The 72,089-nt window shown below is 42.6% G+C and overlaps 1 protein-coding gene across 3 annotated transcripts; it reads right to left on the reverse strand.

Annotated features, from left to right (window-relative positions):
- Nucleotides 1-12,974: 12,974 nt before the first annotated feature.
- On the reverse strand, nucleotides 12,975-40,910 carry KANK1 (KN motif and ankyrin repeat domains 1). Of its 3 annotated transcripts, XM_065406295.1 has the most exons (12): nucleotides 38,276-40,904; nucleotides 35,924-35,938; nucleotides 33,216-33,268; nucleotides 29,774-29,906; nucleotides 28,727-28,835; nucleotides 26,641-26,868; nucleotides 23,886-23,973; nucleotides 21,373-21,592; nucleotides 18,249-18,391; nucleotides 17,559-17,759; nucleotides 13,965-14,063; nucleotides 12,975-13,037 (listed from the first exon to the last, which is right to left on the reverse strand). In XM_065406295.1, exons 1-12 carry the CDS (start codon nucleotides 40,479-40,481, stop codon nucleotides 12,975-12,977), a joined length of 3,558 nt encoding a protein of 1,185 aa, XP_065262367.1. In that variant the 5' UTR covers nucleotides 40,482-40,904. The 3 variants fall into 3 exon arrangements, with proteins under 3 accessions (XP_065262367.1, XP_065262364.1, XP_065262365.1); XM_065406292.1 differs by lacking the exons at nucleotides 33,216-33,268; nucleotides 35,924-35,938 and adding an exon at nucleotides 35,545-35,562 and having other exon boundaries at nucleotides 29,774-29,992; nucleotides 38,264-40,910; XM_065406293.1 differs by lacking the exons at nucleotides 33,216-33,268; nucleotides 35,924-35,938 and having other exon boundaries at nucleotides 29,774-29,992; nucleotides 38,264-40,910.
- Nucleotides 40,911-72,089: the final 31,179 nt, after the last annotated feature.

Here is a 72,089-nt window from a genome sequence, read left to right on the forward strand (position 1 = left end):
AGGCAGATGCAGATAAATCAGGCGAGGAGGCTATGGCACCGCGGTGAGGGCCTGAAGTCTGAGAGTAGCATAGACCTGTCAGAAAGCACGGGACCCAGCGCCGAGGACATCACGGTGGCAATGGGTCATGTGGATGTTGTGGAACGGCGATTCTGGGCCCGGGAAACAAGCACGGACTGGTGGGACCGCATAGTGCTGCAGGTCTGGGATGAATCCCAGTGGCTGCGAAACTTTCGCATGCGGAAGGGTACTTTCCTGGAACTTTGTGAGTTGCTGTCCCCTGCCCTGAATCGCAATGACACCCGGATGCGAGCAGCCCTGACTGTCCAGAAGCGAGTGGCCATAGCCCTCTGGAAGCTTGCAACGCCAGACAGCTACCGGTCAGTCGCGAACCACTTTGGCGTGGGCAAATCTACCGTGGGGGTTGTTGTGATGCAAGTGGCCAACGCAATCGTTGAGGTACTGGATTGCAGGTCAAAGGTAGTGACCCTGGGAAAGGTAGTGACCCTGGGAAACGCGCAGGCCATCATAGATGGCTTCGCCGCGATGGGATTCCCAAACTGCGGTGGGGCTATAGATGGAACTCACATCCCTATCCTGGGACCGGACCACGAGGCCAGCCAGTACATCAACCGAAAGGGCTACTTTTCAATGGTGCTGCAAGCACTGGTGGACCATAGGGGACGTTTTACAAACATCAACGTCGGATGGCCGGGCAAGGTTCATGACGCTCGTGTTTTCAGGAACTCAGGTCTGTTTAGACGGCTGCAGGAAGGTATTTACTTCCCGGACCACAAAATAACTCTTGGGGATGTGGAGATGCCTACAGTCATCCTCAGGGACCCAGCCTACCCGCTAATGCCCTGGCTCATGAAGCCCTATACTGGCGCCCTGGACACTGAAAAAGAACTCTTCAACTACCGGCTGAGCAAGTGCAGAATGGTGGTGGAGTGTGCTTTTGGCCGTCTCAAAGGGAGATGGAGAAGCTTACTGACTCGCTGTGATCTCAGCAAAACCAATATCCCCATTGTTATTGCAGCTTGCTGTGTGCTCCACAATCTCTGTGAGAGCAAGGGGGAGACCTTTATGACGGGGTGGGAGGTTGAGGCAAGTAGCCTGGCTTCTGATTACGCCCAGCCAGACAGCCGGGCGATTAGAAGAGCCCAGCGGGACGCGCTGTGCATCCGGGAGGCTTTGAAAGCTAGGTTCCTGAGGCTACGTCTTCACTACCCGCCGATCCGGCGGGTAGCAATCGGTCTATCGGGGATCGACTTACCGCGTCTAGTGAAGACGCGATAAAATCGATCCCTGATCGCTCTGCCGTCGACTCCGGAAATCCACCACGGCAAGAGGCGGCAGCGGAGTCGGCGGCAGCGGTCGACTTTCCCCCGTCCTCACAGCCAGGTAAGCCGACCTAAAATACGCAACTTCAGCTACGGTATTCACGTAGCTGAAGTTGCGTATCTTAGGTCGGACCCCCGCTGTAGTGTAGACCTAGCCTAAGTGAGCAGGGTAACCAGTGACTTTTCAGTTTGTGTACAGAGAAGCTGAACCTGCCCCCGTTTCTTTACCCACTAAATGTTCAGTATCCTCTCCAGTTACATACCCCATTCCCCCCCTTCCAACACACGTTTAAAAATAAAATCACTTGAATTTTGTTAATGAACACCGTTTTCTTTATTACTGTTTTCGTGGGAAAGTGTTGAACCTGGGACGCAGACTGTGGTGGGGAGCGGGTGTAGTGTAGAGATGCAAATGACGCTTCCAAACTCCAGGAATAACAGGCTCCGCAGTGGTGGACTGGTGGTTTCAACGGACCCTGCCACCCCTCCTGTTTGGGACTCTGTGGGGGGGGGGGGGGGCTATGTGACTTTGTGGCAGGGGGAGGACGGTTACAGATCCCCTGCTGCGTGGCTCTGTGATCCAGGATAAGGACCGCTGCATAAGATCTGTAACTGCCCTCCCCCGCCACAAAGTCACAGAGCACCCCCCACCCCCCATAGAACACTAAAACCACCTCCCAGAATGACCAGGGTAACTAGTGACTGCAATGTGTGTGTGCCCTGCTGCTGAACCTGCCCCCGCCTCTGTACCCTGGTAAAGGTGACTGTTCTGTCCAATTACCAACCCCCTTTTCCCCCTTCAGACAGACTCTCCTCTAAAGAACATGATGGAAACAGTAATTAACAGAAACGTATTTTTTATTAGCAACTACACATGAAACTGGGGCGTGAAACTTGGACGGGGGCTTGGGTGAGGCGGGAAGGAAAGGACTTGTCAAATTTTGGGGAATGAGAGCCTTCTAGTAGTAGAGCAGTCTGCAGGGGTGGAGTGAGAGTTTTCACGGACTCTGCCACCCCTCCTTCTTTGGACTTTGGGTGAGGGGAGTATGGGACTTGGTGGCGGGGGAGGGCGGTTACAGATAGACTGCAGTGGGGCTCTGTCCTCCTGCCTCCGGTCCTGCAGAACATCCACAAGGCGCCGGAGCGTGTCCGTTTGCTCCCTCATTAGTCCAAGCAGCGTTTGAGTCGCCTGCTGGTCTTCCTGCCGCCACCTCTCCTCCCGTTCCATGTGTGAACGGTGCATTTGGGACAAGTTCTCCCTCCACTGGGTCTGCTGTGCTGCCTGGGCTCGGGAGCAGCCCATAAGTTCCGAGAACATGTCCTCCCGTGTCCTCTTCTTCCTACGCCTAATCTGCGCTAGCCTCTGGGAGTGTGATGCCAGGCTGGGTTGGGAGACAGTCGCAGCTGTGGGAATGGGAAAAAGGGAGTGAATTCCTCAGAAAGATAAATTTAGTTGTGAACAAAGAACATAGTCTTTCTCTGTGAAGAAGACCATGCACAGCACCTATCACATGCGCACTCAGGACAAGGTCGAATTTTCGGCCTTCGCATTCAGTGCCTGGGGTCTTGCAGTGCAGATCAGAGAAGCGGGGCAGGACACCGGAATTTGTGTAGCAGGCCGACATGGTAAGCCGTAGACTTGTGGCTGCTTAAAACTTTAATAGTTGCACTGGCCTCCTTTCACATTGAAAGCAATGCCAGTCCCTGCTGCCAGCAATCCGGCAAGCATGAGCTCTGCCCCTGTCCCACCCCCTCGCGGCTGTCCCAGGGAAAGATCCCTGTATGCTGCCCCTCTCCCTCCTCCACCGCGTGGCTGTAAACCGCCGGTTACAGTTCTGTAAAGGAACGGGCAAGCAGTCCCAATACTAACATTCCCCTACCTAATTCAAAGCAGGTCACAATGAGCGACATCACCCTGATGAGGATCTCAGACACGGAAAAACAAAGAATGCTTCGGGAAAGCCTGCAAAGACCAGGGCCGTATGCCGCCATGCTCTGCAGGGCAATGATCCCGGAGTACTTGCTTGTCTCCTGGCGCGGAAATGTCTGCTATTACGGAGGACCCAATAAGGCCGCTCTCCCCAGGAACCTGATGCAAAGGCTTTCCAATTACCTCCAGGAGAGCTTTGTGGAGATATCCATTGAGGATTTCAGCTCTATCCCCGGACATATAGACCGCATTTTACTGTAGCTGCACTGGCAGGGACTAAACAGTAGAGCGGCTTGGGCAGAACAATCATGCAAAACCGGACATTGTTAGATATTTTTTCAATAGTTGCACTGCCCAGGACTGAAACGTTAAGCGCCTAGGGCACACTAATCATGAGAAACCCATTGTTGTTATTGTTAATATTCCTGTTCTGTTAAAAATAAATGTTTAGATGTTTAAAACACTTACTGGATGATCCTTCCCCTGATTCTGTGTCCGGGTTAACGGCTGGGGACGGTTGGTAGGGGATCTCTGTAAGGGTGATGAAGAGATCCTGGCTGTCGGGGAAATCAGCGTTGTAAGCGCTGTCGACTGCCTCGTCCTCCTCATCTCCTTCCTCATCTTCCCCGTCCGCTAACATGTGCGAGGAACCGGCCGTTGACAATATCCCATCCTCAGAGTCCACGGTCAGTGGTGGGGTAGTGGTGGCGGCCGCACCTAGGATGGAATGCAGTGCCTCGTAGAAACAGGATGTCTGTGGCTGGGATCCGGAGCGTCCGTTTGCCACTTTGGTCTTCTGGTAGCCTTGTCTCAGCTCCTTGATTTTCACGCGGCACTGGGTTGCATCCCGGCTGTATCCTCTCTCTGCCATGGCTTTAGAGATCTTCTCGTAGATCTTTGCATTCCGTCTTTTGGAGCGCAGCTCGGAAAGCACGGACTCATCGCCCCACACAGCGATGAGATCCAAGACTTCCCGATCAGTCCATGCTGGGGCCCTCTTTCTATTCTGAGATTGCACGGCCATCTCTGCTGGAGAGCTCTGCATCGTTGCCAGTGCTGCTGAGCTCGCCACGATGTCCAAACAGGAAATGAGATTCAAACTGCCCAGACAGGAAAAGGAATTCAAATTTTCCCGGGGCTTTTCCTGTGTGGCTGGTCAGAGCATCCGAGCTCGGACTGCTGTCCAGAGCATCAACAGAGTGGTGCACTGTGGGATAGCTCCCGGAGCTATTAGCGTCGATTTCCATCCACACCTAGCCTAATTCGACATGGCCATGTCGAATTTAGCGCTACTCCCCTCGTTGGGGAGGAGTACAGAAGTCGAATTTAAGAGACCTCTATGTCGAACTAAATAGCTTCGTGGTGTGGACGGGTGCAGGGTTAATTCGATGTAACGGCGCTAAATTCGACATAAACACCTAGTGTAGACCAGGCCTTAGTGTTTGCTTATTGTGAGAGCAAGTGCCAGCAATGGATAGCTACGTTTTTGCCACCCTTAGCAGTTTTTCTGACAGTGTGGGGGAGCAGGCCCTGCTTCCAGCATGACAAAAGCTGTCTTTTCAATGGCTTAAGCAGATGGTGCTAATTAGCTTTTGTTGAGTTGAAGATTATTGCACTGACATGGACTTGAGTCACAGAGTCTGGTTCTGAATCTGAACTTCCGCATGGTCTGAGAAGATTATAGATCTATGTGCAAATTCTGAACCATCTCTAGCACTAACCAGACCATAATCATGGAAAGACACTAGGGAAGGTTGTGACCTGTATCCAAACTCCTCCAAACTTTTGGACATTCAGATTCAGATCTAGACTTTGTGAGTTAGGTCTGCACGTTCACCTCGCTAGTACCATCCATGCCTTAGAGTTTGGGGCTAAAATTCTTAAATTTAGGTCTCAACTTTAGACACCCATATCCATAACAACTCCTCTGAATAAGTGGTGTTTTTTTTTTTTAAAGGCACTGACCACCCAGAGCTCCCACTGGTTTCCTTGGGGACTGCAGATGCCCAGCTCCTTTGAGAATCAGGCCACTTTATTTAGGCAGCCTAACTTGGGACACTCAAGTTTGGAAATTTTAGCCTACGGCTACGAGAGATTCAAATGTATAATTGTGTCTGCAGTCCCAGAGAAACCACTAAACTGCCTGTGTAGCTTCACTTTGACAAATCATAGCATTTTTCTTTTGAAATATATATAAAAAAATATTTTTGTGGCTAGAGCTGTGACATGTATTAAATGTGCAAGGTGCCTGCTACAGAGTAAGATGCCCCAGAGTGGTTTGAGGGTGTTTACTGTGCATATCCAGGTTCTCAAGGGCTATGGAGAGCTGGTTCAGTAACTTCACAGCACAGTGTAATCTTTAGCAAAGTGTATTTTTTATATGATCCACTGGCTTTCAAAGTGCTGCCATGATAAATAAGCAAGAGGCAAACATATGATTAGTAATTTCCTTATGGCAGGAAGCACAGCTAAATGGTTTCTGGCCACAGACCAAGGCTAAATAAAAATCATGTTCTCAGTAAAACAGAAAATAGAAAGCTGTCCCACGTCCAAATATTGTCTGGCAGTTCGTTGGCTCTCCACCATACATAGTGCACAAGTACCTGCTGTTAGGTCAAGGGAAATAGAAGACAAACCTGCAAACAACCTGATAAGACTGGCTTACAGGTGCCTCTTGACATGAAATCAGTAGGTTCCTAAATCCCAATTAAAATTAAAAAAAATATTTACTATAGTAAAGGAAATGTCTCAGCACTTCTTTTTAAAGCAGGGAGTTTACAGCATCCTAGTTTTCTTCCAATTCCATCATGTTTATTAGCCTAACATGCCCTTGGCAGTCTTAGCCAGTGTTATAAATCCCTCCTACCACACAGAAGCCATAGGGGTGATAGGGTAGTTTAGATAGCATGTCTACACTGCAATTAAAAACCCATGGCTGGCCCATGCCAGCTGATTCAGGCTCATGGGGCTCAGGCGAAAAGGCTGTTTAATTGCAGTGTAGATGTTCAGGCTCAGGCTGCAGTCTGGGCTCAAGGACCTTGCGAGGTGGGAGGGTCCCAGAGTGCTAGCTGCAGCCGGAGCCCAGAAGTCAACACCAAAATTAAACAGCCCCTTAAGACTGAGCCTCGAAAGTCCAAGTCAGCTGGTATGGGCCAGGCACAGGTGTCTAATTGCAGTGTGGACATACCCTAAAAGTCTATCCAGTCCCAGACTTCTTTGCCTGAATTGTTCTATTGCACACCCATCACAGTGGCATCTGAGCACCTTCCAGAGTTAAAGACTGTAGAAGGCAAGGCATGGCAGTAATGTTTCTGCTGTCTCCCACTGCTCCTGAAGGGAGTAAGTTTTGTGAGGATCAGGCTTTTATCCTGCTTTGTGTTTCAGAGGTGATACTGGGTTCTGAATTGCTGTGTGGGAAATCAAGGTCAAAGAAGTGGGATTTGCATTTGGATCTGAAAGTGTTGGGGCTTGTGGTCTTTAAATTTGCTGTGGGAGTGAATTCCAGAACACCGGGCTTGCTGCCAAGAAAGCCCTATCTGTTGCATACACAAGCTTCACCCTGGTGAACAGTTGTATTGTTCCTCAGAAGCAGGAGGGTAAGCTGTTTCTTTAGCTAACCTAGGCCCAGACCATGGAGATCCTTGAAAATGAAGACCGAGGGTGAAATCCAGACCTGATTGAAGTCGATGGCAAACTTCCACTGACTTCAGTGAGGCCAAGATTTCATGCAGAGAGCCTGAGTACAGAGCCAGTGGCGAGCACTGCGTGATGTGCTCCTTGTGACCTCTATTGAGGCAGTTACAATGCTGCACTGTAAATCTGTTTTTCAAAGATTATCCTTCCAGAATAATGTCTATTGCGCTGAGATAATCCCAATGGAAGTGAGAAGCGTATGATGCAGTCCCAGTTATCATTGCACAGGAGGGACTGCGATTTCCTCAATCGTTGTAGGGGAGAGAGTATGCTTTTTGTAGTGACTGACATCTGCTGCCTAGGAGCCCAGTGTCAGTGAAGAGCCCAAGAGGATCCTTAGAGTTCAGATTACTTTGACATACATTCTCAGCTAGTGGACCTGTCATGCCAGTGGCAGACTCTTCAAAGAGTTCTATTCTGCCTACAAGTAGAACCTCCATCTTGTTGGATAGAACTTCAAGTATCTCTCCCCCTGAGGACAGGAAGGTAAGGGTGGCATTAGTGTGTGTTGTGACTGATAAATAGAGGGTGCTAATAAGAGCCAACTGTGATTGTTGTTTGTGTGGCATAGACACCTGTTCCCTGGGAACTAGAACCTAGACTAATTTCATACAGACAAAATCACCAGTCACTCAGCAGGGCTTTCAGTCACCACTAGGTTGGGTTAGATCAGAGCTATTGAGCTGGAGAGGAAAATATTCTTAATCCTGTTAGAACTAATAGTTATTACCAATCACTTGAGCCATCCAGAGCCTCAGCCTAGTTGACTTTTTTTTTTAAATGATTGAAGTGTTGGTGTTCACAAGTTACAAGTTTTAAAGTTCAGTTCCCCTTAAAACAATCACTTCTCCTGGAAGTAAATGGGGCAGAATTTTGGACCTTATACACAAGAGTCACTTAGGAATACAAGAACATAGGAATTACTCTACTACCTCAGATGCATGGTTCCACCTAGTCCAGTATCCTGTCTCGAATAGTGGCCACCCCCACATGCTTCAAAGGAAGGTGCAAGAAATCCCACAGTATGCAGATGTAGGGAAATCTGCCCCCCTATCCCCAAGACGGTCTCATCCTAATCCCTAATACTGTAGTTAGAGATCATTTTAGGCCCTGAAACAAAGTTTTACCTCCCTTCCAATACTCTGTTAGCACTAACTCTAACTCCTAAATCATTAGCTATTGTAGTACTGCAGTGATGATGGCACTTTAAGATTGGCTCTGTTTTATGGATCTGAATTAGTCTCTCCCCCAAGAAACTGGGGGACAGACAGCTGTTCTACCTAACAGGTAGTTTGAAATGTATGTGCAAGTAATTAGAAGAAAACAATGCAGAGTGTCATTTTTTTACTTTCCCCTTTGAAAAGTTCCCTGCCATCCATGTCATTTGTACAAAAACAAGAAGGAGAAAAAGACAGGGTAAAAATCATCTTGGGCTACATTTTGCTCTGTTACACCTCAATAGATCTGGAGTAACTCCACTGATATAAGTGGAACAGAATCTACTCCCTCTATTTAATCAGATGGCATAACCCACATGTTTTTCTTTCCTGATCAACATCATGTCCTGCCAAAAATCACATGCAAGGGATGAAAATAACCAACCTTTCAGATATCAGAGGGGTAGCCGTGTTAGTCTGAATCTGTAAAAAGCAACAGAGGGTCCTGTGGCACCTTTAAGACTAACAGAAGTATTGGGAGCATAAGCTTTCATGGGTAAGAACCTCACTTCTTCAGATGCAAGTAATGGAAATCTCCAGAGGCAGGTATAAATCAGTATGGAGATAACGAGGTTAGATCAATCAGGGAGGGTGAGGTGCTCTGCTAGCAGTTGAGGTGTGAACACCAAGGGAGGAGAAACTGCTTCTGTAGTTGGATAGCCATTCACAGTCTTTGTTTAATCCTGATCTGATGGTGTCAAATTTGCAAATGAACTGGAGCTCAGCAGTTTCTCTTTGGAGTCTGGTCCTGAGGTTTTTTTGCTGTAATATGGCTACCTTTACATCTGCTGTTGTGTGGCCAGGGAGGTTGAAGTGTTCTCCTACAGGTTTTTGTATATTGCCATTCCTGATATCTGACTTGTGTCCATTTATCCTCTTGCGTAGTGACTGTCCAGTTTGGCCAATGTACATAGCAGAGGGGCATTGCTGGCATATGATGGCATATATAACATTGGTGGACATGCAGGTGAATGAGCCGGTGATGTTGTAGCTGATCTGGTTAGGTCCTGTGATGGTGTTGCTGGTGTAGATATGTGGGCAGAGTTGGCATCGAGGTTTGTTGCATGGGTTGGTTCCTGAGTTAGAGTTGTTATGGTGCGGTGCGTGGTTGCTGGTGAGAATATGCTTAAGGTTGGCGGGTTGTCTGTGGGCGAGGACAAGTGAGGTTCTTACCCACGAAAGCTTATGCTCCCAATACTTCTGTTAGTCTTAAAGGTGCCACAGGACCCTCTGTTGCTTTTTACAACCTTTCAGATGAAATGTTAAAAGCCTGCTATTCAAAATAGTTACACAGTTATTAGGTACCTACAAATCAAGAGACAAAGTACAATTTAAGCAGATGGAATATTTTGTCCCAATCCTCTGTCTGGCCAAGTAAAGCACAAGATGATTGTCTTCCAGAAAGCACTTTCTCTACTTTAGTTCCTGTGGCTGTGCTGAAAGACTTTAATACATTACTTCTGTAGGTATCCTGGAAAGACAAAGAAACTCCACCTATAATTCAAATTACTACAAGTATAGGACCTCTGCAATCTTGTTCAGGGTATGGCTTTCTGATCCACTTTCCTTGAGCAGTGGGTTAGGGGAATTGGAAAGCAAGTGGTGTGACCCTACTGGAGACTTCGTCCTTTGCTGCAGTTCTAGTTACACTGAAACATACCTACTTATTGGGATCCTGTGCTGATGTTGGTTTCTGTACTTTTCCTTTTCCAAGGCTACAACCTTGAATGGCAGTCTAGATGTTGTGCACGTATCTACGTTCAGAGCATAAGTCTGTGAAGGGATCACATCAGTAGTTCATTTAGTCATGCAAAGGAAAGACTTAGCTGGTGTTCAAATGAACTCATTGGAGACCTGACCTCTCTGGAGATAAAGTCACCAGGCAAAAGAATGCAACTGACTTTTTAAAAAAATTAGATGCTAGTCCTTGTCTAATCCTATGCGATGAATGTGAATAGGTAGGACATAAGAACACAGCTGGGTTTGGAGTACCGTTTGGGCCTGAACCTTGAGCATTTCAGTCAGAGCAGAATGAGTGATACACAGTTTAAACTCACATGCAGGCTGTAATGTAACTAAATGACGTACATTTCAAATAAACCTGTAGTGAGAGCAAGAACATACATCTACACAGCTCCGTAACCCTTTGGAAACTAGTTCCTCTCCGCCTCCTCTTCAGTTGGATATTACCCAGGCACTGGCTGATTTCGGTGGCTTCTTTTTGTTCAGTGTGTGTGGGTGGAGGGGAAAGGGGGACCCACAAGGGTGTGACGTACTAAGAACAATCTAACCTCTGGAGGGTGGGGCCTGTTTGGGACTTCTAAGAATAAGTCCCAACATACCTTCCCCAGGCATGGGCCCTCCCCTTAAAGTGGGAAGGAGCATAGTGCAGGCACCATAACAGCAGGAGTAAATCATTTTTGACATAGGACTCACACTGGCTTTATGCAATGAGACTAGCTGAAAGGAAAGAGGAGAGAGGTGCGTTAAAAAGAGGGCCCTCTTTCAAGGCTCACAGGGAAAGCTGGGGGAAAAGTAAAGAACAGGCGCAGAGAAGAGGACAGGTACTTTGAAGGGGAAACTCAAATATATTCCTTCTCACTGTCTTAGCACATGTCTTGTCTCCAGAGTTAACTCTGGCTCTTATCTGGGTATTGCCTCTAACCCAACTTCTGTCAACACACAAAACTGTCTCACCTGAGTTTGGTGATGCTTTCAACCCAGACTTGCCGGGCCAGCTGGAGGTATAATCTAAACCCCAACTGCTGTGTTCACAGGCCTGGTAACCTGCCCACTTTGCAGTGAGGATGCAGGCTAAACTATCTGAGTGCTGATAGTCCAGTGCCTCCCCACTATTCTCTCCATGTGCCCAAAAGGACAGACAAGTTCTCCCACTATTCACTGGGAAAGAATCAGATTGTCTCAACTCACTACAGCACTAAGAACCATGGGATATGCTCCCGCAAGTGCTAATGACACACACAGGTGAGTGCAGCACCAGTGACGACACAGGAAATTGGGTAGGGCTTTGCAGCGTGGCTGCTCAGATACGGGATACTGACCACCTGGGTGAAGACACCTCCGTAGGGTTAATCAGCTAGAGGATTTGCTGTTGAAGAATTTCAAACTCTTTCTTCACGCTCTAAGGAATGACTCATTCTAGCCATTATCCTGCCCTAGCAACGCCATTAAAAAAGCCTATAAGATTCCTTTATTAGTGATATTAGGCCGCATAGCCTTGATGTTAGCCAGCATACGTGGATTCTACTCTTGCTTTGCCATTGACTTGCTGCAAGTCACTTCATTTCTCTGTGCCCCAATTTCCCTGTCCATTAGAAAGGGATAAGGACATCTGTCCCCCTCCGTGACGTGCCTTTTGATTCTCAGATAAAAGGCGCTGGCAACATCAGTGGTAAGGATTATTAATAATGACATTCAATTGAAAGACTAGCTGTAGTGAGAGCAAGAACATCAATAACAGTTTAAAACTTGTGAAACTAGATTTTCAATTGTAAGTTTCATGACAACAGCAATCTGAGACAAAATGATTCCATGTTACAGCCTCATCTCATGGAGATGGCCAGACAAGGACTTGTTTGCCTACTGAAACTCTTAAAACCTGTAGCTACCAAACACAACCCGATCAGGGCTATAGGAGATGAATGAGTGATGTCAGCTGACAATGTTAACAGTAACCCCAGAGTGTTGAACTACCCACTCATCCCAGCCTTGACCCGATCAATCCAGCATGCTTCACTACTGCAGTTGTAATTCACAGCATTTTGGATGATGGTAGATCACAACTAAAGCAGCAGAGGAGTATAACAGCATAATGAAATTTTATTTTGAAAATATGGCAAGAGTCTAAGGCACTTCAAACATTTAAATACATATGACTAAAGTGAATGTGACAAGGTAATAGCATTCCATAAATATGCACTGAGAACTACTTAATTCTGCTAGAGAGGAACATATAGCTGATACCTCTAATTTTATTCTCTGATCAACATTATGTATAGATCCTATGGACACTGACACATAGTTAATAAAAATATGGTAACAATACATGTAATTCTTCACATAGTTTTTAATTACTAGAGAATATAAAATGTTGAAAATACTGTGCGATTTAATTTTATAGATACAATTATCTTTAATATAAAAGTTATACAATACATCCAACTGGTGACAACTCATTTATTTAGCTAATTTCAGACCTGACAGAGAGCCCTTCTTCTATTTCTAAACCATCAACCCACCAGCCCAAGCTCCAAAGAGCTGATTACATAAGCAATTGCAATTTTTATAATTTTAAAATTAAAAAGAACTCAAAACCATATTGGAATGACATTTATGAAAATAATAATTGCCAATAGCTCCATGTACAGTAAATATAAATATTTTAGAGAACAATTAAAAAGTGCCCTGGAGACTATGACACTTGTCCAAAGGGGGGGAAAAACACTCATACCTGTGAAGATAGCTTAAAATTCCTAAACTGTACATAATGCAACGGAATAGACTCTACAGCAAAGAGAAACAGGATTTATGCTGTATCCTGCAACGATGGATAGATGACAAAAGAATGGTTCTGGCTATGTTACTAGCAGACTACTATCTAACTGTATGCTTTCTTCAAGTTTATAGTCTTCTACCTTTAGCACTAGGTTCTGCTTTCAATTTGCTGGTGAGTTCAGGCACAAGACAATTACATTCAGTATCTGTCTCTGTAATACAGTAACAATTAGCAGCTTAGAGATGGCATTAAGATTTACAGATATTCGTGCATTACTAATCAAACGTGGCTCTGCGGGTAGGACCAGGAGATGTCTTTCTGCTGAGCCTAGGTGTACTCTAGAAAGGGGAAAGGAAAGAACAGTTAGTTAACTGAATTCAGCTAATTAAATAAAGAGATTAAACAGATTGCACATGAACCACTGTCCCTTCAGTTTATGAAGGCAGCAATTAAAATTCAACCTATATAGAACAGGTAATGTGTTTTGTTTCAGTCCAGGAGCTGCTGTGCTGGCTACATATAGCCTAGTGTCTGAAGCAGCACGGTATTATCGGTAGTAAAACATTTAGGAACTGTTTATCATGAAGACAAGTGCAGACTGTGAGAGTTGGTGGATATTTGCCAGTTTGCATAGGGTTGCAACAAAACTAGAGCTGACCTTGCTTTGATGACTTGCTCTGTAATAGGCATCGCAATTATGCAAAAGAAACTTTGTACATTGGCCAGTCTACGTGGATGTCTGATTTAACACAGACGATGAATTGTCCTCACCCAGAGAGAAAGGGGAGGAAGTATCCTCTTGCCAGGGTCCAGGCTGTCCTGGTCTGTATTGCACTATTCGCTTAAAGGTTGTTTTGTGGATAAACACAGATTGTCCTATCCTGTGCTGCCCACCCAATACCTTTCAGAAGCTAAGTATTTACCAAACAAGAGATACCCACAAGCTATATGCATTTGTGCATGCAGTGATAGGTAGCATATTCACAGACAGATTACCTACATAGCACTGTTGAAGTTCTTTGTATGCAGTGTTATTACAGCCATGTTGGTCCCAGGATATTAGAGAGAAAAGGTGGGTGAGGTAATATAAGTTGGTCTCCTAAAAGATATTATCTCACCAACCTCGTCTCTCTAAAAAGTTCTTTGGTTAAAGTGTGGCCTCTCCAGACACTAACCACATGATTTTTTTCAATATTTAGTCTCAAGAACAGAGAGATACCACGTAAATTCAGTGTTCAGTGACCAGGAACATTTAACATACTAACCGGTGACTGGGGTTTGGAAAAGTTTACATGAGCATAAAGAAGAACTGCTATGTCCTTGTGTCCAGCTTCCAGGGCTATCGAAAGTGCTGTGCTGCCATCCTTAAAGAATAAAAAAGAAAAAAAATGTATACTCGGGTGCATTATCAAGCCCCTTAAAAGCTCCTTCAGTCTACAGAGAGTAGAAGTTACTGAAATGAGGCCCTATTGCTCAAACAGCCAGCCTAATTTAGGGTCCTGTTTAATTTCCTTTATTATAATTAAGTGACAACAAGCCTTGTGCTTCTGTTTTATGAGGCAATCCAAGTACCAGAGGCCTCATAATTTCTCTCAACAAGGGGACTGGATTATAGCTGAGAAAGAATGAGTGTGCCATTATCACAATAATGTTACAAGTAATTCTGTGTAAGACCAGTGATTTCAGGAGATTGGTCTGAATTTGCTTGAGAGAAATTGCATTGTTGGTGGGGAGGGGAAGAAAAGTGAAGGGAGGGATAAAAGTTAATCAGATACAATGAGAATTAGCTGTGTTATAACTCCCATTAAGAGTAAGAGCAGCTGCATTTCCAAGTGCACCTGGCTGAGAGTCTACCCACGAATATTGTCCTTTACAGATATTATTTTCTTGTGTCAGAAGATATTTTATTTATTTCAGAATCATAGGGGAACTTAAGATTGTACCTCATTTATGTGTATGTGTGTGTTTACCTGCTTTAACCTTGTAAATAAATCTCTCATTTCTTTTTCCTAGTTAATAAACTGTTAATTAGTTTATAATAGGATTGGATACAAGTGTTGTCTTTAGTGAGAGATGTAGGGTGCACTTGACCTGGGTAAATGGTTGGTCCTTTGGGACTGGCACTAACCTGAATATTGTTGTGATTTTTGGTGTAAGGGACCAGCTATCACAGAGGCAGGCTTGCCTGGGTGGCAAGATAGATTGGCATCCCCAAGGCTGCCTATTAAGGTTGTTATAGTGCTGGAGGTGTTCACACTTGTTACTTGGTTGGTGAAATCTAAGGATAGAACTCACAACCCGTTTGAGGGTTGTGCCCTGGTTCTTGACAGTCTGCCCTGAGGGTGGCATCCATAGTCGTGAGCCATTCCAGACAGTGTGACAGTTGGGTCAGCGTGACTTATCTCTGACCCCCTCCTGCACAGCACACAAGTTAGTCAAGAGAGAGGCTCTCCCTGCCCTGACTCTCCCTCCTGTGCAGCTAGCGTTTGCTTCCCCTCCTGAGGCTGAGCTCCTGTGACGGATGCAGGCATCACTCAGCCGTAGCACCTGCTGACCAGTGATTTTTAGCTCACAAGGCATGAGGGGATTTGCCAATAACAGCCCTTATATCACCAGAACTCACTAGTGTGCTGCCAGCCTCTTCTCCCCTTGTCCACACAAGTTTCCACTACAACACCAGTGTTACAACTGGCATCACAGTGAAATGTTTGGGAGGAGCAGGCTTGTTAACTATTACTGGGGCATTTGGTATCAGAGCAGTCAAATCTAAAGGAAGCTTCCAATCTAAAGGAAGCTGCAGCCTTGATCTCTGCATGAGCCACCTTTAAGTGAAATGCTTCCTTATCAGGTGGTGATGAGTGATTAACATGTTTAATTCTACTGAATGGGCAGGGGGTGGGGTGGTCAACCACTACGATATTCGTGCTGAGCAAGGAACACTGGTACATTTGTGGTGTACACAGATTTGTCCTGGAAAAGCAGGAAGCATTCAGCAAAGTTCCTGAATCATTAGCAAGATGGCACAAATCAATAGCACAGAGCTCATTTCCATAATGGCAGCTGGAAACCAAATTCTTGGTCATTAAAGGGGACCAGTAGAAATATAACCCTTCCTTAAAAACGCCAAAGTACCCTTCATTGCAAGCAAGGTACTTGCCCATATCAAAGAACTGGAGGTAATTTAATCTCAACAGATCTACAGCGGAATGGCTTGTGTAAGTGACAGCACCATAGTACCGAAGTCAGGGCTGGTGCCATAGCATCGCCTAGATTTTAGGCACCACCACAGTGAGTGACAGAATGTTGACAGGCTGCTCAAAATTAGCACCTGTTTCCGGTGGCCCTAGACTGCTTTAAGAAGGGATCTGTTACACCAAGGTAACCTCACTCAGATGTCTATGGGTACGTCTATACAGGAATATAAGCCTTTATGGAATGGCTATAGCTGGCCCGGGTCAGCTGACTCGGGCTCAGGCTGTGGGGCTAAAAATTGCTGTGTAGATGTTTGGACTTAGGCTTGAGCCTGAGCTCTGGAACCCTCCACCCTCGCAGGGTCCCACAGCTCGGGCTCCCAGCCAGAGCCTGAACATCTACACAGCAATTTTTCAGCTTCAGAGCCCAACCCCCATGAGCCGGAGTGAGCAGACTCGGGCCAGCCACGGGTTTTTTATCTCAATGTAGACATGCCCTATGAGGCCAGCTGTTGTACACCACTCACTTTGAGGGCAGTAAAACCAGCTGAGCTTCCTGACTAAGGTGGATGTACTGAAAGTGTTATAACTGTTGTACAGGGAAGTTAAACCCCCAAATTAAAAAAAAGCCAGACTTTGTGTAAGGACTGAAAGTGAATAATTGGGTGACAGTAATAGCTAGAATCCAAACATACCCCGGAACAATACTGTCACCAAGAACACAACCATAATACTCAGTCAAGACATTCTCAAGTTTTAAAGGATATATTGATCAAATCCTCTCTCAGGGGTTCTCAGACTTTTGTAATGGTGACCCCTTTCACACAGTAAGCCTAAGAGTGTGATCCCTCTTATACATTAAAAACAAACACCTTTTGATATATTTAACACCATTTTAAATGCTGGAGGCAAAGCAGGGTTTGGGGGTGGAGGCTGATAGCTCGCGACCCCACATGTAATAACCTCATGACCCCCTGAGGGGTCCCGATCCCCAGTTTGAGAACACCTATTCTATCTACTCACACAGGATGCAGTGATCTTTTCTAACCAAGAAATATACAAGCATATCATTCTCAGTTGAGCACACACATTGCCTCAACAATGAACAAATATGCAATGTTGTTCAATGGTTGGAGATGGCAAACTGACACTCACAAACTCACGGCATCACTGCTTTGGGCAAGAGAAGAACTTATGAAGAATAGTCAGTATTTTGATTATTTGTCATGATCATATAGAGGCACTGAAGGAGGACTATTAAGTCATAGAAGAAGGTAATATATGGAAAATTAGGTTTTGGATTTTTTTTTTTTTTTAAAGGATTTCTCACCACAAGTCTTTAAATCATTCAGTAAAAAAATGAGGTTTGAGTACTAAGGCCAATTCCCGCCCTCAAACTTGTATGCATAAAGTTAAGCATCTAGGTTTAGGCACCTTAATAAGAGTGACCTGATTTTTGGAAGTGCTCAGAAAATCATGTATTTAAAAGAAAAATAATCACAGCATGCACTATGACTAAGAAGATGATTCTGGCATTTCTACTTTAGGTTGTCAGCCATAAATTTCATGTAAGTAGATCTTTGAATCTCTCCATTCAGTCAAAAATAAATCAACATTCCAAAAGTTATCTCGTGGAAAGGTAGAGCAGTGTCTGGAAAGGCAACTCACATTGTCCTGCAGGGTGCCATTACATCCGGATTGAGCCAGCAAGAGCTTCACAATCTCTACATGTCCATGTTCACTAGCACACATCAGAGCAGTGGAGCCCTCATCATCCTGGATATTGACATCTGCACCACAGGCCAGCAGAGCTTTAACCATGTCTATCCGTCCATGACTTACTGCCAGCATCAGAGCAGTTTGGCCGGCCTGCGAGGAAAATCACAGCTAAAGTAACAACCAACCAAGCACATGCACACACTCACTCTCATCTGCAACTGCTGAAAGAAGTCAAAACTATCACAAGAGAAGATTTGCTTTAGGACAAAAGTTGGGGGTAACAATATCTCACAAAGTATAATGAACTAAGAGTTCTACAGAGTTTACAAACTTCTCCCGAAATTCAGTTTTGTTTTTCCACACAGTGCCCCCCAAAATTGAAAGAGGGACAGTTGAGGCACTTGAAAAAGAAAAATCTTATTTAAAGCTCAAATATTTTTCCATGGCTCCATTTTGTAAACAGGAACCAAAACCATACACACAGATGTCAAGAGGCAGTGACTGGCTGTGTACAGTCAGTGCAAACTCTGAACTAATGGAAAGTCACACATCTGCTCTGTAGTTGCAATAAAGGCAACTTTATATTCAATTTACAAAGCAAAACAGCTTTGAATGGTATCTGAGTGTGACAGTACTGACCTGGCTGGCTTTAGCATTCACGTCCCCACAGCCGAAGAGTTCTTCCACTATTCGCATGTCTTTCTCAGCCTCCACAGCTGCAAGAGCAGCCAGCATGATGGGGGTATAGCCAGCCTTGTTCTGATGATTTACGTTACAAACATCTGCAGAGGAATGAGAGTTTCTTTGGAAAGCAGGAATTGTACTAATGAACTGAATAAATTGCTATTAGAACAGCCTATTGAATCTGCAGTAGTCGCTCACATAATGAAAGCAATTCAAAGGAAAGCTGAGGAAAAAAGGGTGCTCTTGAACCAAAGAAAGAAAATAATTCTTCTTCATTACATGTATGACATACATGCCACAGAAAGGACACAAAGCAATTTATTTGTCACTGTTGAGGCACAGTTAAATTTTAAAAAATGATTGGAAATTTTACAAGAATATTACAGACAATACCAGCCTCGGGTTGGAATTTGGGGCAGGCCATCTGGGTGAGCCTTTTAATTACATTTAGGGAATCCTCATTCCAAAAATGAAATAGTTGGTGATTTTGGCCAATGAAATTCAAGACCAAAAGTTTCCCCCACAGCACATTTTCCTTTAGCTACTTATATTGGTGCTAACCATTTTAACGATTTGCACAAGCCACTCTGACCTGTTTTGGAGCTTTAGAAAAGGCTTTCCAGTTAAAAAGTTTCAAGCTCTAACAACTACTTATCTGGGAATAAATACAGTAAGTCCTCTGAGGAAGTGTCGGGAACTAATAGAGCTGTTCTTTTTGTTCCAACCTAATACACCAGTCTGTTTTCTATTCCTAAAATTCTTGAGTTCAGTGGGACTAGTACTCATTTACCATCCAGTAGCTTTTGAATGTGTTCATATTTTAATTATCATTTGGAGGGCAAGAGGGGATTTATATAAGATTTCTGTAAGAGGCTTGAAGTTTCAGCTCCACTGCAGATTTACCTCTGGAAAAAAAATTCACAGCAACATCTTCATGTTTCTCCCTGTTTTTCAGACAAAAATGGCATTTGCAAAAGCGATGAGGGAAGAAAAAGCAGGCTGGGAAGGTGTGAGGAAACGTATGCATCCACCTCTCAGAGGAGTGGCAGTCAATTATGCTAGCTATAACCAGGGCTGGCTCCAGGGTTTTTGCCGCCCCAAGCGGCAAAAAAAAAAAAAAAAAAAAGCCGCGATCGCGATCTGCGGTGGCAATTCAGCGGGAGGTCCTTCGCTCCAAGTTGGAGTGAGGGACCGTCCGCCGAATTGCCGCCGAATAGCTGGACGTGCCGCCCCTCTCCAAAGTGGCCGCCCCAAGCACCTGCTTGGCAAGCTGGTGCCTGGAGCCGGCCCTGGCTATAACCAACTACAGAGATCCAGGCTTGCTTTCCAGTGCCAACATGCTGGCCCCTCAGTTACCAGTGGGGAATTCAGCTGAAAGGATCAAAGGCTTTCAAAGAACAGAAAAGAATCTGACCCCTTTTAAGTGCTGCTCTGCGGCGGGTGATGGATGCTACACCTTGTGGTAGTGCCAGCTGAAGCCATTCTTACTTGATTGATCTGCCTCAGCATTAAAATGCCTCGTAGGAAGTGAGTTCTCAACTACCCTCCCTTTCTTTATAGCTAGATGGACGGGGAGGGTCTTGAACCTTTGTTCTATTGTAACATTGGGTGACAGATTGCAAAAGGTTGAGAGCCACTGTGCGCTATGACAACTCACTCCATCCTTGCCAGCTGGGGCTTTTGCGCCTATGCACATACCTGATTTGGGAAGTTCACTGTTTCATGCGTCCAGTGACCATTCACATACAGTAATTAAGGGAAGGGCTGTCCACACTGACCCTTACGAAGGAATTCCACTACGTTTAAACCTTTTAACAGGATGCCTGGCGCAACAGTCCTTTTCACACGGCACTAGCCCATAATAGTTGGCATTTCCAATTCCAGTCACTTCATTTAATTACTAATGCAACTACACCGGCTATTGTGGACTGAGGAACAATGACTTCCCACACAGCAGCAGTGTGCTCATGCTACCTTGAGATATTCAGGGAGGTAAGAGAGAAAATTCTTTCCAACACAGTCTAGCACTTACATCAGAACTCAGTCCTGTCCCATTTCACTGTGCCCTAGACATAGCCCACATTCTCCTGCAGTGACTCATTGCTTCCACCCGGCCTGCGTTCAAGCCAGCCTACAGCATTTGAAGTGCTTATTTTCCTGTCGACGGACGAGGAAATCTTTGGTGCTGGATGTGCTGCATTGTTACAGTACATTCAGATCCGTTCATTCTCTAGCTGGTGTTTCTATTTTTGTTGATGAACAATCATTAGCACAGCACCTTTCATTTGGGAACCTCAAACCACTTTACTAGCATTAATCAAGCCTCTCTACACCCTTTTGAGGTACAGCAGGTAAGTATTATAGCTATTTTACAGGGACAAATTCTGTTCTGTACCTCACATGGGTGGGGTCTGGACTACCCTTATGCTATCCACCTTCTGCCAGGGGCCAGCTCTAATTTACAGCAGCCTTACCTGGGCTGTCCACTGCCTGAACTGCAGCCCAAAGCAGTCACTATGGCAACTCTCCCTCCTACCACTACTTACCTTCCCTCCCCCCCTTACACTGGGCTGCAAAGAGGGCAGCATAGGGCTACATGTGGCAGCCCCACACTGCTCCTGTGCTAGGGAAACTCCCCCCTGGCTGCTGCCGCACCTTTACAGTCCCCATTTGCCATCAGGGCAGTGAATAGGTGCTGAGGTGGTGGCCAGGCTCAACCCTTAAATCAGTGGATAGATTAGCCATTCAGCAAGTCACTGGCAAAGTCTGGAATCTAACCTAGGAATCTAGATGCCAGTTGCCTAGTCTAACAACTAGACAACGCTGCCTTCTCTTCTGCAAGTTAAACAAAAACCATCACCTCCAAAGCAAGTCTGGAATCCTTACTTCCTAGTGCTGTTTTACTGTGAAGTTGCTGTGGACTGTTCTAGAATTAAAATTCTGGAGGAATTCTGCTGGAGGAAGCCCAAACCCAGAATTCTGGAGCTGACCGGTGGGATGTTACCTGTGAGGATCACAAAAAAACAACAACAACAACCCACCCACCATCCCAAAATCCCCTCAAAAACAGCCAACCTACTTGCATCCAAAAGCAGCTTTACAATCTCAAAGTTAGAGTGTGACACACTGTAATGGAGAGCTGTGTTGCCATTCCCATCTGCCATGTTGATTATGTGTCTGAGGACAGGGGGAGAAAGCTCTTCAAAAGCAGCTATGTAGTCTCCAACCATTGCAGGAACAGCTGACTTTTGACTTGATACACGAAACCACTCATGCTGGATGGTATTTAAACAAAATCTCTGCCAAAAACAAGACAAAAAGATTTTCAGATGGATGTACTATTTATAGTGTTTTCTGGCCCATGAGCTGGCAGTTCAGGAAACCAAGACTTCTTTAGTCAGATGTGGGCAGGAAGTATTCAACTCAAACCCAAGAAATAAAAATTGAATCTTCTCCTCCCACAAATCTCCATGTGAAACTCAGGTTATTAATTTCTACCCGTTTCACCTACTTTCCAGGAAGCTTGCCTGTCTCTCTGGTGGTACTAAGTTCGACAAATGTCTGGCACCAGAATTCACAGGTATCAAATGTTGACTGATAGGAGCACGGCTTGGGATGGTAACTCTCTCCTTACATAGTTAACTAAGTGTATCTATTAGTCTTGTTTTAGGGAAATGTCCCAGACTAACAGCAATGGAAACTGAAGTTTTTCAAGTGCACGGCTACAGTGCAAGCTTCCCTATATTGCCTCACCAAGGTGTCTTCATCCTAACCTGGAAGGACTCAGATATTTCTCCCTTCCCTCCCTCTCCATTCTCTAGTTCTGGTCTCTCCCCAGCACTGCTCCCTTCAATACAAAGCCTCACAGGCAGGGAAACTTAGTCTCATCAAGAAATCCAGGGGCAATCAATGGTGTAGTCACTCAATGTGTTTCTTTAGGCCCTTATGCTGCATCAGTATTTGCTGGTGCTGCCCCTGGCACTTGAGTTAGCAGATCTTGAGACAGAATCAGGGCCAGAGATTGTAAGCTTCTCAAAGGAAGGATAGTGTCTTCCTTTATGTCTTGTTTTATTACCTAAGCCATGGCATTATGTTTGAAAACATCCAACTTTTAGGGTGTAAACTGTTAGTATAGTCCCTTTTGTTTATATAACACCTAGCATATTGTGGGCACTACCAAAGAGAAACAATCAAACAATAATTATTAATACAGAATGCCCTTTAGTGTTACAAACAGAAATATTTTCTTACATTTCTTATGCTGTTTTGTAAATAGCAAATATCAAACTGTGAAGAAGGACCATGCTTTCTACATGTGGATGCCTACATTCAGGCACATCATATTTAGGCATCTAAATAAAAGTGTCCTGCAGCTCCCACTAATGTAACTGGGAGCTGAGAATGCTCAATACCTTGATAAAAGATCAGACCACTTATTTAGGTGACTAATTTTGGATGCCCAAATTTGAACATTTTGCACAAGGTTCATTTCCAACTTACAGATAAAGGGAACTAGAGTGGATTAGACTGGAGTTCTTAACTACAGAGAACCACTTGTGCTTGCAAACAGTTTGAACATGAAACATAATGCACAAGTTCAGATTACCCTTGCTGGGCAAAAATAATCGCCTGATTATCCCATTATGGACACTTTCAACACCCACTAGGCTTGAAAGTTTGTTCTTTTAATGAAAAACTACCAGAGCAGGCAGGACTAATACAGGGATTAAAACTATATGTCACCCATACATTAACCAACAAAGTCAGGCCCAAATCAGAATTAGAAAGACATTAGGTTAGAGACCTTTGGCCTGATTATCAGAGGTGCTGAGCACCTGGAAATCAGGAGCTGCAGTGCTTCCCATCACTTGATTATTGTATCTCACACCTCCTCCAATTATAAAGCTGTAGTTGTAAGTACAGAACACAATTTCACATTATATTTATAGCAATCTACATTCATTCATCTTCAGAAAACCCTCACAAAATGCACAAAGCTGATGGAGGTAATTTCCATATTTAACAAGTGACATTATTTCTTTAAGATAATATTAGCACAGCAACCTCATTCTGCTTGTTTGCACTATATTAAGAATATTTTCACAAGTGAGAAAGAAACAGTATGTACGTCTATGTTTGGAAAGAGGCAGAGCACATTCCACATCAGAACAGACTTTGTACTTTTGTAATCAAAAGGAATGCTAACTCCCGATGCTGTATATTTTCCCACAGGAATGTGGTTACCAAATCCATATCCAACCTTGCCAGCCACATTAGCACAACACTTTCTAAAATATAAGTGGAATGGACTGATGCAATGAAACTACCCTTTAATAAGTAATACTATTTTTATGTGCTTGTCTTTCGGATGAATACATTCCTGGCATGAAGTAGTATGGATGGGTTGGTTGACAAAAGTCTTCTGATGTAGAACCAGAAATGACATTCTGAGACTGTCTAAAGACAGTCTTTATTCTGCCCAACTATTTAATTTACAGTCCTGAAAACAGGAAGTTACCCTGACTTGTGCTAAAAGAGACTGAATAAGTGAGAAACATTCAGAGTAGTGACTTTACACTGGACTGGGCTTACCATATCTTTGCTGGCTAAGGCCTTGGGATCATCTAGGTTGCTTTTAAGTAGATTACATGCAGACAACATCTTTTCACTTAATTCATACCTGTGGAGCAAAACCAAAATAAAAAGGCATTTGTAAATTAGGTCCTCTTGATTTAAATGTTTTACCGTGTAACTTTTCAAAAAGTTACAAAGGAGCAAATGGTTCTAGCCCTGCCACAAGTGCTGAACTGTGGAATCCATCCTGGCAGCAGTTTTCAGTGCGAAAAGAAGAACAGGCTACACCATTGCACTTCAACCACAGAACAAAAAGTAGGTTTCCCAGATGCCCCCAGCAGGATAATTAGTACTAATAAAGTTGAGCAATATTTAACTCCTGAGTTTTAGATGCACTTACCCTTTACATGAAATGCCAATTACATTCTGTACTCTCAGAGGTAACTGTTACCAGCATTAAAAGGAAATCAAACTAATGGGTGAGAAGCAATGTAAGCTCTGGCTCCTTGCCTTTTCTCATTACACCCCATATACCAGGAGCACCCTTGCTAATCCCTGTTCAACATGTGATTTCACTCTACTCCTTCGAATCCCTATTACTTTTCCGTCACTGACCTCCTCCCCATCCCTCATTATTGACATGGTTCCCAAACTGCAATATATTTATTTTAAAATCAGAAGAAGAACTAAAAGATATGAATGTAGCAACTGGGGTTGAATTGCCCAGGTTGCTGATCACATGCTGGTCTGTGGGAAATGTCCTGTATTTTTGCATGGTCTGAGAGACCAGCGACAATTTCAAGCAATAGTCTTTTATGAAGCACTAGGGATAGAAGACACATCTACGGGAAAGTTGGAGGTTTTAGCTTTCCAGTGATATAAAGCAGTTTTTCCTAGCTTTGATACTTCACGTGAAATCAGATGTTAAAAATCACATTTTGGTTATGCCCCTGCACACCTACTGCACCCGTGCTTGTAGGATAGCACTTGGGAATCTGATCTAGACAGTCCAATCTGGTTAAAAATAAAAGGCTTATCTCATACACTTCACCACTGTAACCTTCTTCCCTCTCCATTCACCTTTTATCATCCCTTGCTATGTATTAAATCGAAATTCAAATGCAAGTTCCTTGCAGAATAGACCTGTCATTTTTATTTTGTCTCTAAAATGTCAGACCCACCTATGGCACTGTATAAATAAAATAGAGAAGACTTTAAAAGTCACCGCCTAAACACATGTATATTAATAACCCTTAATTATTTAGTAGTGGTGCATACTTGTTATTTAGCAGTAGATAAATATACACATGTTTTGCTATTAAGTTTTATCCCCATTGAAATTCCACAGCTGAATAACTATTATCTAAAGGGCTTGTCTACATGGAACAGCAACGCAGCCTATGGGATTATGTGATTTCTGAAGCGTGCAAATGTGTTACTTACTAATGGGTCCACGTAGACTCTGCTGGTGAGCAATAAAAGTTCTCTACTGTGCTTCTATGTAGTGCTGTTTGAAACAGCACTATATTACAGTGCACTAGGGTACTTTTAGTGCACACCAGCAGAGTCTGTACAGACCAATTAATGCACAACACACTAGAATGCTTTAGGAATCACAGCCCCATAGGACACATAGGGCTTGTCTACACGGAGCAGCACAGTGGCCATTATGACGCCACTTATTTATTTTTACAAGTAAGTGCACTTTTAGCATTTTACATTTTAGCAAACCTTATGTGTTAAATTGGTATTTTATCTTGGTTCAGATTTAAGACCCCTCTCTCTATTCTTACAGTACTTGTTATGTAGCAGGCAGCAACCCACAACACAGTACTGTCTGCCACCTATGGAAAGGGTAAGTATTGCCTGTCCAATTCTATCTTACCTAGCTCATCACCAGGCAACCTTATTAAAAAGAAGCTTGGTAGTTGTATGCTGTATAATGCATGATGGAAACTTTAATTTACATGGTCTGGGACTTGATCCACCTGACACATCACACCCCGCCAATGCATCATCCTGGCAGCTGAAATCAGCTGAGGCATTTCTGATGACAGGCCCAAGTTCAAGACTAGTATGGATGAGTGGTAAGTGTTCAGTTTGTTGACCTGCAGCGCCTGGTGCAAGATTCATCTGTTTGCTCTGGCTTTTTTCTGATGAGGTGGTTAGGAAAGTGTTAACCAATGGCACTCATTTTTAAAAACAAAAAAGGATATCAGGGGACGGTCTGTACTGGCTATAAATAACCTGGACCTAGTTATAAATGGACTATTTTAAATTGGACATGGGGCAAGCATGTATATTACAAGAACACAGTCAATTAAAAACAATAAAAGTGGTAAGAAACTATTGTCCTCTGATATGTTCTTACTATTCAGAGAGAATCCTTTTACTGTAACAATCCCTCTCTTCTGGGATTACCATCCCTGGCTACATTTTTAACAAGCATATGCAGATAAATTTGGGAGAAGTTTAGTATTTACATATTGGGATCCCGCTGAGTATAGTATTCAAAGAGTTGAATGGAGAACAGAGAAGAATACACTATCAGGAAGAGGCGTACTCAAAACAAGCCTAAAATTATAGTTTTTAAATGATAGTCTCCATTGACCAAGTGACACAGGAAGTGGGTAGCATGCCAGTAAGAGTCTAGTTTTGTGCTTTCCAGAACACAGTAATTAGCAATGATGAGGATATACTACTGAAAATAAAAAGGCCTGCTCTATGCAGCTGTAGCGCCATATTATATATTAAACAGGGAAATATACCACACCTTTCTCTGATTTCAACCTTCTCAGGCTCACTCTCTTGAGCCTGCACCTCTTCATCCACCCCAACACACCCAACATCTTCAGCATTAAGCTCATGATGTCCTCCTTCCATCTTATGCAGGCTGCGCCTCTGCTCCTGGTGGGAATACTCATTGCCTTCACACTCATCATCCGACTCTGAGGAAGAACTCTCTTCTGAACTAGACTCGTCACTTGATGTGGTTTCATACCTAGATGGCAATTGGGAGTTGTAGAAATATTCCATGAAAGATTTCATTCAGTGACATTCGATATTTGATCAATGCCAGATTAAACTAATACTTTGCACATGTATATTACTATCCATTGCTATCCAAAGAACTTCAAAGCCTTTTACAAGTATTAATCAAACATCAAGACAACTTTCTGAGGCAGAGATCATCCCCATTTTACACAGATGGGGGAATGCAGATGCAAAGAAATTAAGAGGCTTGACAAAAGGTTGCACAGTAAGCCCCCAATTCAGGAAAGCAATTAAGCACATGCTTAATTTTAATTATGTGCTTATGTCCCATGACACATTCTTAGTGTTTTGTTGAAAAGATATGCTCTCCTGCACTGGGGCCTTAGCTTCGGACCTGAAATAGCAATTCAATATGACACCAGCCAGTGAGACAATTTCTGAAGATAATTCTAATCATACACAGAAAAATTGAAATAATAGAAAAATGTTAGTAAGACATCCAATATTAGATTATTGGGTAATTCTTCATTATCTCAAGAGAATGAGGCAGCTGATTAGATTTGATCATTAAATTCTTTGGGAGACTTTTATCCTCATTTTTGACTATCAAAGATTTTCAGAATACTTATTTAAGAGTTAATGCCTAAATAAATCTCTGCTAAACCATATTCTCTCTCTGACACTTTGACCATTACATTCACATTGTCCCATGACTGAGACTGTGCAATGCAACTGGTAGGGGAAAAAAAGAGAGAAACATCCCTTTTAACTGTAGAAACCTTCTTACAACCCCAAATATTACCTGAGGCGCTCAAGGGAAAGACAAACTCCTGCTTAGAGGGGAATTTGTTGCCTTGGACTTCCATCCTTTTCCCTGCCAAGCTAATGTTATCTAAGATCAGAAGCAATCTCCCCCCGCACCACCACCTTTTTTGTGTGTACTATGATGATGGGAAAACTTTTGTCTTTTTAGATTAAAAATAATGGGGGAGTTAGACCATTTTGAAACTGATTCTAATGAATTACCTGATTTTTACTGAGTTTTTAAAGAACACATGTGATGCTCAGTGATTGTTTACACATACATCCTCACATCTGCAGAAATAGGTGAAGTCTCAGCCCCACTACAGTCAATGACAAAACTCTAACTACAACGGGGTCAGGATTTTGCCCAATATATACAATAGTAAGTAATTGTTTAATGTGTAGGTAAGATGTTCAGGCTTTACTTTTCAATTACCTTTTAAAGTCTTTGTTTTTTTCTTTAACAAAAAAGCATTTCAAAAAGACAATGATGTGGCTATTTGAAAGTTCCTTCTTTAACTGATAATTTGATGTAACATTCTGAAATTGATAACATTTTAAAACTGAAAGATTTTTAAACTAAAATTTGTTTTGCACTACTTATGTTTACTTTAGTCAATTTCACTTCTTGATCTCATACAGATAGCACAATATTGCAATATCTTGATTGTCCACTCTTTATTAAAACTGTATGTGTTGAAAAACAATTCCAGTGAAATTAGAAGTGTTCCCATGGGTCTTTGTTTGTTTGATTGGTAGTAAGTTTTGTAAAAGCTTATATATACAAAAACTTAGCTTTGGGACCACGTGTGACATGGTAGCTTCCATAAAAACAAAAACAAAACAAGGCACAGCAATGAAAGGTCTCAGTAAAATCATCCCAGGCAAAAATTTCATTTCTCTCCCCCTCTAATTCATGCCCTTCAAGATTGCTCTCTCAAAATTCTGAGAGAATTCCTGCACCACTATGTACACTTCCCTTGTTTTGTCCTGGGAAAAGGAAGAAAAGTGTTTTGATGAATTGAATAGTCAGATATTTTTAAAGACAGGATTCCTCTTACCCTCCATTTATACCGACAAATTGCAGATTCTTCTTTGCACCGTTCAAATCCTTTTCCCCATCCCTTTTCTTCATGATGGACTTCAGTGTACTTTCATTATTTGCACATACTGTTGGAGAGAGTGCCAAATGCATGCATCAGTACAAGTTTTGCACCACCTTTGGGTGAAACTGCTTGTTTTAGATCCTCTTAAAACAAACAGTTACAGTTTAAATAAAATCCTCTTTATTTAAACTGTAGATTTAAGGTGGATTTGTCTTATTCCTTCTATATACAGAGTCACTGGTACATTAAAGTTACAAACAAACTATTGTTGTTTGTGTGCAGGAAATAACAACACAAAAAGTTACCCAGAAAATCAGGTCCAGAAGCAGAAAACTGAGAGATAAGGTTATCTAAGGGGGTGTTTTAGTTTGCTTGATGACAACCTGGAGACAGATACATTTTTACTGTTTTGTTGCTGGTGTCAATTTTCTGACCATTGAAACTGGTTCATTTAGTCTGTCAAGAAAATCCTAATTCTTGGTGTCAAATGACAAGTACTTGAGTGCCAACACTGAAGTTGCCAATATGTTGGAACAGAAGGCTAGATATATATGCACAGGAAATATGTTTGACAAATACTCATTTAACTGGGGAGAGGGCAAGGTTTATTTAGATTGGTGAATTTAACTTTAAATATTCATTGAAGTAAGTCAACTTATTAGTTTAAATTTAAACACACTACAATTACAAAATATCTATGTACCAGGCATTAAAGGGTAGCAAATGTTAAGCCACATTTATCTCTTATTAGATTTTGTCTGATAAATCATTAACAAACTGTACTCAACCATTTTACATTACACTGTAACCTACCATTTAAAAATTAAATATTGACGGGACATGATAGCACTCACAATGTCCCTCCCCTTCACTTCTGTTTCTTCTGGAAGTATTCCTCCTACCTCTATAATTATACATGAGGAGTCATGTGATTTACTCCAACTGTGTTTGAATATTAAAGACAATCAGCATTAACAGAGCTATGTCTCTGCAGATAGTTACCATAGAGGCCAGAGGCAAGCTGGTCATCTGTTAGATTAATCGGAGGTATTGCATTGTCTTGAGAAGACAAGGATTTCTTTCCCCATCCTCTTTCTACTGTGGCAATCATCTTCTCCTCTTGGATGGTTCCAGCCTCCTGTTCAAATTTCAGTGTCCGGGAGCTAGAAGTCAAGCATGCACTAGCAAGCTGACCATGTGGGATGTACTCCAGGTTAGCATCTGTCAGCAAAGAGGGTGGACATTATTAGTACTGAGAAGTCAAACCAAAATTACTGCTTAGTACCAGTAGGAAAGTATCATGCTGCACTACTGAATACATTGTACACTATATTGCTCAGTTATAAAAATCCATTAAAAAAGAGTATGGTGATTTTCACAAGTTTAAAAATTAATCAGTTCTATGGATTTTTTTCCTCTTTCAAAGTACACAATAAAAAGACGACTACTGAGATCCAGGCAGTAAAGGGCCATCATCCAGGCAAGCGTTTCTGGGGGTATGCATGCTCGTGCCCCTTTTTCCTTCCATAAACCCTGGATTTACTCCATTCCTGGATTCTATTCCTTAATTCCAGGATTTCTCTCTCAGGCTGAGCTTCTGTCAGGTTGTAATCCCTGTCCCCCAGATCTGTGGCAATAACTACCACGGCTGCTCCTTTGCCAGGGCTCTCAGCATCATGCGCACTTTCCTACCTGCTCTGAAGTCTGCTCCTACGTGATTAGGGTCATATCTGAAAGTAATTTTTACAGGGAATGACCTTGTCCATGAAAGCAATTCAGAAGTTAAATTTCCATATTTCTCAGGCTTCCAGTAATCCTGATAGTTCTGTACCTTGTCTAGTTATCTAGGTACTACAGCCTTTTTCCACCTGCCAAATTCATTTGCAGCATTTTCTGGACAGTGCAATTATAACCACCCCTTTAGGCTCTGGTGAGCTGGTTCAAGTCAAATTACCACAAATGTCCAGAAGTTTAACTGGCCTAGAGAAAAGTGTATCTGGCATGACTCTATTTCTCCTCTCAGGTTAACAGGGTAGTCCCGATGTTATTTTTCTCTTTTACAATCTGGAACCTCTCATGTACCGCACTACAGTCTAAACATGGAATCCACCCTAGTGTGATGGGGCTGGAAAGGCTGCACCACCAAAACATGCTCCGTTTGCAGTGGTGCTGTTTTTTTCCATACATCTCCACTTAAGTAAACTGTTCAGCAATGCAAAGGAGAGGATGTGTTTTTATCTATTCTAACACTGCCATCTCTTCACCAGGAAAGCAGTGGATCAATTCCTTCCCCATTATAAAGAATTTTTGCCTTCAGTAATTAAACAGGGTTTCAAAAATGTATCTGAAATGCACTAGTCCAAGGACTAAAGTGTACCAGTCAGAGTGACAAATACCTGTCCTTCCATACACCCAAAGTTCATTTCCCCACAAAGTCATGAAGCCTGTATTTATATGAGAGAGCTGTACTGTTTATGATACTACATTTAACTGTTGCATAGTGTCAATCGACCTTCTATTAGTCAGCTTTTAAAATATACCTGACTACATCTTTCTTCCTTGTGTTGTCTTTCCTCCTTGGCTTCACTCCACTTTTTCCTTTTCCTATAATAGCATATGATGTTTGTACAGCCCCTAGCGTAATGGGCTCCTAGGCAGCATGATAGTAATAATAATAATAATGGTGAAATATCACTTCGTGGCCGTTTCTTCTCTTGTTTTCTGCTCACTGTCCTACCTCAGAGTCTCCTAGCTGCTCTGAAGTCTCTGCTACTCTAACCTCTCAATCAGCCCCCATTTTTGAGTCATGGAAATATCTGCAGATTAAAGAATATGGCATAGCTCCAGTTTATACATAGCTCATACTTGGAAGAATGCTTTGCTACCATAAGGACTAGAAAGTTATATTTTATTTTCAATAAAGGCTTATATTCTGCAAAAGTTAATGGTACTCCTCTGGGTAGCTTCCTACTAAGTCTGGGTGAGTGGATTTTTCAAGCCCACATTAATACCAATGAATAATAACCATGCACATGCAAGGTGCCAGTCTGGCTGAAATAGCAATACAAGCTGAATGAAATGCTGGGAGAGGATTCAAACAATCTGATGGCCCCAGGTGCAGGGAATGAACCCTCCAGAAATGTTCTGCACACACCAACTGAAATGGTCATCCTTACAAACAAAATCAAACCTTCTGCATAAAGTCCTTTCGTATCCCAAATTTTCACTGTATGACCTCAACAATTAACGTAACACAGGGCATTTCCTGGTGTTCAGTGACTGGCTGGGTTAACATCACTTCTCATCGTCTGGTCCTGATGACCTTAGAAGTGGCCAGCAGAAAGGTCGTTATTGCTTAAAAACACCCAATTGTTTTGCTACCAAACTCCCCTTCCCTCAAAACTAACACAAACTTTATCCAACCCCTTGGCTGAAAAAACAATCACGCCTCCACAAACCCCTCCACACCCCTTTGGAGTAGTGAAAGTTCCAGTGCATGTGTAACAAATAGGATTTTAAATGACTCAGGTGTTTGCGTTAATTCCTGAAGAGGTTGTTTTAGGAACACTTTTTATTTGGGCAGGTGCTCCATGAACTGATAATGCACCACATGAGTGGTTAGTAAGTGGTTTGTGAAGTGAGTGGTTTATGAGCTTAATAGAAAGTCAGAGAAGTGTGTGCGCGGCAGGGTGGGTTACAACATATAATCTCAGCACACACTGGATCAAAGACTGTCAGCTTTTCAGAAAGAATGTGTGAGATATATAGCATACAGCCCCCATTTCTCCTTCTTCTGGTCCTCTCTTCTCCCAACCCCGTCTCTCTCCTCACTGCACTGATGGACAGGGGCTACTGGAGGGACCATGAGAGATGGGTAGTTTTGAACAGTTTCATCTGGATGTGCTGTAGCACTTCATTTCAGTGTAGTATTCCTACTCTGCTGCATGCCGTGCTGACCAGCAGGGCCAGGCCAGGCCAAATAGGGGAGTTTGTCATGGAGCAGGAGAGGAACCTTGGCCCACAATCCCATACTGAACTCAGATGCTGCAGCAGGATTTGGGATCCATGTCACAGGAAGAAAATATGTAGGATTTTGGTCCCACTATGTGTGGGATTCAAAATGGCTGATGGGGCTGTTGCAGGAAGTTGCTGGTCCTGGTTTGAGATGGCCGGAAGCTGGGTGTGGGTGGCCTGGCTACTCCTCCCCCACACAGTGCTCAACTCCAGAGGCTGGGAAGATCTGCTTCAAGGAGACTATGGAGCCAGGTCCACAGCCTTTTGGCTTGCCCCTTCCCCTGCCCTGGAACGGAGTGCTGTGTGGGTAGGGGTGGGGATGGAGCAGCAGGAACAGGAAGGAGGAAGAAAGGGGAAGAAAGTATTGATCTTTGCCTCCACTTCCAGAATTTCTCTCCTCCCCACCCCACAAACAAAACAAAACCACCACTGATACAACGAAACCCAAAAGGCTTCCCCCGCATTCCTCACAGGTGAGAAATACTGCCCCTTGGTCAAGATGTTATCTGGGGCATGGGTAGCTTCATGTGTGCTAGAAGAATCCTCCAGCACTTTAAAAGGAGGAATATGAAAGCATTTGAGAGTGAGCAGGTGAAAATAAATGTTCAGCAGTCACCCAGGAAATGCAGGCAAGTTGACAGGCCTATGCCAAGTAGAAGCGGTGTTAGAAAAGCTACTGTCTGAGACAAATTTAAGTTTTAATTTTTTTGCTCTTCCGTGGCTCAGTGCAGCAGCAACCCCATTCTTGCCATTGATTGTTTTATCTTAAGTTATTCAAGGAAGCAGAGGGGTTAAAACATGCTGTATTGCACCAGTAATCTGTCACTTGCTGCATCGGTGTTGGGATCACCTCATAGTGACTTGCATTATACTGTCGAGGGGACAACAAATAAAAATGGATGTTAAGTGTGTGATTTTTATCAGCCACTGACATTCAAATGTGTTTGGTATATTGATATTTTTGTTTGTTTATTATTGTGGCACTGATGTCACATTCAACATGAGGTTCCAAAGGGTTGATATTGCTAGTTAATCACATCAAACGGCCGCCACTCACAATCCAGGAATTTTTAAATCAACTTTGGAATCTAGGGTGGGATTTTCATAAGTGCCTAAATGATTTAGCAGAACAAGTCCCATTGATATTTAATGGAATTTGGGAGTTTTTGAAAATCTCACTTCTAGTCTGTTGCAAGTACGGGTTTCAGAATAGTTAAGTCACACTGACCAAGACTATTAGGCCTGATTCTGCTCTCACACCACTTCTGTAAATCAGGAGTAGCTTCAATGAAGTCAATGGAATTAAACCAGCATAACTGATTAGAAACAAGTTTTTTCTGGAGTTTTGTGGAATTCCGTCTACAAAAGGACAAGCTAATTGGTCTACTCATTGACTGCAAGGTGGATTTTGTTTTTTAACCTATCTATGCAGATGCTTTATGGCCCTCATCATCACACTATCTGAGCAAAAGTATCTATTTGAACACTGTTTCACACTGTGAAGTATTAACATTAAAAACAGAGTACATGGGTTTCCTTGAGTGTCGTATGAATTAGACATAGGTGAAGGAAATATTTCCCTTATGTACTAGAGACATGCTCTGTAACATACAAACACAGATACAACTCTCACTGAGCTCACTAGAATCTGAGTGCGCTCAACATTTTGCAGGATGTGGTCCAAAGTCTCCTTAGGAAGATATTCGACTTTTTACTTTATCAATGTACTTTTTAATCCATTATCCATTTGTTCTACGCTTCATATTAGAACACTTAATGACATTGAAAATATTTTACTAATATTTACTAGGGTAAATAAAATGCTGTGCTAAAGAGATGTTTAATCATAAAATATATCTAAGCTCACATTGAGAAAAAACTTGAAGAACAATATTTTAAGGCACAATCAGAACTGTTCTTCTGTCAGAAAGGTATCCATATTAAAGTGGTTACTTTATTTAAAAAGGGACACCATTGTTCATTCCTGGTTCATCCTTTCTATGTTTATTAATTTTGCAGGGCTCAAATTAAGATGGGCAACAAGTTCTGATCAAGTTTCAACTATGACATAAGTTAAAGATGAAGATGACCTACCAAACAGAGAACCTACCAAACAGCACCTTAGAAGAAAGCCAGACTTCAGAACAGAAGGCATTCTTGTTTAAAAACTTCAACGGATAGAAAATTTGTTTAAAAAAACCTAACTACTGTATGGGTCATGAAACTACTGCAGCTCTAATGCCAACACTAAATAGGTCAGCCAGTTTCTTAGAAGAATACATTATAATGATTTATGACAATGCTGTTGTCTAGAAAGTGCTCACAGGTCACAGGTGTGGGTCCTTTTTCTGGAGTTTCCAATTTAATCAAATGGGAACTCGCTTGTGACACAGACTTGTTTAGCTGACAAAACTGGAAAGGGAAAGCCATTGGTATTCTTGTGCAAGTTTGCTTTGAAAAGTGAGACTCTACAGTTAGTATGTTGGGTTCTGTATTTACTGGCTGGCAGTGAGTTACATGGCAAATGTTCCGAGTTTACTTTATGCCTCCCCTCCAAACTACCATCCCTTAAAACTCAACCTGGGATCTGAGAGTCAAGCTGGATACTTTCCATCTTGCACATCATGACCAATAATACAGGTTCTAGAGATCAAATTATGCCTTTAATGACACACCACAGCTGATAATGAATTTGCACAGGTGTAGCTGATTGGAACTTGATGAACAAGTCTGTTGTTGATGCCCAAGGAGGAACTCACCTCTCAGCAATGCTGACTCTGGAAGGCAATAAGAATAAGCACTAGTAACTCTAGTCCCTTTTCAGAGTAAACCTGCACTTTAAGAGGTTATTCATTGTATCACTCATGCCAGAGCATTGGAGGAACTTTCATACTTTCTTTATTACCTCATGAATACACTGGACATACAGTTTAGCTTCACAAGACTGATTGTTGTTTTATTAAAAAAAAAACACTTTTAAACCATTACCCACTTCCAGATAAGAGTCTGAGTCAAACCAAACAGCCAAGCATGATGGATTTATATTGTTAGCATACTAGGCCAAATGTAGCCCAAGCACAAGCAGATACAAGGGGAGACGCATCCTTTTACAGGGTTGAATTTGGCTCAAGTTTAGACAATGATCTCCTATTTCTAATTTTGTTTTAACTCTGGTCCCTCTATTTTAAGAGGCTACTTTCCATGATCAGACCAGTTAATGAGACTGGTACATAAAAACTAGAAGAAAATGCAGGTCACTTGAAGTGAAGATGCTGGAACATAAAATAAGCAGCTGATCAGCTTATATAAGAAAGATTTTCTTCATTAAAAAATAGGTGAAGCCAGGTTAAAGTCACTATTAATGTTGCTGCTGAATGTCAAATCAAAGTATCATTTGATGCTGTGCATGGCAGAAAAGGTCATTCCAAAGCTCTCTTTTCTCTGGCTTAGGAGAATTGACCGGTTAGGTTGAAGCTTTACTGTAGCTAAACTGAACCTGTATTTTCTTGGAAAATGGGAATCCACCCAGATTAGATATTTATAAATGTGCTCGTTACCATGGGAGCTGAACTCTGAGTAAATTCATTGCCCGGAACATCATGTGTCATGGTGAAGTGGGGGAACTGAGGGATTTACCAAATTCACTCTAATAGACAGTACTGCTCAGCAAGTTCAGATACTGTATACAATTTATACACAGATTTTTGTCAGGAAGAATCATTTACAACAGAAGCAATTTTTTAAAGTTAACAAACTAGATTTAAAGTTGATGACGACCTCCTAACCTAATTACACAAAAGTTAAAATGATCAGAGACAAATTCATAGCTCAAAACCTGTGCAAATATGTAGCATGTAATTCTGACCAGGAATGTGATTGATCACATTAATAAAGACTTTATTCTATGCTCTCAGTGCTAAAGATAATAGCATTATAAGCTCAAACAAAATTTTTCCTAAATATTTTTGGCAAGAATGTGAAATATAAAGCCTAGTAAAAATGCCTTTATTAGAAGATGATCCACCACTCCACCTGTGCCTAGATAGTTTCTAGGTTCTTCAGACTAAATGTCTGACATCATATATTAAAAGTGAGGGATAGAGTGGCAGATTAACAGTTTGTTAAAATTCTGGTTGACATTTTTAAGTGCCATTTTAATGCCTGTTGGATATTCTTATTATAGTACCATTACCTTTATGAAGTCATATGTATAATGTGTACACTAGAAAGATAATAGTGTAAATAAAATATTATGTTGTATGGATATAGACAGGATATAGGATGTACAGTACCTTGCCTCTTAACTCATGTATATTTCATTTTAAACATTCACTTTAATAAAATATTTTCTTTATCCCAACGTAAATGTTGCCTACTGCTGTACTGTAGTAAATTAAAAATTTTAATAGATGGGTCCAATCAATGCATAAGAGGCAAAATATTAGATTTACTCAGCTGTCTTTACAAAACTACAAGAAGAAATTTATTTAAGATAGTAAATAAATTGTAAAAGCTTCATTTAGCAGTGTGCTAGATAATCACTATTAAATAGACTTTTTATTATAGAGATTTTTCCTATTCAGCATCTATGATACAGATATTCAAGTATATTTGAACAACTTTCCTATCTTTCTAGTAGTCTTACTATTTCACTGTGGGAAGAGTGCATTGTGCAGAAGTTATTGTTGGTTGGTGATCTCATAACAATCTCTAAGAAGCCAACAATTATGAATTCACTAGTACACAGGTGGAGTTCACAGACATACGCTGTTAGAAAAATATCTAGTTAGGTTTTTGTAGCTGACAGTATACTTTAAAGTTGTCAGCAGAGGTACAAAAGCATAAAAAACATCCCCAAAGTTAATTACGCAGATTCTAAAATAAAACAGGACACCAAGAAAAAGAAATATTTAAGCCTCTCCCGAGCACCACTAAAACCCAAGTAGTCAATATTACTTATACCTTGCAAATGTGCTGCTGTAACTGGAGACTATTACAAGCGCTTACTGAAACATAGATGTTCTTGTTACTAAACATTCCTTAGTGGCCCATTGGTAATCAATGCTAACAGAGGGGGGAACAGTACCTAACAGTGGTCTAATTGGGAGACGAGAAGATAAATGAAGAATGTGAACGCAAAGCCACCAACCTTTGAGAAAGAGGCTGAAGATGCCTCATCATCAGCTAGAATATTCAACTTACAAAAGATGAATGTGACTTATGGGAAAGTCAAACATGCCTTGCCATAGTTTTAAAAAGCTGCACTCTGCCATTAAGAAGGGACAGGGGAGCAAAAACAATGTCAATCTGAATAATCTTAAATCATAAAATATCCCAGGTTAAATTCTGTCACATCACCCAATCACCGGATGTTTTTATATATATATATATATATTATATATAAGCATTTCTACCAAGCTCAGCACTATTCTTCCCCACCTTCTGAGAGTGACAGGAATGCACACACACTCAACATACCTGGGGTAGCACTTCTGTCCATACATTGTTTCTGGACGTCTAAGTTCCGCAGCTCCTCAGTGCTTGCATATTTCATGACAGAGTTGATGGACGAAAGGGTGTTTATGAGCTGAGAATTAAGAGACCCAATTTGCGAGTGTGGTTCTCCGAACGCTTCTGCCAGTTCACTGTAGTTTTCAGCTAGCAGCATCTGTTGTTCCTGCAGCAGCTTCTGTACTTGCTCAATGTAGTGATCCAAGCCAGTCCTCATTTCAGGTGGAGGGAGAGGACTTTCCACTAAAATGCTCACAGGTTCATACACAGGCTCATCCCCAACACCAATGCTTCTGGTACTGGCTGACACAATAGACAATGGCGGTGGACCACACGCAATATTTCTCATTTTAAGACCAACAAGATAGTTCTCATGAATGTTTATCTGCCCTACTCCACAATCCTTGGTCTTTATCACAGATGGCTTGTCAAAGCTAGAGTCACTAGAAAGCAAGGTTCCCACTCCAACAGAACGAGTTTTGGCAGATGTGTTTATGTCCTTTACCCGACCATCTCCCACTGCTACAGTCCGCATCTCGACATTCACAGTGTTAGTCTGTTTATCGTAAGTGTTCAAAATGGTGTTTGTGCTGGAATCCATCAGAGAAGCGGTTTCTGTATTGGTGAACTGGTTCACCATTGCCAATACTGTACTGGTTTGCTGGGTAGCTGTCTGAGGCACTGCCATAACTGCAGATTCTACTTTGCAAACAACCTCTGTGTTTGTGCTGCGGGACACACACTCCTTTGGTGGACAAACAGTCACATTCACTGAACAATCTCCACAACCTATCGACCGTACTTCCTTGATTTCCGCTTCTGTCTTGCAGAGACTCAAATTATCCACAGACTCTTCAGTGTTGATGCCAGTTTCACAAACACTCATTTCTGTGCCCACATTCTTGTCGCACATCTCAGTAGATCTCCCCGTGCATTGGTCACGCATGTCTGCTCTCTCCTTCACAAGCCACCGATTCATTAGCAGTTCTGGACCCACAGCTGTACTCTGCAAATTAGGCCTGCAGGAGATTCCAATATCTCTCATTTGTAGATGGTTCCCCACACAGGAGTCAGCAACATCCACATGATCTCCTACCATTTGGTCTCTTGTTTGTACTACAGCTTCCACCATTCTGCTGAAAACCAGAGGTTGAGCCATCAATGCTTTATCCACTTTTTTCCTAGATCCAGCTGCCTGCAGCTCTTGTTTTAATTTGGTCATTTCCCTATCATGAGTAGTTTCTTTTAATTGAACCTCAAGTCTGTAGATCTTCCCCTTTAGGGCTTCAATGGTCTGTTGCTGAAGCTCTATTTCTTTTTCAGCTTCTGTGGTGATGCCAAGCATCACCTCTGTCACCCCAACCCCAGAATCTCTAGTTTCTGTCTCTGTTCCCACAGCTACCTCCATGCATGGCCGGGAAGACCTGTTATAGATAACCACATCATTCATATTTTCATCAGCACCCACAGCAACCGACTTGCTTTCTTTTGTTATATTTTCTCTGTTTGTCCGAAGATTAGATGGGATTTCATAGTTGCTGTCCTGGATTTTTCTCTCTAATGCTTGCATTTCAAAAGTCAATTGCCTAAACTCCTCTGTCCTCTGAGAGTTCTGCTCCACTTCTTCCTCACAGTCTATATATAATTCACCTCCTCTTCTGACCTGAGACAGATGTCCCCATTGCTCTGCGTTTCCCGCACTATAAGATCGCTTTCTGAAGCCATAAGTGTCATTTTGATTGGGTATTCTTTGGCTTTTGAGTTCCGCCATCATCTGTCTTTTCTCTTCCTGTAATACTGAAATCTTGACCTGGAGCACAGGAATAGTTTTGACTTGTTCCTCAAGCTCCTTGAGGCGTTTGAGGGCAACTGCCATTTGTTCCCTGATATGCTGCAGATGCACTGGGCTCACATTGGTCACAGGGGTTGATATTCCTGAACTCAATGGGCTATGACGGATGGAGCTGCCCAAAGAGGAAGCAAGATAGACATTATAGTCTCCATTACCCTGGTACCCATTTTGAAGCTGTTGAGACATCTGATTGTGTCCACTAGATCCTACAAAGGAAGGAAGGGAGCTTGCTGAGCCCAAGCCTCCAAAGCTGGAAAGCCTGGGCCTGCGGACATCCCCTGGAGTCACCTGCATTATAACCTTCTCCTGTTCCAGTCTTCTCCGGGTTTCCATGAGAGTTTTTGTTACATGAAGATTGTGCCTAGGAAGCTGTGGTGAAGGAGGGGGAAGTTGTCTGCTCTCAGGAATGGTTAAGAAGGTAGGAGAGGCTTCAAAGGAAACTGATGGCCTTGCAGTGACAGACGATGCTACTTGATTTCTTGCTGCAAAGGAGGACTGCTTATTCTCATCACTGTTTGATGAAGAGAGAGACTCTGTTGAGGTCCACCCACTGTATTGGCCACTGGAGTTCTTGGTACCTGTAAAAGTTGGTACTAGTTTCCTCTTCTTCTGGATATTTAATTTCTTAATCGTGTTTCCCTTTTGTATATCATCCACATACTTGAGAAAATCCAAGTCTAACTGGTAGCCGTAAGGAGTTTCCACAAAATAGGGATCTTTCTGTTCTTTGTCATCTTCTCCACTCAGAACACCTTCCTCTTTTTCTGTAGGAAAAAAAACAAAATCAATACATTTAAAATATATAAAAGAAGCTACTTCTGGCTAAACTATACAGCTGAAAAGCAAAAGATAATTACACTCTACTCATAGCCCAGACTGAACGTTATAAGTTGGGAGACATATTACTTGTCTATCTTAATTTACCTTGAAAAACATCTCTCCCTCTCTCTCATGCACACACAGATCTGATGCTGAAATCATAAGTAAACGTATGGAAACATGTTGCTTTAATTGACGAAGGCACCGCAAAAGTCACTATTGATAGCATGAAATGATACGTTGAGGAACTTCTGCAGTACTACAACATCACAACAAACTTTCACACAGGCTAGTGCTAGTCCGTCATGAAAGGATCAGGTGATTCTTTGTGCTGCAGTGAACCATCTGGAGACAGTGCTCCCTTCGGGGAGTATTAAAAGGGTTACACAGAAATCATTTCCTCCCTAATTTACCAATGCAGTTAGACTTCAGGCAACAGTTTTTAAAAAGGTTAAAATAATTTCAGATCAGTTTTAAGTCTGAGCAGCAATACAGGCTCTCTTCTTGCTTGGGAGCACACTGATGTGTGTCTGTGAATCTGTCTCTTTTATATTTCAATCCTGCATGAAGCCCATACACTAAAAATATGCAGCGAGACCTGTTTCCAATGCAGTCTAAAATTCCACAGCCAAAAGAGAAACCGCCAGCTCAGATGTCAGGACAGCACAGCTTCCTGCAGACACTGGGCTCACATGCCACCAAAGCATTCTAAATAAAACTTCGCCAAATCTGTTGTGCTTCTGCAGACAGAATGTTTATACATGAGGTCGCTGCAGAGCCTGCTCCTCCTTCTCCACAAAAACAAATTGTAACTCACTAGAGGAATCAGGTACTTTAGAACTGCAGGGCAAACAATAAAAGTTAGTTTTCCAGTTACCTGAATTAGCTACATATCTCTGCTCTCAGACCATACATTTCCCATCCAAATAAAACAAGGCCTCTGATTTTTCTCCTTGCCGTCCTAGCTTCAACAAGCTCTAAAGCCCTGCCTCTCAACTTTCTCATTCTTCACCCCTTAAGGAAAAAAGTCCACATTAGTGTAAACTTAGCCAAGCAGAGCACATTTTCATAGGCTGAGCTTTCACCAATGAGTTCTGTTCTACAGCAGAACTGAAAACTACTGCCTTTTTAGCACCCGTAAGGAACCTCAGCAGTCACCATGCTCTATTGTCTTAATAATAAGAGAACTGTTAGTCTTTTAAAGGTGCAGTAATCTCCAGCCATTTCCTCCTCTGTCCCCTCCCTACCCATGAATCATTGTTAATTTGCATATACATTTCTTTTTACTGTATATTTTTACTGCATTTTAGTTCCTCCTTAAAAACAACTGTTCACAGTCTCTGGGCATATAAAGTTGATCTGGCACTTGGGTTTACAAGCTACTATTGTATGTTTGCTAAACTGGCTACCCCTCCAGTATTCCCCCAACAAAGAAACACAGGCTACTGCAGGCAGCGATAGTACCTGAAAACAACTTCTAGCTCATTTTTTGAATATGACTACATTTTAAATTGGTGTCCCTTTTAAAGGGACATATGCAACTTAAAAAAACCCAAATCACCCTCAATCTACTATTGCTAGAAGTGACACCTAAGAATGCAGCAACAAAGATTAGAATAAAGAAATCTCTAGGTTTTTCAATTTACTCAGTGAATTTGACCAAAGCATACTTTTGGTGCTTTGGAAAACTTCCCATAGTTCTGACTGGTCTTTCTCTACCCTGTGCTGATTGGGTATTTGCACCAACTCTCCCTCTCCCCCACAGTCTCTTCATCTCAGAGAGTCACTCCTCTTGCCCTACTCTTCCCTTCCTTGTCCTCCTCAGTCACTCTCCCTTCAGCTTATCCCTTCCTCACTAACCCAACCAACCAAAAAATAAATAAATAAAAATTGTGGAACTAACATGACTTTTGACGCCATCACATTGTTCACTTGACCTGCTCGACACTCTTTCCCGCACCTTAGGTCTGTCTTGTCTATTTAAATTGTAAGCTCTTCAACAGAGGGACCATCTTTTTGTTTTGCATACGTACAGAGCCTAGCACAATAGGGTCCCATTCCATGACTACGGCAGGGTCCCGTTCAATGACTAGGGCTCCTAGGTGCAACAGTAATACAAATAAATACTAGTCAGTTTCACTGTTTTGTTGAGGATCATAATACCATCTGTCTCTTAATAGCACTTTTAATCAGTAGATTCCAAAGCACTTCACAATCTTCAATGCATTTATCCTCAGAACTCCCCTGTGAGGTCAGGAATGCTATTATCCCCATTTTACAGATGGGGAACTGAGGCTCAGAGACTTGCCCAAGGTCACAACAGGAAGTCTGTGGAGGAACAAGAAATTGAACCTGGATCTCCCAATTCCTAGGGTACTGTCCTAACTACTGGACCATCCTTCCTCTCAGTCACTTATGCTTCCTGCCTCCTGCAGCAACCTGTGGGCACCACACTTTCCTCTATGGTCGGGGAGAACTCACACTTTAACAAAGGTCCTGCAAAATGGTGATTTGCAGTCGTAGCAGCAAAACTGAGCTTGTAGTTGGTGGGTGTATGCACTAAAAAGGGAGGGGAGGCACCAAACCTGCAATTGACAGCATGGGGCTGGACTGCCAGATAAAACACTTCCGTTTCAGACTGGGGTCTTGATGTTTTTACTCATGGACTTACCCAAAATAAATTTCCAAATATCAGCAGCAAAAATATCCATGTGTATATATATATTACACACAGAAAAACTATAAAGAATATTATTAAGGTTGCAAAGTCAAGCACTCAAAAGACAGGAATTGGCAGAATTAAGGTTGCATGCGCATTCCCTTGGGTGTATGCATGATGATGCTGTTAGGATATTGTTGGGTTAAACCTCATTGAATCTAGAGGGTGTAAGTGCTGCCCTTCATTTAAGAGAGCTGTAAGACTTCATTAAGCTCTTTTAGAGAAGCAGGTAGCTGAAACAATAGGGATCTCCAACCAAACACAGGAACAGGTGAGGCTGCTCAGGAATTTGAACTATATGGGAGTAGAGGAGTCACTGGGTATTGTTTTAATAGAGATTGTGACTATGCAAAAGAGAGAAGGTAAAGCAGCGATGAACACCAAAGAATTAAGAAACAGCAGGAAAGCTAAGGACAGAGTGGGGACAAGCACTGGGAACATGGCCCTGAGAAAAGCTATGAGGGAGATTTTGGGCTAAGTGCTGACTGGAAAGGGGGCTTGGAAATGGAGCTAACATACTCTCTTGTTGTTTTATTCCTACAGTGTTCAGGGAAACAGGACTTTCTGTACATTCTTTGTACATAAAAAGGATTGCATCACAGAAATACCTGACTCCATCATCAATTTCTGCTCCTGACTGAACAACTCACAAGATCCCATATTTTTCACTAATAGCTTGGTCACAAGGGGTAACAGTCTTTAGTGACATGAGCATGTACTATTTTTCCCACAGGAGATGAATCAGGGTTGTGTACTGAAGGAGGCCGTTCTCTTCTGGATCTCTGCCTCATTCGTTGCAGAACGTGGACGGTGTGTAGTGAAGGAAGCTGGGGAATATGCTTGAGTGGGCACACAATTCTGCCTCCCCCCTCACCGCACTTGGTCCCTTCTACCCCATTCCTGTCCTCTCCCTTCCCTGTTCCTGTCTCCTCGTCCCTGTCCCATTCTCCTCAACCAGATAAATTCTCATTGCCCAGGAAGTTCTAGTCTCCCTCTCCAGACTCCCAGGAGCAAACATAGTATTCTCCTTCTCCCCTCATGCTCAAATCCCATTCCTTGCCTATCCTACCCACTCCTGATTTCCCTCCTACCGGCTCCTCTCCACGGATATGATTTTGACCCCACCAATTGCTTCCCCACCCATGATCTCCATCTCCCCCATGGGTTCCCAAGTCCTAATTTCTCTCCCCAGGCTCCTCATCCAATCTCAGTCTCCCAACCCCCGTGGCTCCTTGTCCCAGTCTCCACCCCCCCCCCCCCTTGGCTCCATGTCCCAGTCTCCACCCCCCCCCCCCCCTTGGCTCCATGTCCCAGTCTCTCTGTCCAGCCAGCGCCAGTTCTCCCCCAACTCCCTCCCTGCATGTCAGAGCTGTTTCCCCTCCCTGTTCTCCACTCCTTCCTTTCAACCCATTGGCTTGCAGGCCAGGGATCCTTTACCTTGCAGGCATAATCTCCTGACCAACATGTCCCAGTCTTCTTTGCCCTCCTGGCTCTCATTCCTGATCTCCTTGCCCAGCCAGTCCCGGTCTCCTCTCCACATCCCAACTACAGTTTCAGTTTCCCTCTCAGCCTTAAGCCCCAGTTACCTCCTTGTCCTGACCTACTTCTCCCATCTCATCCTCAGATCTGGCTTTTGTCTCCCCTGCAGTTGATGCAGGAGACTTCCTCCTCCATAATGCCTGGGCCCAGCAGAGGGGTCGATAAACGCACAGGAGAGGCACCCTTCTTGTCTCCACTTCCATACACAATCCTGGCACAGAGATCTGCAATCACAGGGAAAATCCTGTTCAGCCTCCTGCAGCCCCGAGGCATGCTCAGTGTGGATTGAATGTTGGCCATTTTTAGTTGCATAGCTCTGGGAAGTCTCTACTTGGCATGTGTAAATTATGATTTTTAAAAGGGTGTATAACGTGGTCAAATATCAGCAGTTTTTCATGAGGCTGGCAAAAGGCAAGTCCCTGAAATTTGGCAGGGATGGAATTTGTTAAAGCCAGGGGGTACTAGAGCTTTTCAGAGAAAAGGCTGCCAGAATTTCACATGGGCAAAACAATGATTTTTTTTTCTGGCCTTGTTCTCAAAAGCCCCAGTTACCTCCTTGTCCTGACCTACTTCTCCCATCTCATCCTCAGATCTGGCTTTTGTCTCCCCTGCAGTTGATGCAGGAGACTTCCTCCTCCATAATGCCTGGGCCCAGCAGAGGGGTCGATAAACGCACAGGAGAGGCACCCTTCTTGTCTCCACTTCCATACACAATCCTGGCACAGAGATCTGCAATCACAGGGAAAATCCTGTTCAGCCTCCTGCAGCCCCGAGGCATGCTCAGTGTGGATTGAATGTTGGCCATTTTTAGTTGCATAGCTCTGGGAAGTCTCTACTTGGCATGTGTAAATTATGATTTTTAAAAGGGTGTATAACGTGGTCAAATATCAGCAGTTTTTCATGAGGCTGGCAAAAGGCAAGTCCCTGAAATTTGGCAGGGATGGAATTTGTTAAAGCCAGGGGGTACTAGAGCTTTTCAGAGAAAAGGCTGCCAGAATTTCACATGGGCAAAACAATGATTTTTTTTTCTGGCCTTGTTCTCAAAAACTGTTGAAGCCTTTTGGCTGAATATTTCCAAAAATATTCAACCTGAGACAGATACCCAGTATGGACAATTTCAGCCCAAACAGTTAAAGCTTGGCAAGGTTATACGCAACTGAAAACAGAGATGTAAAGAGAAGTGTCAGGCAACCCTAACAGTAGACATTGCTACCAGCCACACTGCCCCCCTCCAATAGTAGACATTTATTCATGACATATTATGTAAAGGATTATCTCAGAAAATTAGCTTTTGTTTTTTAAAAATACAAGATGACAGTGTCACTTTAAGTGCCAGATGTTCTCACTTGACTTTCTTCTCTGTAAAACCAGTTTACAGAAAGCAGAAGCATTTGGTTTACTGCAAGGACTCAGAACTTTGGCATATACCATAGAAAAGATTGTATTGTTTTCAAAATTAACCAGTTATATTTTTCTGTCAAATTCAAAACCATAAAGGTGAAAGGTTAAAAAAAAGTAGTAATAATTTTATTAAACATTTAACCCTTCATATCATGCATTGTGCTTTTGTGGCAGGAAAGTCCCAAGATTCCAGAATTAACCTATTAGTGGAAAATTACTCAAAACCTCTGAAGACAGCTCATTTAAGTTTAAGTCATAAGAGCTAAACTGTCAAATATTTCTCCCTGAAACAATTCAGGTGGAAATTACCGAAATGAAGCCTCTCCAAGACCATATCAATTCCTTGCATCTTTGCAATTAAGGCTGTGGCTAATTTGGTGGTCTCTAGGTAAACTGGCTATCATAGTAATGTTGACATTTTGCACCTGCCAGCCCATAATAAGAATTACTTGCTTGTATTTTTTTAAGAGATGTGTGCAGTTAATCACACACAATTTTTCATTAAAATAACACCGGGTACACTCTACCAGCACAATTACACCACGGTAGGCGGATCATTGCAGCAATGGTTCTTGATGCTACAGATAAACAAGGAGAAGTTATGTAATCTGGAGAAGAAAAAAATCTATGATGCAGCATGTTAGAGCTGTGCCAAGCCTTTACGCATTTTACAGGCACATCCATTTCAGACTTTGCTGTGAGGCTTCAAAACAAAGTGAAGTGGGTTGCTATTTTAGGGGAATGGAAAATGATTCTGCCAGTTTCAAAAATCTACTAAAAAGGAAAGGAAATAAAACTCTGTGAGAACATTATTCTTTTCTCTCCTAGCCATGATATATTGGATGCACCATGGATCCACTTGCTCCATTAGCATTTGGTGGATAGTACTGTGCTGCACAAAGCAACATTGATTAACTTTTGAGGAACTGTATCTATCTGCCATTTAGCCAAGAGGAAAGGTCTGCATATCTTGGGACTTTGAGTGAGCAAGAAATCCCAATGCCACTAAAAAGAGCGGCAACAGAGAACACTAAAGAGATACCTGTTGAGCCTCTTATTTTGTCCTTGGCTAGCTGAACATGGGCACTGCAACAAATAAAAGACATTCGCAGATCTCTGCAATACTTCAGACAACCATAAATTACATCATTGCGCCACACTGAACTTCTTTTCTTTGCGTGTTGATTTGCAACGGTTAACTTTAACACAGTCGCACAGACACACACAGAGACTTAAGTCCTCAGCTTGGGAATTTAATATGCATTGCTATTTCATCTGCTGAACACTCAACCGTTAGAAGCTGGACTTTACATTGTACGTGCTCATTTTGGACAAGTGGTTGTGAAGCAAGATATTCTGGAATATTTTTTAATTTGTAGAGGCCTCGTTGTGTTACTGTCACCATTAATTCAGTTATCTAGAAGTGTGCACAAATTGCATTTCCGTCTCCCTGCTGAATAATAATCACAAACTGGACATAGGCATCATTTAACAAACACACTGTTCTGTTCTCTCTTCCTGAACTGCTGTGACCAGCTCTGTCTAAACACTGCAGTCTTGCCAATTTCCATTAAATTATATCCTATCCGATGCACTGCACAAGAACTTCAGTATATTAAAGCACTGAGTCAGAGCTAGCATAGCCCACAGAAATCGCTTCTTCTCCCTGAATGGGAGATTCAAAGACTACAATGTTTAATTGACGGGTTCAAATTAGTTAAAAGCCTTAATATCACGTAAGCGTAAGGAATAGGAGAAAAAGGGAGAATTTGGACAGATGTAGTTTCAGTTCAACATGCTAATTAAGACAACAAATCACTACTGTATAGTGTCCTGGGAGGGTCAAGAAGTAGTGAATAGAAGAGAAGAAAGGCAGCCTGAAAACATTTTAAAAGCTTATTCTAAATCTAAGATGCTTTAAAGAATATATAGCTTGCATCTAAGCCATACGGTCATGGTATGTGCACTCAGGCATTTTATTTTCAGTCTGCTAACTATTTAAAAAAACCCTTTCCACTGAAATGTTATGAATAATACATTCTCCAAGAATAATCACACAGAAAAAGATCTAAGGAATGTTGCAAAGAAGCAGAACATTGGTATAACTGTGAAACCACATAGTATTCTTATGTGCCGGACTCAAATTTAAAAGGTAACACAGAAAAGGGAGAAAAAAATGGGGTCTCTATTTTGGTTCTTTGTTGTGTTTGCAAGGATCTTAATGGGTTTTCTGAACCCCTCTCTCACCCCCCGTTTGTTCTTCTATCTAAGGACTATCAAGCAAATGAGGAGAGGAAAAAAGCCTGTCAGGCCTTCCTTATGCCTCAAAGCAGCACCAAATCTCGTTTTTCCTTTCCAGATTGTTTTTAAAAGCATGACAATAAGTTTTACAATATCACCTCCCCCTCATCACCTACTCTGGCTAAGCAGGGCAAATGCAGAGAAGGAACCACTACCCTGGAGAGGAACAAGATTTCTCTTGCTTCCAGCCTTGCTACACCTGCTCCCAACCGGAAATGAACAGGAGCTGATATAGCTATAGCTCCTTCCCATAGGCAGTAAAGATATGGACTTCCAGAACGTACTCTCCATCCCACCCTGAACTACCACAACTGCAGAAAGCGATGAGAGACTCCATTACCACTTCCGAAATGAAAAGGAAGGGATTTTTGTCCTGGCTCTCCTGTTATAGAGAAATTTCATTTACAGTAAAGGTTGCTGGAAGAATAAGCCTACTTCACTGAAGAAAGGTTCACAGTATATTTAATAAGTAAAACAAATCACAACAGTGGTAAAACATGACCTGTTATAGAGTTAAGGAAAGCACATTTCCGACATCTATAGTTATAATATTCTTAAACTAACACATAATTTGTATTTTACATTTTGGAAAAGCACTAAGAGCTTTTCGGATAACAACTTCTTTTTGATGTTAATAAAGTGAAATAAAAATCCAACACCCAGACACCATGGTGAAGGCTACAATACAAATGTCTGTAGTGAATAGCATTTTCTTCCATTTTGGGTGTTGCAGAACACCCACACACTTGCATGCTGTAGATGACTGTTCTATAGTTTCCCCGATACCGCTATATCTGCTGTCTTTTATAATAGTTTCCAGAGAGAACACTGCCCTCATGATGGAAGAGGATGATGAAGATTTGTATATTATGTTAATTTGTTCTGTGCTGGCAAAAAAGGGTAAACTCTTACATATTGTTTAGATATCTGCAGTACCTAATCCCATAGTGGTGAGTTAAGGACCCAGCCTTAGGGCCTGTCTACATTTAAAAGGCTGAAGTGGTGCAGCTGTGCTTCCGTGAAGATGCTACCTACATGGACAGGAGGGCTTCTCCCATCGGCGTAGGTAATCCACCTCCCCAAAAGGCAATAGCTATGTATGTCGAAGGAGGAAGCCCTTCTGTTGACATACCATTGTCTACATTAGGAGTTAGATCATTTACTAGTGAAGACCAAGCCTTAGAATCAACGAGAATAAGGAAAGTGAGCTAAACGGAAGACTGTTCGTAGATCACTATGTTGTGTTTGCATGCGAAGGGTCTTAGACCTAAGCGTTGCATTACATTTACTGTAGACATCACAATACTTTGGCAAAGGAGGTATTGTTAAGATGGATCTTATGCCTTAACTCTTTACTCTTTCTAGCTTAAGTGGGCCCATTAAGAAAACAAAGAATATAGGGCATGATCCACAATCTGCTAAAGTCAAGAGGTGTGTCTTTCCACTGACTACACTGGGCTTTGGATCAGGCCCACAGTGAACAGACTTTCTTCAACTGAATTAATTTTTCTCCCCCCCAAAATCACCACATGATAGGAACAGTGTCAGTGATGGCACTTTGGTCTGGTTCTAAGTGATCAAATCAATTCACTTGTTTATACATGTCCCATGACTATTTACTGCTCAATTTTTAGTTCCTAAAATAGTGGAACCATTTCTTTAGCTCACAGGAAAGAAGCTTTGGCTTTTCATAGAATCACAGAATTGGAAGGGACCTCGAGAGGTCATCTAATCCAGTCCTCTGAAGTTCTATGCCCTGTTCTGCAAGCGTGCTGACTACTTGTGCCTGACCATGGTACAAGTAGTAATAGTTTTATTTTTTGGAAGCATGTTCAAGTGCCACCTTAGGACCCAATCCTACACACATGTATGCATGTGCAGAACTTCATGCATGTGAGGAGCGCTACTAAAGTCAGCCTGACTACTCATGTACTTAAGTTATATATGGGCATAAGTAAGTGTTTGTAGGACTGGGACCTTAGTAACATCGTTCAATTACAAAAAAGTTTACTTTCAGAGTAACGGTCCAACACAGTTTGATGACTTTCATGACACTATGTGAGACACCTTTTCCATATCTGTATTTACATTATCTTCACCATGAATGTCAACATATTTCTGGAGGTAACTGGTTATTTTAATTAACACAAGCCATTGTGGGTGACTTACACAATTTATATTTCAGTTAGGCGTGGATGGATTAGTTTTTTTTTTATTAAGTATCGGCAAATGTAGATTTCACCCTACACACAAAAACTGATTAAAAAACATTTCGATCAATAATCATCAAATGTACAGCTAAGCAGCATTTTTCTTACTTTGCCTAAGAACTTTTACTAGAGTTTGATTTAAGAATATTTACTTTGCATATTTTCACATGCGAGGTTGACAATTGGTGTTTTAACTGTTATAAAACTAACTTTTTGAATATCAACATCTGCTATCATTAAAAAATTGTCTGCCTCCCCCCAACATAATTCCCCAAAGCTGTGAAAATTTAAATAAAAAAAATCATCAATATCTGTAAAATAAAAAAATAAAAATTGAATTCTGCCGAGTCTAATTTTAGTACCTTTAGTACTTTAGTACATTAGTAAAAATGTGCCTAATAACTATGTCTACAAATCACATGCTGTAAATTACTATTTAACAAAAAGACGCAAATGCAACAGACCCACATAAGGAGGCAGAATTAAATTTGCTATGGGAGCCTTATCTTGGAATTTTCCAATTTTACATTCATGTGGAAGTAACTAAGAGCAATAAACAGTGGGGGGGGGGGGGGGGAGGGATTTTGGAATCTCTCAAAGGGGAAGAGGAAAGAAAGATGAAATATAAATAGTGCATTTTAAAAGTATTTTGCCAAAAATAGTTACATGCATTTATTTGAATGTTTGATCCTGATACGATTGAGCTGAACTTCCTTTTTCTTTAAAAAATAAAAAAACCTCTGAGCTGAGAAGTTGCAGCCCAAAAGGTGGCAATTTTGTAAAGTTATATGCCACTGCACCTCCAAGGTTAGCTATGGCTGAGGTGACATTTTGATTTTAAAATCAAGAACAGCTTATGAATAAGAGCATTCTGGTAAGAATAAATGAAGGTTGACAAGGCTAGTCTGGACAATGAGTGCAGGATATAAGGAGTCACCAAAGCTAATTAATACCAATAAAGGATTATGCTTATTTATGAGGAATTGTTGCACACACACACATACACACAAAATTGAACTAGGATCGTCTGCATTCAAATACAATATGGTTCTTATCACACTTAAATCAATCTACCTTCTCTGTTAGTAATCCCCTCATTTGAGGCCTATAAATTGTAGGCTGAAGCCTACTCTCTGGTTGTACTAGTTTTCCTGGTACAGCGCTAGTTTTGGTGATACTGCAGCACAGACACTTTGTAAGTGTACCAAATCAAGCCTTCTGGCTACTGAAAAGATAACTTAGGCCTTGTGTACGCTACGGGAGGAGATCGATTTCAGTTACGCAACTTCAGCTAGGTGAATAACGTAGCTGAAGTCGATGTACTTAGATCTACCTACCGCGGGGTCCACACTACGCTATGTCAACGGGAGATGCTCTCCCACTCGAATTCCAGAGCGCCCTGGAAAAAGGGCAATCAGAAGAAAGTGGGCAGCTATCATAGGCTGGAGGGAGCGCCACAGAAAGCAAGTATTGGCTCACCACAGTCTCGTTGCCTTCAGAAAAGTTGCTTTAGCAAATTGACTTTCTCTCTCTCTCAAATGTTGTGCTGCTGCATAAGAACTACATGGTGAATCTGCAGGCTCCTTTTGCCTTTAGCGGTCTCCATATCCAAGCACTGACATCCCAACCCAGTTTACTTTGCTTCCAAAACCAGATGCAAATCAGGCAGGTTCAGGTGCCCGGCTATTTTCAAGCATACTCTAAAATTGCAACTTTCTGCATCTCTCATGATTTATCTACTTGAGGATGCATCTCCATCATCTGATCATATTTATTTTATTCCACTCACTTTATTACATGCCTAGCCACTTGTTTTAGGCACGTGTCATAAAAACTAAAGTATAAAAGGTACAAGATCAATCAATGAAAAAATAAACTCCACCTTATTCATGTTAACCTGTCATGGCAATCAGTAAACACCCCCTAATTACACATTTCTCAAAAGCCTGAATGGAAAAAGGCCTTAAAGTTTGCACTGTCAACTGACTCTGGTGCTGCTGAAGTAGAGGAAAAGCCAGTGCTGGACTGGCAGGTAACTTCATGAGAATGCCAACTGCCCCTTCCTTTAAGTCACAGGGGTCTGTACTAGTTTAAGCACCGCAGCTGATTTCAGCAACCACAACACCTCCAGGTTGTGAACTTTTCATACCAACGGCAGGCATGGGGCAACAATATCTTGTCACTCTTCTCAGTTGCTCCTCTAAGTCTTGTCTGAACTGCGTCAAGTAACCAGCCTCAAAGTCACAGGTTGCCATTTAGCACTAGGCAAATCACTCATCCACACAGACCAGTCTGAGGGAGATGGAGTTATCGAGCTGGGTGACAAGCAGCACAGAGAGGCCCCCCACTCCCCCCAACGTAGTATAAAAACTCCACGGCCCTGCAGTGGGGGATGGGGGAGCGAGGAGGGGTGGCAGCGCGAGGCTTCAGCTGTGGGGGGCTCTGGATTTCAGCTGTGTGTGGGGGGGTTACTGCTCCACGGGACTGAGGGGGGATCTCAAGGTCTCGGGGCTTTATCCACACTGGGGGGTAAGGGTGGCTTAGGGATTTAGCCTCGTGGGGTGGCTTCTGCTGAGGTGCCAGGGCTTCTGCCCCACCGGGCGGTTTCTGCCGGGACTTCTGCCCCATGGGGCGCTGAGGCTCAGGGCTCCAGGCTTTAACCCCCCAAGGCAGGGGCGGGGGGGGGGGGGGTCCACCCCACAGGATGCCCACCCCACAGGGTGCCAGGGCTCAGGACTCCAAGCTTCAGCTGCTGGGGCTCTGAGCAACCCTGCTTGGCAGACCCCCTGAAAAGGCTTGTGGACCTTCAAAGGGCCACAGACCCCTGGTTGAGAACGGCTGACATAGAGGATGAAGCTGCCCATGTTTCCTTCCTAGTTACCCTATAGGGTGCATTTTTACTAGGAAAAGTGTTGCATTCTCAACTCATGTGAGCTAACTCTCCGTAACTAACATGAGGTAAAATTGTAGTGAAGACTAGGCAGACTGACTTTAACACAAGTTAAAACTACAATCTGCCTGGTCTCCACTAGGATTTCACCTCATGTTTGTTACTGTGAGTTAGCTGACAGGATTTGAGAATACAACTTTTTCTTAGCAAAGACAAGCCCATACACACGTTGAACAGGATGGCAACAGAAGGGAACCCTGTGAAACTCTGCCTAAGAGAGCTCTTGATGCAGAGGAGAGCAGCTAACCAATAACACCTTGAATCTGTCAAAACGAAAGGAACACAGCCACTCATCCACCCCTGCTGGGGTCCAAAGGCAGGTCACCACTTCCTTCTGGTCATCTGTATAAGCACACACACCTGCCATCTATCATGAACAGATTACCAACCAACTGCATTCATGCAGTCTGTCAACCTGGCCCAGACCTAAAGCCAAATCAGCTAAAATCAAGGACAAACACTACTTCAGAGGTCTTGCCATAGCCTTCTCGATAACATTCCCTAACAAAAAGAGAGTAATGAGACTTGGCACGATATTGTTCAAGAGAGTCTAATTAGTGCTTCCTTAAAGAGAGAGTGTTGACAAGCAACTTCAATGGCTCCAGCGCCTTCTTGCTAGCTTTTGCCAGTCAGGATGGACACAGATAAAACTCAGGTCTTAACTAGAGGGCTTCTCCCATCCCATATCTATATCCCCAACCTAACCCTCAAACCAACTCTTCAATCAATTACATCAACTGAAACTCAAGCAAAGACAGCTGCATTTGTCTCCTACCCAGACACAGCTGTGTACTCACAAACAGATTGAGTTTGTTATGTCATTACCTTTCTAAGTTTATAAACCTCTGAACAGGTGAGAAGTTGGGAACAGTTACATAGGGTTACTGTTATAGGGAAAGGGTCACCATAAGGAAAGTTTCCAACCTCTTTAGGATATATAAGCTTATTGTATGAAACTATAGCAGAGACCCCCATTTCCAGGTCATCCTCTCTGCAGCTGTAAGGTCAGCTGGAAAAAACCTGTCTTATAGAATAATGATTCCACAAATATTTTCACTTCTGAGCACTGGGACAGCTATCTTTTGGTATGTGCTTAGGCCAGTACGAAAAGTGATATACTCTACATGCACTCAGTATGCAATTTCAAAAACAGGTTAGCTTTGTTTTTCCATTTGAAAATCCAGCACAGATTCCTCACTTGGGATTAGATACGTGCTGCCTTTGATACTTTAAAACAAAAGCCGTTTGTATTATCTGAAAACAAAATATCTGAACCATTGTCTGAACAAGACAAAAAACCCAAACAAACAAAACAAAAAACCCCACAAAACAAAAAACACCTTTTCTCCATACTTGGATAGCTCCGACTGCTGACCTGATTTTTTTCAAACTTTATTTTTTTTATAAAGTTCAGCATCAGCCAGAGTAAGCATATAAAATATCAGCCTAAAAGGTAGTTTTATGAGAAAATTATAAATAGCTGAAAACAGTGGTTTAGAAGTAGATCACTAGCAGCATAATCAAGCCACCCAAAGGAGATTTTGCTACCTCTGCTGCCAAGACCTTGATATAAGTAAATATGTCTGGCGCTTCATGCAACTGAAGAAAAAAGTACCCTGATATATAAGCACATCGCTGAACAGAAAATATGCATCCTTTCAAGAAACTAACTACTCAGTATGTAACAAACATAGGACAACAAAAACAACAAGAACCAGGACCAGAGTTGACGTAAACCATAAACACAAACTTTCTTCAGTCTGCAGCCTAACGCAGTGCAACTCTGTCAAAGAGAACAGTTGAAACTTTATAAACCAAACCACAGCAAGAATGTATGCAACTAATGTGCATGTACCAGGACTTGGTGGTTGGCTTTCAATTACACCAGTTGGGGGGGGGGGGGGGGAAGGGATATTTTTTATTCTTTTTTTTACCAATGGCAAACAAATCTAACATCCATTTTCCCCTCTAACTTCTCCTCTATTTGACAGCCTTACTTACCATTCCGCGAAGAGGTAATTGTTGAATGTTTCAGTGTTTCGTTTTCAGGAAATTAAGTCTGAAGCATACTTTTCCTCAGCCGTAAAGGGAATGCGTACTCCTGACACATCAGCAGGCAAGGAGCCCAGGGTTTGCTACAGAGAATTTATTTATACTCTTTTGGAATTTCCTGACAAAATTCTAGTCTGCCTGCCAGCCAGTGAAGCTTAGTTCCAATGTTTTTCTTTGCATCATAGACAGTGATAATTGACACTGAGGACTACTCCTCACAATGAGTTAAATGTATAAAAACAAACAATGACAAACATACTGTACTAAAACATAAGCAAAAAAGGACTAAATCTTTCTGATGATGTCAAACTAGGAAAGAATGAAAAGCTGTCATGATTTCTCTTACTCATTCCCCTCTCCTCCCTGCTGTCTGTTGGTCTCTCTCTCTCTCTCTCACACACACACACAGAGATAATTTGGGCAAATAATTATCTCTATTGTAGCTGCCATCATCCCAATGCATTCTGCTTTTCTTTACTCTTGTCTAATGCAACTTATAATTTGAAGGATAAAAATAAAACCTTTCTATATAAATTAGACACAAGCATTTTTCTTTTTCAAGGAAATGGTCAAACTACAGTTGGTGCCTTTGTTTTAAAATGATACATACGCTTATTTGGTTTCATAGCGATATGACATCCCTCCTAACTCAAGTCCATGTAATTGGGAATCCAGGCCCAGAGATTTTAATTCACAGCATCTTAGGGCTAGTCTACACCGGCAACGTTAAAGCTCTGCCGCAGCAGCTTTTTAACGTGGCTTGTATAGTTGTGGGAGAGAGTGCTCCCAGCGCTCTAAAAAAACACCTCCACGAGGGGCGTAGCTCCCACTGTCTACACTGGCACTTCACAGCACTGAAACTTGCTGTGCTCAGGGGGGTGTTTTTTCACACCCCCTGAGCGAGAAAGTTGCAGTGTTGTAAAGCGCCAGTGTAGACAAGCCCTTAAAGAGATTCCTGAATCTCTCAGCTAAACCGCTTTTCATCTCTGCCTAAAATGCAGACTATAAACATCAACTCAGGGCCAGCTCCAGGCACCAGCTGAGCAAGCAGGTGCTTGGGGTGGCCAAGGGGAAGGGGCGGCATGTCGGGCTCTTCGGCAGCAATTCGGCAGGAAACGGTGCAGGCCGCAGGGACATGCTGGCTGCCACTTCCCGCAGCTCCCATTGGCTGGGAACGGCAAACCGCAGCCACTGGGAGCTGTGGGCGGCCATGCCTGTGGATGGGCAATGTAAACACTGTCTCACGGCCCGCCAGTGGTTTACCCTGATGGGCCGCATGCGGCCCGCGGGCCACATGTTGCCCACCACTGCTCTAGAAGAAAAGGGAAGTGGAGACCCCTTGCAGCACCATCCCATGCAGGCTGAGCACTAGAAACTGTGTTAGAAGAATAGCGTATCAGTAGTGTTTCCCTGGTTTCTGTTTGAATGCCTCTCCTCTGCCCTCGATTTACTGGATCCTACTACTGTACTTCACCCTCAAAAATGACATATGTCACCACAACAAGTGGGAAACTTTTTAGCCAAAACACTTTTTACGTCAAAAAATGCAGATTGAGCTCACATGAAATATTTAGTGAATTCATGTAGAATTTGTTGAACGGTTTGGGTTGAAAAAAATATTCCTAAAACATTGACATGTTTTCTTTCAACATGCAACATTTCAATTTTTTTATACAAAATTGTTTTGTTTAAAAATGTACTTCAATTTTATTTTTAAAAGTTAAAAAAAAAAAAAAGCTCAAAAACCAAACAAAACACTGCGTTACAGGTTGATTTAAATGTTTTGTTTAACTCACAACGCGTTCTGTTTTTTTACTTTTCCATTTGCTAAAGTTTTTTGCCACCAGAACAAAACAAAGAGTTAATCTCAACGCTCTAGTCACTACCTTTGTGCCACAAAGGCAGCAGTGTGTCACATCGCACATCTCACATGCTCAGGCCTGGTCTACATGAATATTTTTTGCACTGGTGCAACCGCACTGACATAAACTTATAATGTAGACTCATGGTCCCAGCTGAAAATGGGCCTTGTACCAGTGTTGCATGTGTACGCCGACATGAAACTTGCTACACACCAGCATGAAAAAAACCCCAAAAACTAGCCCGCAGCGAGATTATCTGAGCTGTATTTTAAGGGACATCCTGTATTTGTTGCCTAATATCAACCTGTATTCAGTAAGGAGCAAAGTAATATTTAATGAGATGAAAAAGAATTTGTTCAAGCACTGATCATGAGTAGAATAACACCCTTGTAATATAAACCCAGGATTTTCTAACATGAAGAAAAAATATTTTTGGGGGGAGTGGTCTCTTAAAAATAAGCTTTGTCCAATTGTCTTTTACTTCCTTGAAATACAGGTGGTCACTATATACGTACTGCAACCCAGCCCTCTCCCAGCTGTCATGCCACTGTCAGGTGAACGTAGAGCAGATCTGAAGTTGATTCAAGAAGAAAGGAGGAAGTAACAATAAGTATCTGGGCAGAGTAAACAAAATTTTGCCCATGGTACTAAGCAGAAGTATGTGCCCAAATCTTGGGTGGAAACCAAACAACTAATGCCACTTGCCGATGTGTCAATGCACAATCTGCCTCATTCTTCATTGTGTACAGCTAATTGAGCAGCACACAGGCAGCTGGGACCATGCCCACATTTGGTCTTTACAGTACTCTAGCGTATAGTCCCAGTTAGAACGGTGGCCAAACCCTGCGTCACCCATTCCATGTAGAATGCTGCTCTCATTGTTCTTCTATACAGGATTCCTGCCTGGGGAGAAATCAGACCTAAAATTTGTCCCTTTCAAGCAGTTACCCATTTCATTTAAGAAAAAGTAATTCATAGGAAGCCCCTGAACTACTAGTACAATTTCTGGTTTGATCAACAGGTTCTTAACAGTGGTAAAAGAAAAACAGGACAACCCATCTTTAGTTTTCTTCCATAGGAGTTTGTGAGATACAGGAGAAATCACAAAAATAGAATACATGTATGAAAATGAAACAGTTCCTCCTCTTCCCCCCAAACTTGAAGTTATGCTCAAAAGTAGATGTCAAAATTCTTTTGGAAAAAACTGAGTAATGAAAACACATATTAAAGGATAGCGAAACATTCTGGAAAGGGAAAGAGAACAGCAGCTGTCCCCACATGTTCCATCTGCTTCTTATTATTTTGTGGTTTCAAGTGCTTGACATCTGACAGCGATTTCTCCCATCCAAAATCACGCACCCATAATAGACCTTCTTCAAAGCTCTCTCAGTAATCCAGCAGGCCCAAAAGTTCTGCCATAAACATAAAGGGAGAAAAAATATCTGAAAATGTGTCAGAATTTTCTCCATAGATTGACTGCACATGTTGACATCTATTTGGACTAATGAATATTCAAACCAAAGGCTGAGATTGTGTGTTTATTCACTCTCTTGGCCTTCCAGATTATTATGGTGCCAAACAAAAATATTCAGCTACTGTTTACAGTGGAAGCAAAAAAAAAAAAAAGTTAGAGAACAGCACTAATGACTGAGTACCTGATCTGTCGGCAGAAAACAGAGGACCCAGTGTATAGACAGGTGTCTATTGGTGGCCATTCAGGCTTCATACAGCAACAGATTATATCACATCCCCTTCCAAAACAAAAATCAGACAGACCAAGAGACACAGGTCCAAGTGCAAGCTGGACAGCGTTCATCTCAGGCCTTGGCTACACTCGGGAGTGTAGTCGTGCCGCCAGCGCTGCGAGAGAGCTCTCACAGCGCTGTATGTACTCCACCTCTCCGAGGGTGTACAGCACTGCACTCGCTGCGCTCGGGCGGGGGGCGTTTTCACACCCCTGAGCGCAGCAAGTTGCAGCGCTGTACAGCGCCAGTGTAGCCAAGGCCTCAGACATTTGTCCAAGAGGGTCTTTGTTCCACCACCGATGGAAAAATATAGATGAAGTGCTCGCTTTTTAAAATGTTGTTCAGAACACCCCATCCCCCACCTCGTTTTTTAAAGGCGCATCTCACTAAAATTTGTGCCAATTTAGTGTATAAAATGTCAAACATGTATTTTTGGCTTAAATAATTGCTTTTAAAGACTTCAAACTTTAGCAGATATACCAATGATCGAAGCAGATTTATGGTCACCTTTCCAGCCAGCCCTAACTCAGCCTCTAAGCTTTCACATGCAAAATCTGCATTTAAGTATGCAAATAATTTGAGAGAACAGACTCGGTACTTAGCTACTCCAGTTCATGTGCAACATCAATTTGCATGTACCCATAGAGAGGTACAGCTGAAAACGTGACCTTTTATGTCATGAAATGTCCACTTAGTTTACTTACATGCCTGCATAAAACTTACATGCACTTTTGATGGCCAAGCAGGGGAGCTAGTGTCAATAATGGAGTACAGCTATTAGCATATTGTTAATGATTTCCCTGTTCAAACTCTGGTAAACTGGAGTAATAGAAACAGGGTGAAATGTAATAGTGCAAAGTACAAGGTCATGCATTTAGGGACTAACAATAAGAATTTTTGCTATAAGCTGGGGACATATCAGTTCGACGTGATAGAAGAAGAAAAAGACCTGGATGTATTGGTTGATCACAGGATGTCTATGAACCACCAATGTGATGCGGGTGTGGAAAAGGCTAATGTAAACCTAGGATGCATCAGGCGAGGTATTTCCAGTAGAGACAGGGAAGCGTTAGTACCATTATACAAGGTACTGGTGAGACCTCATCTGGAATACTGTGTGCAGTTCTGGTGTCCCATGTCTAAGAAAGATGAATTCAAACTGGAACAGGTATAGGGAAGGCTTGAAATTAGGTGAAGGTTTCTAGCCATCAGAGGAGTGAAGTTCTGGAACAGCCTTTGAAAGGGAGTGAGGGGCAAAAACCTAACTGGTTTCAAGACTGAGCTTGATAAGTTTATGAAGGAGATGGTATGATGAGATTTGCTGCTAGCAGTCGCAGATAAGCTACATGCCATTGCAGGCAATGTCTCCAATGGCTGGGATGGGACACTAGATGTGAGGGTTCCTAGTTATTACAGAGAATTCTTTCCCAGGTGTCTGGCTGGTGGGTCTTACCCACACGCATAGGGTCTAACTCATCGCCATATTTGGGATCAGGAAGGAATTTCCCCCAGGTCATATTGGCAGAGACCCTGGGGGAGTGGGGGGTAGGTTTGCCTTCCTCTGAAGCATGGGACACGGGTCACTTGCAGATTTAAACTAGTGTAAATGGTGAATTCTCTGTAACTTTAAGTCTTTAAACCATGATTTGAGGACTTCAGTAACTCAGCCAGAGGTTAGGGGTCTATTACAGGAGTGGGTGGGTGAGGTCCTGTGGCCTGCAGTGTGCAGGAGGTCAGACTAGATGATCACGATGGTAAAGTCTAAGAGTGTCCTTCAAGAATTTAATTGTTCTGACACCAGACCAGTGCTGTGCACTCATGGCTCAATGTCACCTTTTAAAAGAAATCTTGGAAGGAGTCTTTATTACAGAAGCCAGAATGCCAGTTTAAATGAGAGGAGACTAACTTGAGCCATAAGACGTATGCAGTGTTGTTGTAGTGGTGTTGATCCCAGGATAGAGAGACAAAGAGGGTGAGGGAATATTTTTTAGTGGACCAACTTCGGATGGTGAGAGAGAAGCTTTCAAGCTATGCAGAGCTCGTCTTCAGGTCTGAGAAACTAACTCAAAAAGTGTTACTGCTAAATACAAAGTGGAACAGATTGTTTAGCATAAATAGTTAACACATATTTCAAGTGACCATTTAAGGAGAAGTGGCCATTATGCCATAAGATGCAGTGCAGGCCCTTTTTTGGTAAGTAAGATAGGCATGGCTCATCATATTTTGACTCAGATACCATATGATCTTTGCTCATGACACCCTCTGAGCACACCTGTGGAGAATGTGGGAAATTTCTGGACTGTTTTTATGAAAAGTAGGTATAAGACTCAGTTTCCCCCAGTTCCTTTTGTATTGTTACCCACCAGGAATGAAGGAGGTAATTTCTTTCTTGGGACACAGCAGAGGGAAAGCAACGAAGTGACTTGGTGTTTACCACATAGACACTGAGCTGAGGTAGGAGTGGGTATGAATGGTCTGTCAAGACCAGTTAACATATATATGGAGTTACCTTGGAGATAGAATGGAAGATGAAGGACTGGACATTAACTTTTAAGGACTGCCAGGCAATGTGGGCATAACATGTGGAAACAGCATGACTGGAGCTTGAGATAAAGAACAGACATGTTAGCAGACTATAGTAAGAATGCTGCGAACGAATGAACTAGGGGGTGGAATCCTGGATGTTTGGGTGAGACGGGTGGACTGTGCTGTATCATGCATGTGCAGGTAAGCTTTGCTTTACCATTCTAACTCAATGTCCTAAATACTGTATTGCAGTTGACTAGTAAGTGGCATCTTGTTTTGAACAGGCTGTCCTGTGTCACTGCAACACATCTGCTGGCTGTAGAGCTCACAAGAGGGCAAGTCTCCCACAGAATTCAAACTCTTTTAGACCTGCGGAAGGAGCCATTGTGAGAAACGGATATGCTGAAACCACAGCCTCAGTCTCAGAGTAGCGGAGCCACAGGGCTTCACCCTTGTAAAAAGCAGAGGCTCAAGGTCTAGCACTTAGAAGGGTACACTGCCAGAGTCATAGCATGCCTTGTGGATCTGTGACAGCACCTTTATGTAAAAGGTATGGAGACACTTACCACTAACGTGGAGCAAAAAAATAATAATCCACAATTGCAGCGAGGAAGGAATGAGTTTTTGAACCTTGAAAAATATGCACTGCCTTTTTCCACAATGCTTTTCCAGGGAAAGATGTAAAATAATCTTGTGTCTATTTGCCATGCCTGTGACAGATATGGCAATTTCCTGCAATACCTTTGGAAGATCTTACTGAATTAAGTATCTTTGGAGTCCATCGTATTAAATGCAAAGGCTGCATATTATTATGAGCGTGGATGATCGGTGGACTATATTGAACAATGTGGCAGCCAAGTCTGAACTTTTGGGATAATATGTGAAGTGGATTTTCAAGGAAATTTCTAGGGGGAGGTAATCTATTCACTGAATATAGGAAGCTCCTATTTATTCAAATATGGCAGGCAAAAATTGTGAATGAAAAGGAAAAAGGAGCTCCAGGAAGTTCCATATTCAAAATATTTGTTGTTTGTAAGTTACCACACACAGCATATGGGGTACAGGACAGTAGTATAATAAAATAAAATGCAGTAAAAGCCACATTCATAAAAAGTCAAATGACAGGACAAATAGGGAAGGGTTACCAGAGAGGCAGTAGTCATACTGTCCACTTTGAAGGGAAAAAATGTCTAGATGTTTGTAACTAGACAGAAATGAAGCAAGATGGATGTGAAACAGCAGCATCTGCCACTCTAAATCCAAATTTTGGGATCTCTAAAAAGCTGGTGGTGTCCAAGCTCAGACCAGGATCCATCAGAACAAGTCTCCAAGAGGAAGTCTGTAATTTAAAGTCTATCCAGCCAACTAGGAACTGTGTTATTCAAACACTGCTACTATTCTAAGCACCATGTGCTGTGAAAGCTGCAGTGTGTATCATACAGATAACAAGTTCAACCATTTATTTCAATAACTATGATAGTTATGAATTTGGATGAAAGAAGAAGGAAGCATGAGTATGTTCACATACAAAGTTACATCCCATTGGGAGCAGAGTGGAATTGCATTTCAGGAGGAAGGATTACAAGATATGGGGGTAATGCTGAAGTATGCACTGTGAGAACTCACTCACTCCCTAGTACTGTTGAGAAAGCAAAATCTGGTAGAGGCTGTTTTTATGTAATCTTTGGGCTTATGTACTATACAAGAGGGTGTGGAGTGAGTAAATTATTACAATAACCCAAGTAAGGTCATTCCTTCATTCCTGTTGCAGAATTATTAATTGGAACTAGATTAAAATCAGACATCAGGCACTAAATTACTAGCTGTAAACAAACTACCAGTACTTCAATTAAGTCTATGGATTTAAAAAGCTAGAAAACAGTGACAATCTAAGGCCTGGTCTACACTAACCCCCAAATTCGAACTAAGGTACGCAACTTCAGCTACGTGAATAACGTAGCTGAAGTCGACATACCTTAGTTCGAACTTACCGCGGTTCAGACGCGGTCCACACGCGGCAGGCAGGCTCCCCGTCGACTCCGCGGTACTCCTCTCGCCGAGCTGGAGTACCGCAGTCGACGGCGAGCACTTCCGGGATCGATTTATCGCGTCCAGACCAGACGCGATAAATCGAACCCGGAACTTCGATTGCCAGCCGTCGAACTACCGCGGTAGTGTAGACCTGGCCTTATAGATAATTCCCAGCTTCTTTTCCCAGGAGAAGCTCAGAGAAAAGTGTCAGGAATACTACAGAACAGAGCCAGAAAAATGTTTTTGGATCAAATGGATACAGGAAAATTTGGGACTCTTGTATCTGCACTTATCAGTGTCAGGTGGTAAAAGCTCATCACTGCCCCGCAAGTCTCAGGAGAGTTTATTCCAGTGCTTCCTCTGAGACACTTGCATGCACATCTACTGCTGTCTCCTGTGTGTGCTAGATTGCTCCTGGAAACAAATGAATTAAACATAACTAATACACTTCACCATGGGGCCAGATTCTTTTTTTCAGATCAGTGCAAATCTGGAGTAACTCTATTGACTTCAGTGGAGTTCCTTTGGATTTACACTAGTCTAAGTGAGAGTAGAATCCAGGCCACAGTGTCATATGAAAGTGAGAATCACATAAATTCTGCAAAGTTTCACACTGGGGACTGTGAGCGTCCCTGCCCCTATTGATCACAACCACTGTGGTGGGGATAGGGAACAGGTGGTCGTTGAGATACTTTCGTCCCAAGACCATTAATGATTTTAGAAGGTAAGGGCCTGCATCTTTAACTGGATTCAGAATCGGAGAGGGATCCAGTTCATCCTGTTAAGAGGCAGACCACACAAGAAGGACCAGTTGCCATCTCCATGCAGCTTTCATGGTCAGGACCAGGCAGAGTACACAGCAGAAGTTTGAGAAGTGAGAAGAGGATGATGACCACAGGCAAATCTGCACTAGAGAGGAAGGGGAGTAGTCTTTTGGCTAACCAAAGATAGAAGGTGTTTGGAGCAATCCAACAAGATACAGATTGCGCTCCACCTTGGCTGCAATGCTCCTTGATGTAGAACGTTAAGTGATTGATCCTGTCAGTTACTCTCAGTGCTTTGCCCTTCCTATTAGCATCAATGCCATTTTATCTGGCTTTATCTTCAGCCAGACTTCAACTTCCTCCCAAATAAAGGGACATCTGGGAGAGTATTATTCACACATGAAGAAACAGCGGAGGCTTGGTCTACACAAGCAACTTATGTCAATATAACTGCGTCACTCGGGAGTGTGAATTTTCCACACCCCCGAGCGACAACGCAATTACACCAGTCTAGCTCCCAGTGTAGACAGTGCTCTGTTGCCAGGAGGGCTTTGTTGACATAGCTATCACCTCTCAGGGAGGTGGAGTACCTATGAGTATGCCCGTGGGAGAAGCCCTTACCTCAGCGTAGCTAGTGTCTTCACTGAAGCGCTACAGCTGAGCCACTGCAGCATTTTAAGTGTAGACAAGCCCCGAGTGTCATCAGCCACTAATGACATTTGTTTGTAAAATTACTGGGGAAGCTTGAGAGAAACAACACTCATAGGGAGTGGAGGCAGGTGAGGAGAGAGACACCAGGACTGAGTCCTGGGACCCCAGTCCTTCGGTGAGAGCTCTCAGGAAAGAGAAGCAGTTGCCCATTATGACTCTTTAGGATCTATCAGAGATGCATGAGCAAAGTCAGGCTTTGCTGGAGAGGATGCAGTGGTGTCAGCACCCCTAGAGTAAAATAATTAGTGTGTAAGATACTACTATAAATCCACTCTAAATAGACAGGTAGGTAGTCAGCTATTAAAACATGTGTCCATTCAGAATCGTTAGAAATTTGCCCGTTAGGCAGATTTGGAATCGCTATGTAAGAGATGTTGGGTTTAATGAAAATTTAGGTAAGTTTTGTAATGGCACTGTGCTGTTGAAACTGCTTGGGGCGCATTCAACCCTCCACCCCACTAATGTCAAGGTCTCCACCCTAGTTTGTTTTAAAGTGGTGTGCATCATCAAGGTGAATCAGCACATCTCCAAGGGTGAGGCACTGGTAAGGTACCAGCTGCATAAATCTTGCGGGTATTGCTGCAGTCTGCCCATTCATGGAACACAGAAAGAGATTCAACAACTCAGCACTGTTCTCTTGTTTGGAAGCAAAGGTGCCAAATCAACAGCCAAAAAAAGAGGAAGCATTCACTTTATTCTCTTTCACTGTAATCATGATAAGATGTATGCCTATCGCACTCTGAATACTGAAGGAAAGGCAAGCCATAGCTACATATTTATACTGTGAGTCACATTGTCCCATTGAACCAAACCTGCACTGGTTGGGTGATTGGTTCAACAAAAATATGAACTCATCTGAACCTGATTAGCTCATAACAACTGAACTAAGCAAACACTATGAAGTTTGAACTAAGGGGACTCAAATTTGCAGAATCAGAAGCACTGCAACACTACTCTGGAAAAGCCTGTTCTTCAGGAAACCATCCCTGGAGTGTAGAAGAATGCTAACAATTGTCTATATGCCTGCCATTCCCAGCAGTCATCCATGATGTTCAAATTAGTGAAAAATGGTATTGAAGTTTCAGCCTTCATCACAGAAGCCAAATGTCTTGAGCTGCTAAGCTCTTAAACACTCACTTCTGCTCATCTCAATTTAGTATTGAAATTCACAAAAAAATTATGTATTTTAACTTTAACCTAGATGACAAGAAAAACAACTGCCTTCCTAAGAGAATCATCAAACAACAGATTCCATTAACACTCCAAAGTTCTATTACAACCTCGTTTCTCCTTAACTAGCATACATTACAAATCCTGACCCTGCAGGGTCTGCCAGAGGTTTGTGCTTAGTTGTACATGGCCCAAGATCATATTTTTTACGAGGAGTTTCCTGTAGTCTTAAAAAAAAAAATATCAGGGAAGCTACTGTAATGATTTATCATAAATATACCCTGGTAGCTCAAGCAAACTTGTAAGCAGTGGAGAACATGCCTATTTTGTAAAATTTCCTAGAAATCAGTGAGAAGTTTTGCTTTAAAATAGTCACACCTTGTAAATGCAGCCTTAATATAACGGCTTAATAAATTATTAATAGATGTTTTAATCAATGGCTGATCAATTATACACTGTTATAGAGCCCAACAGATGAGATTTAAAAAGTACTGCTGGATTCTTTTTATTTGTGTTTTGACTTTGGGTGCCTTTATGATTCAAATTTTCAAGCCTCTTTTTGCAACCATGAGGGCTTGAAACTTTATTATGATTACCGTATTTTTTAATTTAAAAAAGGAAGCAGAGATTCTCCCAGTCAGATGATCCCAGGAGATGGGGCTTTCAGAAAAACTCCCAAGACTTGTGATAAAAATCACAGGCGTTGGCAACACTTCCCCAAACCTGTAGTACAGCTTATTCCTGCAGAGCTGGCCGCTCTTCTCCTCATGCACTACTTGTGCCCTGCTCCCCCTCCAAATCTAGAGAGTGTCATTATGCTCCCGCAGAATCAGGTCTCTGAAACCTAGGGCTTGAATCCATGTCCTGCTGAAGTCAATGGGAGAGTTCAGTGGGAGTTGGATTTTATAGGGACAGTCCCGATATTCGGGGCTTTGTCTTATATAGGCACCTATTACTCCCCACACCCTGTCCCGATTTTTCACACTTGCTATCTGGTCACCCTAAATTGGATTAAGCCATTAGAGAACAAACACTCTGCCAAGTGGGACAGCAGTTTTTGCTGTTTTCCCTTTAGAGTCAGGGAACCTCGATCAGTTGTATTTGAGAGCTAGCTGACTATCAGACTTCAATATTTAAAATTAAATATAAATAAAATTAGGCGAACTGGATAAGCTGCTGCTTGGAAGCCTGTACGCTAGAGCAGGGCCGCCGAGAGCGGGTTCGGGCCCCGGTGAAAAACATTTTTCGGGCCTCCCAGCAAGGGTGGACCGGCTAAACAGGGCCGATGAGGGGGTGCGGGGAAGCCGGGCCCCGGGCCCCCTTCTGGACTGCCGGGCCCCGATAAGGCGACGAGAGGGGGGGGGAAGCCGGGCCCCGGGCCCCCTTCCAGACCGCCGGGCCCCGGTAATTTGTACCGGCTTCCCTCCCCCCTCGTCAGCCCTGCTCTAGAGCTCTAGATAAAGGCTTGGTTGCTTATATGAAGCAGGTCTCCAAACCCTTTTAAGGTCACCCATCATTGACTCTCACTGGATTACACTGGATGCTCTGAGGATATATTCCTCTACGTACAGAGGAAAGTATGAAAATTAGTTGGGGGACAATATTTAAAATCTCACTCAACCAAAAAGATTCCATGCAAGATCTAATCCATATTCTCAGAGATTTCAGCTCACTTACATGTAAAAGACAAACACCCTCCAATTAATGTATCACACCCACACACCCAGGAGAGCGTACAACACCTGTGCTCCAGCCCCAACCCCAAGAAGACTGGAAAGTGAGCATGGGGCAGAAAAAGGAGAGAGGGGAAAGGGAAAGGAGGAAGAGGAAGGATGATCCAGAGGTTAGGGCTCTAGCCCAAGACATGGGAGATCTAATTCCCTGCTCAACCACAGGCTTCCTGTGTGAACTTGCATATATCACTTGATCTCTCTGAACCTCAGTTTTCTATCTGTAAAATGGAGATAACAGCACTTCCCTCCCTCCCAGGGGTTGTGAAGATAACTACATTAAGAATGAGACATTCTGATTCTACAGCAATAGGGCCCTGTAAATACCTGAGTCAGAAAACCCTGCACTGAAAGTAAAACAGGCAAGGGAGAAGGTAAGATAAGTTTGAAAAATCCCCACATCTTTTAGAAAGAGGGTTTTAGAGGAAAAATATTCTAAAAACAATGAAAAGTTATAGAAAAAATTTAGCCTGAGGGGAAAAATACAGAGAGACAAGGAAGGTGAAGTAATATCTTTTATTGGAAGAGCTCTGTGTGGCTCTAAAGCTTGTCTCTCTCACCAACAGAAGTTGGTCCAATAAAAGAGATTACCTCATGGGAGTGATCTGGGAACAACAACACTGCATATGACAATGGAAAAAATACAGACACTCACCCCCCCAGAAAAAAGATTAAAGCAAAGAATAAATTGATTTGGGCTGTGGCAAAATTGCTGCCCCAACACGCCCTCTCCTGGCTGGATGTGGCACTGAGGCAGCTGTGCCTCAGTGCCCCTCCATTGTCCTGCTCCAACCATAGGCGTATCCTGACCCTCCAGCCAGACCAGGCCCCTTCCAAGGCCACAGAGTCCTTTAAAAAGTCCAACAAATGTATACAAACCAAACCTTGAGCCCAGCTGGGCACAGCTGGCAGCCACCTCCTCAGGAATCTCTGCTGCTCTAGACTGTCCTCCTGTCTAACCACAGGCTTCTGTGCCTAGATCAAGCCCACAGTCCCGGGGCTGGGATACACCTCCCCTCACTCAGGGGTTCAGAACGGCTACAGCTTTTCAAAGCCCTTATCTCTAGTCAGGCTTCCAGCTAGAGAATCTTGTCAGTTCTTTGCTTCTCAGCCTTCTTTCGGGCTGCTTCCCAGAGGGAGGGAACTCTCCACCTCCTCTCCTCTGGGTCTCCTCCTCGAACTAGGCTCACCCAGCTCTTTAAGGGGAAAACAAACCAGCTCTTCTCCAGCTGGGCTTTCTCTCTAGGTAGGCCTGGCCCTTTCAAATGGGTGCAAGTGTAACCCACACACCTTCTTGGTTCAATCCTGCCTGCCGACAACCAGGGTCTGTTGGCGTTACAAGTGGGGGCTCAACCACGATTTCAACTGGGAAGACTCTGAAGCTTGGGATGTGCTTCCTCAGCTAGGGGAAGTGTGTAACCCACACACCTCCTGGGTGTGGTGTTCTGTCCCATCTAGTGGTACCGAGACCACATAGAGAGATAAAATGAGTCTGCTCTATAGCCTTAGCTAACAACCAGCTTGGCTTTTAGCTCATGCGGTAGAGGCTCATGCACTAAGCTCCCGAGGTCCCCAGTTTGATCCTGCCCGCCAACGACTAGGGTCTGTCGGCGTTACACAAGCAGGTGGGTTAATCAGCTTCTCAGGCCCATATTAAACCATTCACAGCATTTGTGGGGTAAATACCCCATCACAGGGCCTATGCTACCGTACTATTATACAGACCCCTGTGGCCTTACCTATTGCACAGCAATGCAAGGATGCCTTTAAAATGTTAACAGTTCCTCTCAAATTGACTTTGGGTTGCAGGAAAGATATTTTCCTTGCAAAGCATAGATGCATGGCACGCTTCCGCAAGCTCTACACGCAAATTTGCAGAGGTATCAGTAAGAAGAATTATGATTAGTTTCGCTCTTTGCCTTTGAGGAGAGTACAAGGTTGAATCGTGACCCTCTTGATCAATTCTCTAGCAGTGTTTTCTAGCTTTGTTGTATTGTAGGGATAGCATAATTTCTAGGGTATTCATTGCACCAGTGAATCCCCTTTCATATTATGGGATTTGTTGCTCATCTGATCCAAAACTAATTTGTTTAAGTTAAAACAGATCGGAAAGCAGCTAAGAGACTCAAGACTTTTGCATTCAAAATAAAGTATTAAAGATTTTTCTGTGGGGGGCACGGGAATTACTTCCAAGGAACCCCCTATATTGTAAGTTTCAGTCTGGAATGAGTTGTGACATTCTGTTAACAGGGGTTTAGTGAAAACCTTGATAGACTTAACTGCAAAAGTGCTGGGGGGGCCTCACAATATTGCTTCTGTGTCCATTAAGGCTGATTCATAAACCAAGTAATATTTGCTGTAAATTGAACCCAGAGGGTGGTGAAGACACTGTTACTAATCTGAGAAATAATCATCTTAGCTGCCCTGCCTTTCAGTTGCTTGAACTTTGTTTAGAGTCACTGGTTGGTATAGGGACACGATGAAGCTGAACTTCCACATAGCTCCTCACTTAAGCAAGACATTCACAACAGAGTGCCTACTGCAGCTGCTCTAACAAGTGCATTAGGCCACTATGCGCTTCCCCAGCACCTTCATACCCACTGAGTTTAGAGACCTATTCAGTCAGCACAAAAACCCAAACCCAGTTTAGGACTGGATTCTACAAAGTGAAGAGTTGAGAGTACTCAGTGCCCCACACGAACCTGCAGTGAAACAAAACAGAAAACTTATTTCCTATAAAGAGAAAAGAAAGCCATGTATCTCTCATGGTCATCTGCAGCAACTTAGGCTGCCTCCTGAACAGGCTATACATTGACAATGCTTGATGTTACTGAGACCTAAACAAAGAATTAAAAGCGAGTCCCTATTAAAAACTCATTTCCTTTAACATCTGAGGATGATTAACTAAGCTTATAGTTCATGCAAAAAAACTTTTGTAATGCAGATGAATACTGTGCAACAAAACCAAAAGAGGAATAATTAAACTTGACTTTAGTAATTTAGCAGCAAACTGAACCACTGACAGAGAGGTTTGAATTCCATTACAGTTCCAGTTATTTATTAGCCATATTTAAAGGACACCATCTTTGCTGAAATATACAAGAACTATTAAAATTTATAATCAACAACCTTTCTCACAACTAGCTTTCATGATAAAGTTATCATTTGCTTTGTAGATGGCCTCACATGCACAAACAAAATATTTATAACTAAATGTATTTTCATTTCAATGCATACTCCTCAAAAAAGTTCTCAGAGTACTTGTATATACATGCTAAATAGAGAGAACCTTTCCTACAAACAAACCTGAAAACTCCCTCAAGATCTTGTCTGCAGTTGCCAATCCGTAGTATACCAGACAGGCTAAGGTATTCAGAAAATTAACCAAAAGGACACAGTAGGCATACACAT

The sequence above is a fragment of the Emys orbicularis genome, chromosome 6 (genome assembly GCF_028017835.1).
Source record: "Emys orbicularis isolate rEmyOrb1 chromosome 6, rEmyOrb1.hap1, whole genome shotgun sequence".
Lineage (NCBI taxonomy): Eukaryota > Metazoa > Chordata > Testudines > Emydidae > Emys > Emys orbicularis.

What these genes read in the sequence shown, in the direction of transcription:
- KANK1 (XM_065406292.1), bottom strand. Translation starts at nt 40,481, where the DNA reads ATGGAAACCCGGAGAAGACTGGAACAGGAGAAGGTTATAATGCAGGTG. An exon ending in TGAATGCTAAAGCCAGCCAG is followed by an intron (nt 17,760 to 18,248) that starts GTCAGTACTGTC and finishes TTTTCCTCGCAG; the next exon opens with GCCGGCCAAACTGCTCTGAT. An exon ending in TTTCCAAACCCCAGTCACCG is followed by an intron (nt 13,038 to 13,964) that starts GTTAGTATGTTA and finishes TCCCCTTTCTAG; the next exon opens with AGTACACCTAGGCTCAGCAG.